At 41.1% G+C, this 72,089-nt stretch overlaps 2 protein-coding genes, 1 long non-coding RNA gene and 1 pseudogene across 9 annotated transcripts; 1 reads left to right on the top strand and 3 right to left on the bottom strand.

Moving 5' to 3' along the window:
* Window positions 1–21,857: 21,857 nt before the first annotated feature.
* Window positions 21,858–38,161, top strand: LOC123428925 (annotated as a pseudogene).
* A 16,389-nt stretch (window positions 38,162–54,550) lies between these two features.
* On the bottom strand, window positions 54,551–56,075 carry LOC123431273. The gene is made up of 2 exons (XR_006623077.1): window positions 55,317–56,075; window positions 54,551–54,823 (listed from the first exon to the last, which is right to left on the bottom strand). It is a non-coding gene; the product is annotated as an uncharacterized LOC123431273 (long non-coding RNA).
* Window positions 56,076–56,874: 799 nt separating this feature from the next.
* LOC123428924 lies at window positions 56,875–58,312 on the bottom strand. The gene has a single exon (XM_045113021.1). It carries the CDS (start codon window positions 58,310–58,312, stop codon window positions 56,978–56,980), a length of 1,335 nt encoding a protein of 444 aa, XP_044968956.1. The 3' UTR covers window positions 56,875–56,977.
* Window positions 58,313–60,540: 2,228 nt separating this feature from the next.
* On the bottom strand, window positions 60,541–67,394 carry LOC123428476 (transcription initiation factor TFIID subunit 2-like). Of its 7 annotated transcripts, XR_006622559.1 has the most exons (13): window positions 67,065–67,392; window positions 66,540–66,596; window positions 66,040–66,137; window positions 65,611–65,946; window positions 65,411–65,498; window positions 64,955–65,080; window positions 64,377–64,456; window positions 64,216–64,258; window positions 63,690–63,869; window positions 63,395–63,556; window positions 63,143–63,249; window positions 61,923–62,314; window positions 60,541–60,863 (listed from the first exon to the last, which is right to left on the bottom strand). XR_006622559.1 is itself a non-coding variant. In XM_045112687.1 (11 exons), exons 1-10 carry the CDS (start codon window positions 67,086–67,088, stop codon window positions 63,413–63,415), a joined length of 1,176 nt encoding a protein of 391 aa, XP_044968622.1. In that variant the 5' UTR covers window positions 67,089–67,391; the 3' UTR covers window positions 61,027–62,314; window positions 63,395–63,412. The 7 variants fall into 7 exon arrangements, 1 of the variants encoding a protein (XP_044968622.1); XR_006622562.1 differs by lacking the exon at window positions 63,143–63,249 and having other exon boundaries at window positions 63,456–63,556; window positions 67,065–67,394; XR_006622558.1 differs by having other exon boundaries at window positions 63,143–63,556.
* Window positions 67,395–72,089: the final 4,695 nt, after the last annotated feature.

Here is a 72,089-nt window from a genome sequence, read left to right as displayed (position 1 = left end):
CCCACGACCTGCACAAAGACAAAACCCACTGCTACCACTGCACTATGCTATCGATACTTAACAGAGAGGGGGGCGTTGCTCTTTTGAGCACCCCCCCCCTCTGGATCTGCTGACGTGGCCGGAACAGGGGAAGGTCACCGCCGGCGATTCTCACCAAATTGCACTACGGCCTCTTGCAGGGAGATCGAGGGGAAGACCACGACTCCATTTCACTACTAAGACCTACGGGAGGAGCTACGCATCTACCTATCCACGTGCACGGAGGTGCCGGCGACAGAGACGAACCACGGCGGCGTTGCTACGCTCTACACGTGAACCTACGGACAGGGAAACGAAGGAGGGGCTGCTTCTCACCCACTTCTCGAGGAGGAGGCACTCGGCGGAGAGGAAGAGGAGGACGTCGAGGAGGAAGGTCTTGCGGAAGAACCGTCGGAGCCGAGGAGGAAGAAGGGGACGACGTCGACGTCGAGGAAGAAGACCGATCTGCACCTCCTAGCTGCGGGAATGGAGCTCCTTGGATCTGCGCAAGCTCCTGGACCGATCGAAGAGGAAGAAGACGGCCAGCATCGACGGAGAGGACCTCAACAGGGGTCGGCCATGGCGGAGCAGGAGCTGTGGGCCGCCCCTGGTTCGATTGGAGAGGGAGGAAAACGATGGGGAAGAAGAACTATAGGAACTAGTTTGAAAACAACCAAGGTTTTGAACCCAAGGTGCAACCACACATCATCACCCAATCACATCAAGCACACATCCATCACATCGCAAACACCAAGGAAAAGGGACAACATGCAAAGAAGATGTCAAGGCAAAACATGCACAAGTACCCACATGAAATAACACATGGTATGGCACTACCATCATCATGACATCATGGACCCAAACATAGGTTCCAAATATGGCAATGTTACATATGGGGCATTACAACTCCTCCCTCCTCCTTGCGCTAGCCGAACCCTAGGGCACCACCCCTCCCCTCCCCTCCTATATATAGTGGAGGATAGAGAGGCTTTTTGCACCACAAGCCACGACGTAACCCTCTCTCCCTCCACCACCTCGTGACACCCTGTAGTTATTTCGGTATGGCACAACGAAGCCCTATCGAAGTAGCCCCTCCATCATCACCATCACGTTGTCGTGCTTCCGGAGAATTCAGCTACCTCTTTGTCTCTCTTGCTGGATCAAGAAGGAGGAGATTGTCATCGGGCTGTACGTGTGCTGAACACGGAGGTGCCGTACGTTCGGCGCTAGATCGTAGTTGGATCGCGGGACGGCTTGCGATTTGGATCATGGAGACGTTCGACTACATCAACACGTTTCTTAACGCTTTCCAGTTAGCAATCTACAAGGGTGTGGATCCGATCTCCCCTCTCGTAGATGGTCATCATCATGGATAGATCTTATGTGTGCGTAGGAAAATGTTTGTTTTCCATGCAATGTTCTCGGAGAGGTTTTGAGGGCAACCACTACCTAAAAAATCCATGTGGTGCCCTATCCTCCATATATCAAGAAGGCGGAGATCGTCATCGAGCTGTACGTGTGCTGAATGCGGAGGTGCCGTCCGTTCGGTGCTAGATCGTGATTGGATCGCGGGACGGCTTGCGATTTGGATCACGAAGACGTTCGACTACATCAACCGTGTTTCTTAACACTTCCCGCTTAGCGATGTACAAGGGTATGTGGATCCGATCTCTCCTCTCGTAGATGGTCATCACCATGGATATATCTTGTATGTGCGTACAATTTTTTTTGTTTTCCATGCAATATTCCCCAACAGTGGTATGAGAGCTAGGCCTATGCGTATATGACATCTCGAGTAGCACACAAAGGAGTTTGTGGACGTTGATATTCAGATTGCTTCCCTCCTTAGTCTTTTCTTGATTTGGCAGGTTTGTGGAATAAAGCGGTCCGGACTAACCTTACTCGTCCACATACCAGAGACTAGTTTCATCAACTCACATGCAACTTGTTGGATAAAGATGGCTGACGCACTACAAGAAAAACTGCATGTAGAGACGTCATACTCCATAGCTACATACGTGTTATTTCATCTCTAGCCAACCATAGAGTCGACTTAGTAAAGCTTCTTTGAAGCGTCTCCCTATGCACTATCTCAAAATGTGTAGATGACATGAGACGCTATATTGGGGCGTCCAAAAGCGTATGTAAATATGAGACGGTATATTGGGACATCCAAAAGCGTCCCTTCATATGAGACGCTATATTGGGACGTCAAAAGAGTATCTAGGTATGAGACGCTGTATTGTGAGGTTTAAAAGCCAATCTAGATATGTAGAGTCGTTCTATTAGATGCCCTTATCACGTCTCTACTCATAGTCGTTTCATTCATCATGGGCCCTAACCCCTTCTTATACACGCTATGTATAGACGATATATCTGTCTCTAAATATACGCAAGCTTATTTGTAACTACATATATTAAACTTTAGAAATTATTTGATTTATTTTGAATTTGTATTTCATCATTTCAAATTGAGTTACTTTATCGCAACACACGTTTGTGCAGAATGAATAACAAATATTGTTATGTAAAAGCATCCACTCATATCACAAACCACATTCTTAGGAAACAAATATTATATAAAGGGATCCTCCAATATCACCAATTGTATTCAGAAGCATCTCATTAGCACAATTTCAATTAGTAGGAACAAACACCTTGAGTTCAGAACTTTATGAAATCAGATATTCATATGAAAGATGCAAATAATTATGAAAATATAATACAACCAGAACCAAATTTTCTTATGAAGCTAGAAATCCTTTATATAATACACAATATTTGTCAATTTAAAACCAAATTCTTCTGTGGTTGCTTGCCGCTCTTGCAATGCACTCCTTTTCTAATCTTGGGCTACCCTGAAAAAGAAACATAACAAAGAAAATATTAGTATGTACTCCTAACTTTTAAGAGTAGTGTGAGAAGAAATGTACTTTGATGAATTTGTAAGAGTTATACCAGTGTTTGGTGGCTTGTTTTCAGGCTGTGTAGGAGTGGTTGGGATTGGTTTTTTCACCTAAAATGCAAATATTCTTCCTAAATAATATTCCTGAAGTATGTACATTGGAGCATAATCAGTCATTGTATGGAAGTGTACTTACGTGTGATAGAGGCCATGCAACAACACGACCAATAGCATCCATTACTATTCAAAACTTTTCATAAGGTCTAACGAGTGTCTCATCTCCGAGTCTTGAAACAACGAAAACAAAAACTGCTACATATTGATCTGCAATCATGCTTCCTCCAATCACATATGTTTTATCTCTACTCACTAAAGTTCCTTCAGCCACACATTTGTTTTTGCTTCTCAGGTTCAACAAAAATAACAAGACTTTCATTTTATCCTATATTTTCAAGAAATAAAACATTCATTATCACAAACCATGGAAGATTTCACTTAATGCAAAAATGGACGATTACACATGGAATTACACCAACTAACTTTTCTAACCATTGTCATTCAGATATATATATATATATATTATTACAGAAATGGATGATTGCACATGTATCCCTTCTTAGGAGTTGTTCGGAGATGCTCCAGCTTCGTCAAATCTGAGGATCTGCAGAGCACCTTTTCCCCCACTCTACAATTTTTTACTGCTGCTCCACCAAGTCCGAGAGTGGGATTGCGGAGCGGACGACCTCCGAATAGGCCCTTAGTGACGCGATTCAGTTGTACACTTGGTTGAGAACCACCTTGCTTGGTCGCATTGATACTTTCAGTATGACCATTCTTTGATTCACGACCACCATGTGCTTTTTGCAATTGACCTTCTGGTCAGTTTGATCTTATACAAAACACATAAATTGTTTGATAACAAAGAAGAAATTTATGCGCGCGAAGACACACACCTTAGCAAAACTGTGTGTTCATGTGGTGAAGATAAACTGGTGCAACCCTCTTTTGTTCTCGCACATTTTCTGGGATGCAATTCTGGTTAGTGAACTGTTGGTCCAGTAAATTTGATTCTTCACAACCTTGAGTGACCATTTGTGCTTTCTACAATTGACATATACAAAAACATAGACATATACAAAAACATTTTTCTAGATGTGTGCTTTCTACAATTGATGTTCAGTTCGGTTGTAAGTACACATATACAAAAACATAGACATTGTGCGATAACATAGGAGAAATTTATGCACAAGGGACACACCTTAGCAACCATGTGTTCATGTGGTAAAGAAAAATTGATGTGACCCTCTTTGGTTGATTCCGCACAACCTTGATTGGCCCTATCAAACTTGTTAATACGTGCCTTCTACAGTTGAGGTTCAATTAAGTACTCCCCCCGTAAACAAATATAAGAGTGTTTAGGTCACTAAAATAGTGATCTAAACGCTCTTATATTTCTTTACGGAGGGATTACTACATTTACCTACATAAAACATAGGCTATGTTTGATAATGAAGTAAAAAAATATGCAAATGTGCACCTTAATTAGCAACCATGTGTGGTAAAGATAAACCATTGCAATCCTCTTTGGTTCCCACACAAAAGCTAGGATGCAATTCCTCGATAGTGATCTGCTTGTCCAGTACAGTTATTTCTACGCTTCCTTGATTTAACCTATCAGACTTCTCAATGTGCTTTCTACAATTAAGGTTCGGTTCACTTGTAAGTAAACCTATATAAAACATAGGCACTATTACCTCACGTGCATGGAAGTAAATGAGAATAAACAAGAATATTTATTAGAGGCTCACTAGGGACAATGTGTTGTCTATGTATCCACACATGTATTTGAGTTTCCAGTCAATACAATTCTAGCATGGATAATAAATGATTATAATGAACAAGGAAATATAATAATAACAAATTTATTATTGCCTCTAGGGCATATTTCCAACGTTCTCCCACTTGCACTAGAGTCAATAATCTAGTTCACATCACTGTGTGATTGTAATGAATCTAACACCCATACAGTTCTGAGCTTCGATCATGTCTTGCTTGTGAGAGAGGTTTTTAGTCAACAGGTCTGAACCTTTCAGATCTGAGTGTGCTTTACAAGTGTCTACGTCATCCGGTAGGTGCTGCTACCAACGTGCCATTTCGAACTATTCTAAATGACTGTTCCACTATACGAATGCGGTTTACTACTCATAGTTATTCGGATTAGTGTCAAAGCTTGCATCGGCGTAACCCTTTACGACGAACTCTTTTAACACCTCCATAATCGAGAAAATTTTCCTTAGTCCACTAGTTACTAAGGATAACTTTTGACCGCTGTCCAGTAATCCATTCGTGGATCACTTTTGTACCCCTTGACAAATTCATGGCAAAGCACCCATCACGTGTGGTACACAACATAGCATACTATAGAGCCCATGGCTAATGCATAGGGGATGACCATAGTCCTTTCTCTTTCTTCTGCCATGTTCGGGCTTTGAGTCTTACTCAAATTCACACCTTAGAACGCAGCCAGGAACTCCTTCTTTGCTGATCTATTTTGAACTCCTTCAAAAACTTGTCAAGGCATGCATTTTGTTGAAACTTCTATTAAGTGTTTCGATCTATCTCCATAGATCTTGATGCTCAATGTTCAAGTAGCTCAATCTAGGTTTTCCTTTGAAAAACTCCTTTCAAACAATCCTTTAGGCTTTAGAGAAATTCTACATTACTTTCGATCAACAATATGTCAACCACATATACTTATCAGAAATTCTATAGTGCTCCCACTCACTTTTTTGGAAATATAAGTTTCTCATAAACCTTGTATAAACCCAAAATCTTTGATCATCTCATCAAAGCGTATATTCCAACTCTGAGATGCTTGCACCAGTCCATAGAAGGATCGCTGGAGCTTGCATATTTGTTAGCATCCTTAGGATCGACAAAACCTTCTGGTTGTATCATTGATGACCCACAAGTATAGGGGATCAATCGTAGTCCTTTCGATAAGTAAGAGTGTCGAACCCAACGAGGAGCAGAAGGCTCTGATAAAAGGATTTCAGCAAGGTAATAACTGCAAGCATGAAAGTAGCGGTAACAAGTGATTGTGTAGTGAGGTGAAACGTAGCAAGCAAATAGTAACAAGTAACAATTAGTAGCAACGGTGCAGCAAGTGGCCCAATCCCTTTTGTAGCAAGGGACAAGCCTGAACAAAGTCTTATAGGAGGAAAAACGCTCCCGAGGACACACGGGAATTTCTGTCATGCTAGTTTCATCATGTTCATATGATTCGCGTTCGTTACTTTGATAGTTTGATATGTGGGTGGACCGGCGCTTGGGTACTTCCCTTACTTGGACAAGCATCCCACTTATGATTAACCTCTCTCGCAAGCATCCGCAACTACAAAAGAAGAATTAAGACAAAGTCTAACCATAGCATTAAACTAGTTGATCCAAATCAGCCCCTCACAAAGCAACGCATAGACTGGGGTTTAAGCTTCTGTCACTCCAGCAACCCATCATCTACTTACTACTCCCCAATGCCTTCCTCTAGGCCCAAATATGGTGAAGTATTATGTAGTCGACGTTCACATAACACCACTAGAGGAAAAGACAACATACAACATATCAAAATACCGAACGAATATCAAATTCACATGACTATTATCAGCATGACTTATCCCATGTCCTCAGGAACAAAAGTAACTACTCACAAAGCATAATCATAATCATGATCAGAGGTGTAATGAATAGCATCAAGGATCTGAACATAAACTCTTCCACCAAGTAATCCAACTAGCATCAACTACAAAGAGTAATCAACACTACTAGCAACCTTACAAGTACCAATCAGAGTGGCGAGACGAAGATTGGTTACAAGAGATGAACTAGGGATTGGAGAGGAGATGGTGCTGATGAAGATGTTGATGAAGATGCCTCCCCTCCGACGAGAAGAGTGTTGGTGATGACGATGGCGACGATTTCCCCCTCCGGGAGGGAAGTTTCCCCGGCAGGATCGTCCTGCCGGAGCTCTAGATTGGATCAGCTCAAGTTCCGCCTCATGGCGGCAGCGAAACCACGAAAAATCTCCCGAATGATTTTTTCCACAACAAAACCCTTCATATAGCAAAGGAGGGGGGCTAGTGGGCCGTCAGGAAGCCCACAAGCTTGCCCTGCGTCACCAGGGGGGTGGTGGTGGTGGGCAAGCTTGTGGAGCCATGGTGGCCCCCTCCGGCAGTTCTTTCGCCCAGTATTTTTTATATAATCCAGAAAAAATCCACGTAACTTTTCAAGGCATTTGGAGATATGCAGAATAGTGGACTAGGATTTGCTCCTTTTTCGGTCCAGAATTCCAGCTGCCTGAATTCTTCCTCTTCAAATAAACCTTGCAAAATAAGAGAGAAAAGGCATAAATATGGTACCACAAGTAATATAACAGCCCAAAAAGCAATAAATATCAACATGAAAGCATGATGCAAAATGGACGTATCAATCACATACAACCTTTCCTCAAGGAAACCGTCGAGGAAACAATGTTTTGGCATCCTATGTGCAATATTTCATAAATAATGCCGAAATTGCTAACGTAATTCCAACAGACTTTTAGCATCGCTATGAGTGAGAAAGTATCATCATAGTGAACTATTTGAACTTGTCAGAAACATGTTTGCAACAAAGTCGAGCTTTTCTTAATGGTGACTTTTCACCATCATCGCTTGTCTTCCTTTACAGATCCATATGTAATCAATAGTCTACGAACATCAAGTAGTTCTTCCAAATCTACACTTTGTTTTATACATGGATCCTCTCTCAGATTAAATGGCCTCCAGCCATTTGCCGGAATCCGGACCCACCAACGCTTCTCCATAGCTCGTAGGTTCATTTGTTGTCCAACAACATGACCTCAAACAGCTTGTATCTTTATGCGTTTATATCAATAGGTATGGTTTGCATGTCTCAAACGTTTCAAAAATGAGTGAGTTCAAAGATCCATCGGCATGGAGCTTCTTCATGCATTTTATACCAATATGACTCAAGCGACAGTGCCACAAGTAAGTGGTACTATCATTACTACTTTATATCTTTTGGCATCAATATTATGAACATGTGTATCACTACAATCGAGATTCAATAAACCATTGAAGGTGTTTATTCAAGCAAATAGAATAACCATTATTCTCTTTGAATGAATAATCGTATTGCAATATACACGATCTAATCATGTTCATGCTGAACGCAAACACCAAATAACAATTATTTAGGTTTAACACTAGTCTCGATGGTAGAGGGAGTGTGCGATGTTTGATCACATCAACCTTGGAAACACTTCCAACACGTATCATCACCTCGCTTTTAGCTAGTCTCTGTTTATTCCGTAGGTTTTATTTTGTGTTACTAACACTTAGCAACCGAACCGGTATCTAATACCCTCGTGCTACTAGGAGTACTAGTAAAGTACACATCAATATCATGTATATCAAATATACTTATGTCTGTTGGAAATATGCCCTAGAGGCAATAATAAAATGGTTATTATCATATTTCCTTGTTCATGATAATCGTCTATCGTTCATGCTATAATTGTATTAACAGGAAACAGTAATACATGTGTGAATGAATAGATCACAATGTGTCCCTAGCAAGCCTCTAGTTGGCTAGCTCGTTAGTCAATAGACGATCATGGTTTCCTGATCATGGGCATTAGATGTCGTTGATAACGGGATCACATCATTGGGAGAATGATGTGATGGACAAGACCCAATCCTAAGCCTAGCACTAAATCGTATTGTTCGTATGCTAATGCTTTTCTAATGTCAAGTATCTTTTCCTTCGACCGTGAGATTGTGCAACTCCCGGATACCGTAGGAGTGCTTTGGGTGTATCAAACGTCACAACGTAACTGGGTGACTATAAAGGTGCACTACGGGTACCTCCGAAAGTGTCTGTTGGGTTGGTACGAATCGAGATCGGGACTTGTCACTCCGTGTGATGGAGAGGTATCTCTGGGCCCACTCGGTAGAACATCATCATGAGCTCAATGTGACTAAGGAGTTAGTCACACGATGACGTGCTACGGAACGAGTAAAGAGACTTACCGGTAACGAGATTGAACAAGGTATAGGTATACCGACGATCGAATCTCGGGCAAGTTCTATACCGACAGACAAAGGGAATCGTATACGGGATTGATTGAATCCTTGACATCGTGGTTCATCCGATGAGATCATCGTGGAGCTAGTAGGAGCCACCATGGGTATCCAAACCCCGCTGATGGTTATTGGCCAGAGAGGTGTCTCGGTCATGTCTGCCTGTCTCCCGAACCCGCAGGGTCTACACACTTAAGGTTCGATGACGCTAGGGTTATAGGGAATTGTTATACGAGATTACCGAAAGTTGTTCGGAGTCCCGGATGAGATCCCGGACGTCACAAGGAGCTCCGGAATGGTCCGGAGGTAAAGATTGATATATAGGACGGGTGGTTTCGGACACCGGAAGTGTTTCGGGCATCACCGGTAACGTACCGGGACCACCGGGACCACCGGAGGTGGTCCCGGGGGACCACCGAAGGGGGGTGACGACCCCGGGAGGCTAGATGGGCTAAGTGGGGAAGGGAACCAGCCCCTAAGTGGGCTGGTGCGCCCCCCACCCAGCCCATGTGCACCAGAAAAAAGGGGAAAGGGGGGACCCTAACTTAGGTGGGCCTTAGGCCCACCAGAGGGGTGCGCCACGCCTCCTCCTTGCCCTGGCCGCCACACCCCCCATCTGGGAGGGCTGCCGCACCCCCTAGGGTGGGAACCCTAGGGGTGGCACCCCCTCTCCCCTTCCCCTATATATAGTGGGCACTTTTGGCCTTTGGAGGACACGGTTTTCCCTCTCCCTCGGCGCAGCCCTGCACTTCTTCCTCCTCCTCTCTGCCGGCGCTTGGCGAAGCCCTGCCGGGAGACCTCGTCTCTCCACCGACACCACGCCATCGTGTTGCTGGACTTCTTCCCCAACCTCTCCCTCCTCCTTGCTGGATCAAGGTGCGGGAGACGTCACCGGGCTGCACGTGTGTTGAACGCGGAGGTGTCGTTGTTCGGCACTAGATCGGAATCGCCGCGAGTACGACTCCATCAACCGCGTTCTAGCAACGCTTCCGCTTAGCGATCTTCAAAGGTACGAAGATGCTCTTACCCCTCTCTCGTTGCTGGTCTCTCCATAGGAAGATCTGAACATGCGTAGGAAATTTTTTGAATTTATGCTACGTTCACCAACAGTGGTATCAGAGCCAGGTTTTCTATGCGTAGATTCTATGCACGAGTAGAACACAAAAGTTGTGGGCGATGGTTTGTCAATTTGCTTGTCGTTACTAGTCTTATTCTTTTCCGACGGTATTGTGGGATGAAGCGGCCCGGACCGACCTTACACGTACGCTTACGTGAGACTGGTTTCACCGACGGACATGCACATCGTGCATAAAGGTGGCTAGCGGGTGTCTGTCTCTCCTACTCTAGTCGGATTGGATTTGATGAAAAGGGTCCTTATGAAGGGTAAATAGCTTTGGCATATCATCGTTGTGGCTGTCACGTAGGTAAGAAGGCGTTCTTGCTAGAAACCCAAATCAGCCACGTAAAACTTGCAACAACAATTAGAGGACGTCTAACTTGTTTTTGCAGGGTTTGACATGTGATGTGATATGGCCAAAGTTGTGATGTTGCATGTATGATGTATGAGATGATCATGTTATTGTAATAGGTTTCACGACTTGCATGTCGATGAGTATGACAACCGGCAGGAGCCATAGGAGTTGTCTTAATTTATTGTATGAGATGAAACGCCATGTGCTTACTATTTTACTTCATTGCTAACGGTTAGCTATAGTAGTAGTGATAGTAGTAGTTGGCGTGACGACTTCACGGAGACACGATGGTGGAGATCATGATGATGGAGATCATGGTGTCACGCCGGTGACGATGATGATCATGTGATGCCTGAAGATGGAGATCGAAAGAGCAAAGATGATAATGGCCATATCATGTCACTATATGATTGCATTGTGATGTTTATCATGTTTTACATCTTATTGCTTAAAACGACGGTAGCATAATAAGATGATCCCTCTTAAAATTTCGAGAACGTATTCCCCTAAGTGTGCACCGTTGCGAAGGTTCGTTGTCTCGAAGCACCACGTGATGATCGGGTGTGATAGATTCTAACGTTCGCATACAACGGGTGTAAGCCAGATTTACACACGCGAAACACCTAGGTTGACTCGACGAGCTTAGCATGTACAGACATGACCTCGAATACAAGAGACCGAAAGGTCGAACATGAGTCGTATGGTTGAATACGATCAGCATGAGTTGCTCACCATGGTGACTAGTCCGTCTCACGTGATGATCGGACACGGGTTAGTCAACATGGATCATGTAACACTTAGATGACTAGAGGGATGTCGATTTAAGTGGGAGTTCATACTTAATTTGATTAAATGAACTTAATTGTCATGAACTTAGTCTAAAAGTTGTCTTTATAAATATTGTAGATGTCCAACGTCAACCTCAACTTCAACGCATTCCTAGAGAAAAACAAGCTGAAAGATGATGGTAGCAACTATGCGGACTGGGTTCGCAACTTGAAGCTCATCCTTGAAGCAGCTAAAAAGGCTTATGTCCTTAATGCGCCGCTAGGTGACCCTCCCGCTCCCGCAGCAGCCCAGGACATTCTAAACGTCTGGCAAGCGCGGAGTGATGACTACTCTCTGGTCAGGTGTGGCATGTTATACAGTTTAGAAACGGGGCTCCAAAGGCGTTTTGAGCAACACGGGGCATATGAGATGTTCCAAGAGCTGAAGCTAGTTTTTCAAGCTCATGCCCGTGTCGAGAGATATGAAGTCTCCGACAAGTTCTTTAGCTGTAAGATGGAGGAGAACAGTTCTGTCAGTGAGCACATACTCAAAATGTCTAGGTTACACGGTCGTCTGACTTCACTTGGAGTCGAACTTCCGGGTGATACTATAATTGACAGAATCCTCCAGTCTCTCCCACCAAGCTACAAAGGCTTTGTGCTTAACTACAACATGCAAGGGATGGAGAAGACCATTCCCGAGTTGTACTCGATGCTCAAATCTGCAGAAGTAGAAATCAAGAAAGAGCATCAAGTGTTGATGGTCAACAAGACCACTAGTTTCAAGAAAGGCAAGGGTAAGAAGAACTTCAAGAAAGACGGCAAAGCTGTTGCCGCGCCCGGTAAGCCAGATGCCGGGAAGAAGAAAAAGAACGGACCCAAGCATGAGACTGAGTGCTTCTATTGCAAGGGAAAGGGCCACTGGAAGCGGAACTGCCCCAAATACTTAGCGGACAAGAAGGCCGGCAACGTTAAAGGTATATTGGATATACATGTTATTGATGTGTACCTTACCAGCGCTCGTAGTAGCTCCTGGGTATTTGATACCGGTGCTGTTGCTCACATTTGCAACTCAAAGCAGGAACTGCGGAATAAGCGGAGACTGGCCAAGGACGAGGTGACGATGCGCGTCGGGAATGGTTCAAAGGTCGATGTGATCGCCGTCGGCACGCTACCTCTACATCTACCGTCGGGATTAGTTTTAAACCTTAATAATTGTTATTTAGTACCAGCTTTAAGCATGAACATTGTATCAGGGTCTTGCTTAATGCGAGACGGCTACTCATTTAAGTCAGAGAATAATGGTTGTTCTATTTATATGAGTGATATGTTTTATGGTCATGCTCCGCTAGTGAATGGTTTATTCTTGATGAATCTCGATCGTGACGTTACACATATTCATAGTGTGAGTACCAAAAGATGCAAAGTTGATAATGATAGTCCCACATACTTGTGGCACTGCCGCCTTGGTCATATCGGCGTTAAACGCATGAAGAAGCTCCATACTGATGGACTATTAGAGTCTCTTGACTTTGAATCATTTGACACATGCGAACCGTGCCTCATGGGCAAGATGACTAAGACTCCATTCTTAGGAATAATGGAGAGAGCAACCGACTTATTGGAAATAATACATACTGATGTGTGTGGTCCAATGAACGTTGAAGCTCGCGGTGGTTATCGTTATGTTCTCACTCTCACCGATGATTTGAGTAGGTATGGGTATATCTACTTGATGAAGCACAAATCTGAGACGTTTGAAAAGTTCAAGGAATTTCAGAGTGAGGTTGAGAATCAACGTGACAGAAAAATTAAATGTCTACGATCTGATCGTGGAGGAGAATATTTGAGTCACGAGTTTGGCACACACCTAAGGAAGTGTGGAATCGTTTCACAACTGACGCCGCCTGGCACACCGCAGCGCAACGGAGTGTCTGAACGTCGTAATCGCACTTTATTAGATATGGTACGATCTATGATGTCTCTCACCGACTTACCGCTATCATTTTGGGGATACGCATTAGAAACTGCAGCATTCACTTTAAATAGGGCACTGTCTAAATCCGTTGAGACGACACCATATGAACTGTGGTTTGGCAAGAAACCTAAGTTGTCGTTTCTTAAAGTTTGGGGCTGCGATGCTTATGTGAAGAAACTTCAACCAGAAAAGCTCGAACCCAAAGCGGGGAAATGCATATTCATAGGATACCCTAAGGAAACTATTGGGTATACCTTCTATCTTAGATCCGAAGGTAAAACCTTTGTTGCCAAGAACGGATCCTTTCTAGAGAAAGAGTTTCTCTCGAAAGAAGTAAGTGGGAGGAAGGTAGAACTTGATGAGGTAATTACACCCCCTCTCGAACAGGAAAGTAGCGCAGCGCAAGAAGTTGTTCCTGTGGTGCCTACACCGACTGAAGAGGAAGTTAATGATGATGATCATGAAGCTTCGGATCAAGTTACTACTGAACCGCGAAGGTCCACAAGGGTACGCTCCGCACCAGAGTGGTACGGCAACCCTGTGATGGAAATCATGTTGTTAGACAACGGTGAACCTTCGAACTATGAAGAAGCGATGGCGGGCCCGGATTCCAACAAATGGCTTGAGGCCATGAAATCCGAGATAGGATCCATGTATGAGAACAAAGTATGGACTTTGGTGGACTTGCCCGATGACCGGCGAGCCATAGAAAATAAATGGATCTTCAAGAAGAAGACTGATGCAAACGGTAATGTAACCGTTTACAAAGCTCGACTTGTCGCAAAGGGTTTTCGACAAATTCAAGGAGTTGACTACGAAGAGACTTTCTCTCCCGTAGCGAAGCTGAAATCAGTCCGAATCATGTTAGCAATTGCCGCCTTTTATGATTATGAAATTTGGCAAATGGACGTCAAAACAGCGTTCCTTAACGGGAACCTTAAGGAAGAGTTGTATATGATGCAACCAGAAGGTTTTGTCAACCCTAAGGGTGCTAACAAAGTATGCAAGCTCCAGCGCTCCATCTATGGGCTGGTGCAAGCATCTCGGAGTTGGAACATTCGCTTTAATGAAGTGATTAAAGCGTTTGGGTTCATACAGGTTTATGGAGAAGCCTGTCTGTACAAGAAAGTGAGTGGGAGCTCTGTAGCTTTCCTCGTACTATATGTGGATGACATATTATTGATGGGGAATGATATAGAGATGTTGGAGAGCATAAAGGCCTATTTGAACAAGAGTTTTTCAATGAAGGACCTTGGAGAAGTTGCATACATATTAGGCATCAAGATCTATAGAGATAGATCGAGACGCCTCATAGGTCTTTCGCAAAGTACATACCTTGACAAGATACTGAAGACGTTCAATATGGAAAACTCAAAGAAAGGGTTCTTGCCAGTTTTGCAAGGTATGAGATTGAGTAAGACTCAGTCGCCGACCACGGCAGCAGATAGAGAGACGATGAGTTCTGTCCCCTACGCTTCAGCCGTGGGCTCTCTAATGTATGCCATGCTGTGTACCAGACCTGATATAAACCTTGCGATAAGCTTGGTAGGGAGGTACCAAAGTAATCCCGGTGCGGAACACTGGACAGCGGTCAAGAATATCCTTAAGTACCTGAAAAGGACTAAGGAAATGTTTCTCGTTTATGGAGGTGACGAAGAGCTCGTCGTAAAGGGTTACGTCGACGCTAGCTTCGACACAGATCCAGATGACTCTAAGTCACAAACCGGATACGTATATGTGTTGAATGGTGGGGCAGTGAGCTGGTGCAGCAGCAAGCAAGAAGTCGTGGCAGCATCTACATGTGAAGCGGAGTACATAGCTGCTTCAGAAGCGGCTCATGAAGGAATTTGGATGAAGGAGCTCATCACCGACCTTGGAGTGGTTCCAAGCGCGTCGGGTCCTATGACACTCTTCTGTGATAACACTGGAGCCATTGCCATAGCCAAGGAGCCCAGGTTTCACCGGAAGACGAAGCACATCAAGCGCCGCTACAACTCCATCCAGGACCATGTCCAAAGTGGAGTGATAGATATTTGTAAAGTACACATGGATCTGAATATTGCAGACCTGTTGACTAAACCTCTTCCACGAGCAAAACATGATCAACACCATAATGCTATGGGTGTTCGATACATCACAATGTAACTAGATTATTGACTCTAGTGCAAGTGGGAGACTGTTGGAAATATGCCCTAGAGGCAATAATAAAATGGTTATTATCATATTTCCTTGTTCATGATAATCGTCTATCGTTCATGCTATAATTGTATTAACAGGAAACAGTAATACATGTGTGAATGAATAGATCACAATGTGTCCCTAGCAAGCCTCTAGTTGGCTAGCTCGTTAGTCAATAGATGATCATGGTTTCCTGATCATGGGCATTAGATGTCGTTGATAACGGGATCACATCATTGGGAGAATGATGTGATGGACAAGACCCAATCCTAAGCCTAGCACTAAATCGTATTGTTCGTATGCTAATGCTTTTCTAATGTCAAGTATCTTTTCCTTCGACCGTGAGATTGTGCAACTCCCGGATACCGTAGGAGTGCTTTGGGTGTATCAAACGTCACAACGTAACTGGGTGACTATAAAGGTGCACTACGGGTACCTCCGAAAGTGTCTGTTGGGTTGGTACGAATCGAGATCGGGATTTGTCACTCCGTGTGATGGAGAGGTATCTCTGGGCCCACTCGGTAGAACATCATCATGAGCTCAATGTGACTAAGGAGTTAGTCACACGATGACGTGCTACGGAACGAGTAAAGAGACTTACCGGTAACGAGATTGAACAAGGTATAGGTATACCGACGATCGAATCTCGGGCAAGTTCTATACCGACAGACAAAGGGAATCGTATACGGGATTGATTGAATCCTTGACATCGTGGTTCATCCGATGAGATCATCGTGGAGCTAGTAGGAGCCACCATGGGTATCCAGACCCCGCTGATGGTTATTGGCCAGAGAGGTGTCTCGGTCATGTCTGCCTGTCTCCCGAACCCGCAGGGTCTACACACTTAAGGTTCGATGACGCTAGGGTTATAGGGAATTGTTATACGAGATTACCGAAAGTTGTTCGGAGTCCCGGATGACATCCCGGACGTCACGAGGAGCTCCGGAATGGTCCGGAGGTAAAGATTGATATATAGGACGGGTGGTTTCGGACACCGGAAGTGTTTCGGGCATCACCGGTAACGTACCGGGACCACCGGGACCACCGGAGGTGGTCCCGGGGGACCATCGAAGGGGGGTGACGACCCCGGGAGGCTAGATGGGCTAAGTGGGGAAGGGAACCAGCCCCTAAGTGGGCTGGTGCGCCCCCCACCCAGCCCATGTGCACCAGAAAAAAGGGGAAACGGGGGAACCCTAACTTAGGTGGGCCTTAGGCCCACCAGAGGGGTGCGCCACCCCTCCTCCTTGCCCTGGCCGCCACACCCCCCATCTGGGAGGGCTGCCGCACCCCCTACGGTGGGAACCCTAGGGGTGGCACCCCCTCTCCCCTTCCCCTATATATAGTGGGCACTTTTGGCCTTTGGAGGACACGGTTTTCCCTCTCCCTCGGCGCAGCCCTGCACTTCTTCCTCCTCCTCTCTGCCGGCGCTTGGCGAAGCCCTGCCGGGAGACCTCGTCTCTCCACCGACACCACGCCGTCGTGTTGCTGGACTTCTTCCCCAACCTCTCCCTCCTCCTTGCTGGATCAAGGTGCGGGAGACGTCACCGGGTTGCACGTGTGTTGAACGCAGAGGTGCCGTTGTTCGGCACTAGATCGGAATCGCCGCGAGTACGACTCCATCAACCGCGTTCTAGCAACGCTTCCGCTTAGCGATCTTCAAAGGTACGAAGATGCTCTTACCCCTCTCTCGTTGCTGGTCTCTCCATAGGAAGATCTAAACATGCGTAGGAAAAAATTTGAATTTATGCTACGTTCACCAACAATGTCGACTTTTGCCAGCCTTCTCATCTACCAAGTATCTAGGGTAGTTCCGCCTCAGTGACCGTTCCCCTCATCATAGAAGCACTTAGTTTCGGGTTTGGGTTCAACCTTGGGTTTCTTCATTAGAGCGGCAACTGGTTTGCCGTTTCATGAAGTATCCCTTCTTGCCCTTGCCCTTCTTGAAACTAGTGGTTTTACTAACCATCAACAATTGATACTCCTACTTGATCTCTACTTTCGCAGTGTCAAACATTGCGAATAGCTCAAGGATCATCATATGTATCCTATATATGTTATAGTTCATCACGAAGCTCTAGTAGCTTGATGGCAGTGACTTTGAAGAACCATCATTATCTCATATGTAAGATTAACTCCCACTCGATTCAAGCGATTGTAGCAGTCAGACAATGTGAGCACATGCTCAACGATTGAGCTTTTCTCCCTTACTTTGCAGATAAAGAATCTTGTCGAAGGTATCATACCTTTCAACAAGGGCACGAGCATAAGATCTCAATTTCATCTCTTGAAACATCTCATATGTTCTGTGACGTTCAAAACATCTTTGGCGCCTCAATTCTAAGCCATTAAGCATTACGCACTGAGCTATTACGTAGTCATCAAAAACGTGTATGTCAAATGTTCGGAACATCCACAGACGACGCTCGAGGTTCAGTACACCGAGCGGTGCATTAAGGATATAAGCCTTCTGCGCAACAATGAGGACAATCCTCAGTATACTGACCCAGTCTGCATAATTGCTACTATCATCTTTTAACTAAATTTTCTCTAGGAACATATCAAAAATAGTAGAGCGACAACGCAAGCTATGACATAATATGCAAAGACCTTTTGACTATGTTCATGATAATTAGTTCAATTAATCATATTACTTAAGAACTCCCACTCAAATAGACATCCCTCTAGTCATTCGAGTGGCGTATGATCCAAATCCATTAACTCAAGTCCGATCATCACCTGAGTTGAGTATAGTTTCAGTGGTGAACATCTCTATGTTGATCCTATCAACTATATGATTCATGCTCGACCTTTCGGTCTCTTGTGCTCCAAGGCCATGTCTGTACATGCTAGGCTCGTCAAGTTTAATCCGAGTGTTCCGCGTGTGCAACTGTTTTGCACCTGTTGTATGTGAACGTTGAGTCTATCACACCCGATCATCACGTGGTGTCTCGAAACGAGGAACTGTCGCAACGGTGCACAGTCAGGGAGAACACAATGTCATCTTGAAATTTAGTGAGGGATCACCTTATAATGCTACCATCGTTCTAAGCAAGATAAGGTGCATAAAAGGATTAACATCACATGCAATTCATAAGTGACATGATATGGCCATGTACTCGTGCTTCTTGATCTCCATCACCAAAGCACCGGCATGATCTTCATCATCACCAGCGCCACACCACGATCTCCATCATTGTGTCGCCATCGAGGTTGTCGTGCTATCTATGCTATTACTACTAAAGCTACATCCTAGCAATATGGTAAATGCATCTGCAAAAACAAATGTTAGTTTAAAGAAAAACCGATGGCTCCTGCCGGTTGCCGTAGTATCGACGTGCAAGTCGATATTAACTATTACAACATGATTCATGTCATACATCCAATATATCACATCATGTCAATGGCCATATCACATCACATACATACCCTGCAAAAACAAGTTAGACGTCCTCTAATTTGTTGTTGCATGTTTTACGTGGTTGCCATGGGTATCTAGTATGATCTCATCTTACTTACGCAAAAACCACAACGTTGATATGCAAATTGCTATTTAACCTTCTACAAGGACCGCCTCGGCCAAATCCGATTCAACTAAAGTTGAAGAAACTGACACCCGCGAGTCATCTCTATGCAACAAGTTGCATCTTTAGTTGATGAAACCGGTCTCTCGTAAGCATACGAGTAAGGTTGGTCTGGGATGCTTCAATCCAACCATACCGCCGAATCGAGAAAAGACTAAGGAGGGCAGCAAATCAAACATCAACACCCACAAAAACTTTTGTGTTCTACTCGAGATATCATCTACACATGAACCTAGCTCTGATACCACTGTTGGGGAACATAGCATGAGAAACAAAAAATTTCCTACGCACACGCAATGCCTATCCATGGTGATGATCATCTACAAAAAGGGAGAGTGGATCTACATACCCCTGTAGATCGCTAAGCGGAAGCGTATATAACGCGGTTGATATAGTGGAACGTCTCCACGATTCAAATCGCCGTAGTCGGACTATTTCATCATGATCTGTCCCGCGATCTCTTCACGATCCATCCCGTGAACTTCATCATGATCCGTCCCGCGATGTTCATCATGATCCTTCCCGATCTAGTGCCGAACGGACGACACCTCCGCATTCAGCACACGTACAGCTCGATGACGATCTCCACCTTCTTGATCCAGCAAGAGGGGGCAGAGAGGTAGATGAGTTCCCCGACAGTGTGATGGTGCCTCGGTGGTGGTGGTGAACTATTCCTGCACGGCTTCGCCTAACCTCCATAGAAATACGATCTAGAGGAAGAACTACGAGGTATAGGGTCGAGCAGCACATGGCAAAGTTGTGTCTCAAAAACCTTAAAACCACCAGCATATATAGGAGGAGAGGAGGGGCTAGCCTTGGGGCTCAAGGGAGCCCTAAGGGCTCCGGCCAAAGTGGAGAGGAGGACTCCTACTCCAATTCGGTTTGGGAAGGAGGAGTCCTCCTCTCCCTTCCCACCTCCCTTTTTTTATTTTCTTTTGGTTTTCTTTTCCTTGGCACCATAGCCCACTTGGGCTGGCCTCACCAGCCCACTAAGGGCTGGTGTACCACCTTAGGGTTATTGGGCTCACTCCCTGGTGGGTGGGCCCCTCCCGATGAAAACCCAGAACCCATTCGTCACTCCCGGTACACTGTCGGTAATGCCCGAAATTCTTCCGGTAACCAAATCAAACCATCCTATATATCAATCTTCATTTCCGGACCATTCGAGAAACACTCGTGACGTCCGTGATCACATTCGGGACTCCGAACAACCTTCGGTCACCAACACCTACAACTCAACTATACTGAAATGTCACCGAACCTTAAGTGTGCAGACCCTGCGGGTTCGAGAACTATGTAGACATGATCTGAGACGCTCCCTGATCAATATCCAATAGCAGGACCTGGATGCCCCTATTGGATCCTACATATTATATGAAGATCTTATCGCTTGAACTTCTGTGTCAAGGATTCACATAATCCCGTATGTTGTTCCCTTTATCCTTTGGTATGTTACTTCCCCGAGATTCGATCGTCGGTATCTTCATACCTAGTTCAATCTTGTTACTAACAAGTCTCTTTACTCATTCTGTAATAGAAGATCCCGTTACTAACACTTGAGTCACATTGCTTGCAAGGCTTATGTGTGGTGTTGTATTACCGAGTGGGCCCCGAGATACCTCTTCGTCATACGGAGTGACAAATCCCAGTCTCGATCCATGCCAAACCAACAGACACCTCCGAAGATACTTGTAGAGAACCTATATAGTCACCCAGACACGTTGCGACGTTTGATACACACAAGGTATTCCTCCGGTGTCTGGGAGTTGCATGATCTCATGGTCATAGGAACAGATACATTGACATGCAGAAAACAGTAGCAATAAACTGACACGATCATATGCTACGTTGATAGTTTGGGTCTTGTCCATCACATCATTCTCCTAATGATGTGATCACGTTATCAAGTGACCACACTTGCCTATGGCCAGGAAATCTTGACAAACTTTGACCAACGAGCTAGTCAACTAGAGGCTCACTAGGGACAGTGTGTTGTTTATGTATCCACACATGTATTTGAGTTTCCAGTCAATACAATTCTAGCATGGATAATAAACGATTATCATGAACAAGGAAATATAATAATAACCAATTTATTATTGCCTCTAGGACATATTTCCAATAGCTGCATGAGCCGGGCTTCCTCCTGCGCTGTCATGCGAGGAGGTGGAGGTGGTGACGGAGACGGGGAAGGCGACGGCGTCGGCGTGAGGCCGCACACCCGTGTATGCCCGCGCACCTCCCGACGTGGCCACCGCGGCCCCGACACCGTGCCGGTGAAGTACGAGGCACGCCGCACGTCGTGCTCGTCCATGACCCACGTGTCCTAGAGCACGGAATCGGGGGCGTACCTGTCGTCGTAGTAGAGGTCATCGGGGAGGAGGCGGTGCTGGCGCTCGATCTTGTCGTGATGCGCACGACCGCTCATCGGCACCGGCAGGATTGGGACGGCTCAGAGATGCCAGTTGTTCGGGAGGTGGACGTCGCTCCACGGGACCGGCGTCCTCGTCTCCTATTAGCGCCGACATACCTCAGCGCTGAGGTACTGCCGGTCGCGCTGGCCGGCGGGACTAGGGCCGATGGTGAAGGGAGCAGGCGCGGAGGCCCGGTGCGGTGGCGATGCAGCCTCCTCCTTCACGGAGCCGCGGCGGCGTCCCGACGAGGAGCCAGCCTCCCGGTCGTGCTTCCCCTTGCGGTCGTAGTTCCAGAGCCCCATGGCTACGAGGCGGCCGGCCGGCGAGTTCGGGGCTAGGGTTTGGGGTGTCAGGTTTCGAGGAGGCCACAGGGTGTAGTGGGAAGTGTGGACGACGACCGGTCCATGGCTTCCCATTTAAGAAGGACCGCGACCGTTCCCTGGGCGAATGACAGGCGGGCCCGGCCGCTTGTGCGCATTGATGTGGGCGGGTGGGAGGTAGGTGGTCGTCTGCCACGTGGCCCCGACGCGGACGAGCGCGCGTCAGTTTGTTGCCCGCCGCGACCCAAAGCCCGCGCAAGTTTGCGCTCAAAATGGGTCGCCCCGGACACAAAACGGGCAAGATGGGTCCGGGCCGTCTCGCGCTGGGCCGACCGATTTGTCCCTTTTACCCCAAACGAACGGGGCCAGAGAGGATGGGGTCACACGGTGGAGTTGGCCTTACGACTAGCGGGCACACACACTTCTCCGGTGACGTCCACCCCTTCCCCCTTTCCCGTGGCTGTCCGTCCTCATCGCCGGTCATCGCCCTCGTCGACAGTCCTCATAGTAGGTCACCGCCCTCGCCGGTCGTCCTCGTCGTCGATCGCCACCGTCGAGTGGCGTATCTCCAGCGTGCACCCGCACTGCATGTTGGGGAGAGAAGAGAGGAGGTGCACAATCGCCATCATAGGAAAGAGAAAAAGGAGGCGTTGCATAAGGTTGAAGAAGAAAAGCGAAGAGGGCAACATGGATGGCCCGCGTCCTACATGCCGCTCAGTACATGGCTGGATAAAAGTGTTTCCCCTTATATTATGGGACGCGGGGGGGGGGAGACTCTAAGTTTTATATGATATCAACCTAGGTCGGCTCCGGCACGGTTCCGCCGCCGCCACACTTGAGTGCATATGTGATGTCTTTCACCATCTATATAGTAAGTAAATGCCTTTTTTCTCCTCAAGTTTTCAGAGTTATTCTTAGTTCCTTCGCTGCCTTCGACCTTTCCAACATGCTTGCTACCCTCCTCGCCAGTGGCGCTACAACATGCATGGTCACCGTGCTACCACCCTTCACTATTAGCATGCTCGCTGCTGCATGCTTTCTTGAATGCTACATTGGTCCTGGATCGGTCGAGGGCCTAAGCACTCAGAGATTGGAGGCATTAAGGACCCACTGCAGCGCGACGTCTGATGTGGCGAATGCGGCTCAGAGATGTGTCTTTACTATAGTAGTAGAATATGATCTACCACAATCATCCACCTTACATTGGAAAACATAAATGGAGATGTGTCTTTACTAGAGTAGTCCAATTTATGTGAAGTACGCAAGACACTGTTTTATTTTTTTAGATCAGTTTTTCATGTTGTTTTTCTTGACTGGTTTTTTCTTCTGGTTGTCCTGTTACAATTTTAGTTTTTACATGTATAAAGATGTGTGTACAAAATTTTTATAATGTGTATGAAAAAGAAATACACATCAAACATATATTTTTTTAAATGAAAATCATGTATTTGAAAATGTTAAAATGCATAGAAATGTTTCATTTGTAAAAAAATGTATGAAGAAAGGTAGAAAAATATGTTTGAAAATGCTTAACATGTAAAAAAATGTTTCTTAGCTATATAAAAAAAATGTTCAATACATATGAAAATAAGTAAAAGTTAAAGCATACATTTAAAACCATTACTCATGTATTTGAAAAATAATTAAACATGTATGAAAAAAGTTCATGTTGTATACAAAAAAGTAGCCGTGTAATAAAAAAAGGAAAACTGATGAAAGAAACAAAATATATCATATAAAATCCAGAAATAAAAAGAAACCTGGAAAAAAGGTATACGAAGAAAAAAAAGAAAAAAAAAAGGAAAAAAAGAAAAAGGAAAAAAAGGGAAACTAAAAAAATCCTGCAAAACAGATAAACAGAAAATACCATGCTACCGTTGAGACCACACCCTTTGAACGGTCTGGGCGTTATATTCATAGGAGGGGGCGAGTGACGGCGGCTTGAGAGCTCTGGCCGGGCCAAACAGAGGCGGGAGGCCGGCGGCTAGTGCCAAGGCGCCGAGGGGCGACGACATTAGCTGCTTTTTATTTTTTATTTTTAGGAACCCACGTGTCATAAATATGTAAAATAATATTATTTCCTTTCAAAATAAGTTTTTCAAGTTTAATACAACTTCATACTAAAACTATTAAAAAAATTAGCTGTGTAATAAAAAAAGGAAAACGGATACGAAAACATAAAATGTGTGTGGATTCAAAAAAGGTGCCGGATTTTTATATTTTTTTTGCAAATTCCAAAACAATGTCCGTGAATTTAATAAATATATAAGTGACTTATAAAAATGTTTGTTTATTCAGAAAAACTTCATGCGTTTCAATTTTTTTTGTGAATTTAAAGTAAAAATTCAAAAGAAAATATTTAAACCCATTTGAAATATAAAAAATATTCACGAGTTTTGGTAAATGTTTGTATATTATAAAAAATGTTCTCGATTTTAAAATTATTCTCATATTTGTAAAATTGTTCACGAAATATCTAATGTATGTAGTTAAACATTAATGCTTCTAAGTCTTTCTAAAAATATACCCATGTGATTTTTGAAGAATATTAACTGCTGGATAGATCGGATTATTATTGTATATGTTTTCTAAAAAATATTCTTGAAATTAAGAATAATTCTTTGAGTTATCAAGATTTTTGACAACCATGATATTTTTTTTAAATGTAAAGATTGCTTCAATTTGTGAATAAATTTAAAAGAAGAAACATTTTCTTGCATTTGTGCATAAAATTTTAAAATCAAGCAATGATGTGTTAACATAATGTGGTCATCATCATTGAAGATTGTGTTTTTTTCTCCCGTTGCAACACACGGGTCATTTTGGTAGTATTAATAAAACACCTATTGCCTCTGTGATACGTCATTAAACTATCCCTAAAATTTGCATAAATTATCCACCATGCACCGGTAAGTAATAGAAAACGTTTCACAAAGCAAAAAATCTCGGACTGGACCGGCCCATGTAAAAACCTCCTATATTACGCTCTGCACCCTGGGAGAATATCCAGCACATCATATGGGCGGGCCCATGTACAGGCGCCAGTTTTTTTAGTTCCGTTTATTTATTTATCTTCAGTTCCTTTTTATTTTTCTATTTTAAATAAGTTAGAACTTCAAATAAACTAAACTTTTAATAAACTTAAAATTTTAAATCAACATATTTAAAAAATAAAATGTTTGTGACTTTAAAAACTGCTCGGAGTTTTTGTACAAAATGCTCGCTTATACAATAAAATATTTGCAATTTTGAAAAAATGTTTGTAAAATAAAAAAGTCCATTATTTCAAATCAAACTTCATGTAATAAAAATTATTAAAAATACGTTAATCCATTCTAAAAATGTCCTAAAATTTTAAAAATAGCTAATGCCTGTTTTGATAGTTTACTTTTATTTAAATTTTTTCGTTCCATTTTTGTTTATTTCTAATTTAAATAATTTAGAATTACAAAAGCATTTGCGTATTAAAAAAATAAAAATGATGAATTAAAATGTTGACAAAAACATAAAATGTTTGAGGATTCAAAAAAGGCGCTGGATTTTTATAATTTTTTTTGCAAATCGCAAACCAATGTCCGTGAATTTAATAAATATATTACTGACTTATAAAAATGTTTGTTTTTTCAGAAAAACTTATGTGGTTCAAAAATGTTTGGGAATTTAAAGTAAAATCCTCCAACATAAAAAATTATATTCGTCTTTTTTCTAGAATTGGTCGCCAATTCAAAAGAAAATATTTAAACCCGTTTGAAATATAAAAAATATTCACGAGTTTTAGTAAATGTTTGTATATTATAAAAAATGTTCTCGATTTTAAAATTGTTCTCATATTTGTAAAATTGTTCATGAAAGATCTAATGTATGTAGTTAAACATTAATGCTTCTAAGTCTTTCTGAAAATATACCCGTATGATTTTTGAAGAATTAACTGTTGGATGGATCGGATTATTATTGTATGTTTTCTAAAAAAATTCTTGAAATTAAGAATAATTCTTTGAGTTACCAAGATTTTTGACAACCATGATTTTTTTTGAAAATGTAAAGATTGCTTCAACTTGTGAATAAATTTAAAAGAAGAAACATTTTCTTGCATTTGTGCACAAAATTTCAAAATCAAGCGATGATGTGTGAACATAATGTGGTCATCATCATAATGTGGTCATCAGACAAATTTGGTAGAAGGTTTTCAACATTATCGTACACTAAAGTTCTCTCAAATGAAGAAAAGTGTGATAGAGAGTGGCTTGTGTACAACAAAGATCTTGATAAAGTATTTTGTTTTTGCTGCAAATTATTAAGGAAGGGGCATGTGAGAGGTCAGTTAGCAAATGATGGCTTTAGTGACTCGCATCATCTTATCAGTAGACTCAAAGAGCATGAATTATCTTGTGTTACTCTTGAAGATGCGCTTAAGAGTGGAGAAAATAAAGACATTGATGGACTTGAATTATCTTGCGAGCTACTTTTTCTCGAGGACTCACTTCAGAAATCTATGGGTCCACTTCCAAACATAAAAAGTTTTGGCAGCATTTAACGCCCAGGTCACACTCTTCCAGAAGGGGGAGCCAACCTGTTGTCTAGACCATAGTATATTTGGGAAGTGCACATTGTATTTAAAATCAATCAGTTTTTTCCACTCATCGTCGATGTTCTCAAAGACGCGTTTCCCCTAGCATGCAGAAAGGGCCATGTTAAAGTCTCTCAAATTGGGTACACTTAGACCTCCAAGGTTTTTCTTCCTCGAGACAAGTCCCCAATGGGCTAGATGGTATTTATGTTGATCTCCTGTATTACCCCGGAAAAAATGGGCCATTTGAGAATTAATGCCATTTATCGCCGATTTAGGAAATTTCAAAACAGTCATTAGGTGTGCAGGTATGCTTACAATGCAAGCGCACATCATAATTAATTTACCTCTATACGTGAGGTATCTGGCCAACCAACCATAGATATCTTTCACAATCCTATTTATGGTAGGTTGTATATCCTCCCTCCTAAGTTTATCATACTGCAAAGGCACACCCAGATATTTAATAGGGAAAGATCCCAACTTACAGCAGAAGATTTGGGGAAAAACCCTCGCCATGTCTTCATCCACATAGATGGTCACTAAGTCACTCTTATGAAAACTGATCATGCTAGATAAGTTTTCAAAATAGGATAAATTCCGTTTAAAATTCCTGGCTTTCTCATAAGAGTCCTCTAGAAAGAGGAGAGTACCATCCACATATTGAAAACTAACCACTCCACCAGCTATTACATGTGTGAGTAATCTCGATATCAATCCATGATTAGAATCTTTGATTAACATCTTAGTAAATACATCTGCAACCAGATTGAAAAGAAGGGGGGATAAGGCATCTCCTTGTTTAAGCCCTTTTCCACCCATGAAGTAGGGGCCAGTAGTGTCATTAATACATACACTAAAGGTACTTCGAAGTAATAAGACCTTGATCTAGGAGATCCACTTAGCACCAAATCCCCTGGATTCCAACATCACAAAAACGAATTCCCAGCTAACTCTCTCATATGCTTTTTCGTAATCAAGTTTGAGCACAAGCCGAGGGGATTCAGGTTTTTTGACCTCGTGGATAGCTTCATGAGCCAGCACCACACTCTCAAGAATGTACCTACCTTTAATAAAAGTTGTTTGGTTTGGGGAAATGATTATATTACTAATAGGAGAAAACCTATTGGTTAATACTTTAGAAAAAAAATCACAGCACGGTTACTAAGGCTAATGGGACTAAAATTCTTCATATATTTAGCATTTAACTCTTTAGGGATCAGAATGATCATCGCAAAATTTAATCTATGAATGTGTAATTTACCATCCTCAAAATCTCGTACCATTGCCATAAAATCTTTCTTGATCACCTCCCAAAAAGTATGATAAAAGAGGAAGGAGAGGCCATCAGGGCCCGGAGCTCCATGGGCATAAATCCAAAAATAGCCTCTCTAATTTCCTCCTCCGAAAAGTTCTTTTGAAGAGCCTCATTTTCTACATCAGTAACCAATTCATCCTCCTCCCAAAAGGAAGGTCCAAGATGAATGTTATGTTTTTCTTAATACCTGAAAAGGTTTTTATAATAAGAGGTAACAACCCCCAACAAGTCATTTGTGGTATAAACACGGCCAGAGTCCCCATTCAACTCTGCCAAATGGTTTCTACGGTGTCTATGGTTCGCCAAAGCGTGGAAATAGGCGTTTTTTTTATCTCCATCCTTGAATCTAGATCTCTCTATCGCTGCCACAAGGCAGTCTCCTCTTTCCTCATATTTATTTCCATCTCACTTTTAATGTCTTTCATCCAAGCTTTGTCAGCAACCGAGATCTGGTTGGACTCCGCAAACACATTTAAAATATCAAACTCTTGGATTATGACTTTTTTGTTGTTAATAGCAGCCTCAATATTAATACTCCAACCTTTGATTTTATTTCTAAGTAATTTGGATTTCAAAAGCCAAACATCAATAGCACCTCTGCTAGTAACTCGAGCATTCCACACACTTGTCACCATCTGTTTAAAATCAGGTTGCTCCAGCCACCACTTTTTAAATCTAAAAAACTTAGGGGAGAGAATCATCCAAGCTGTCGTATCAAGAATGAAAGGGGCATGATCACTCCCAATCCTGGGTAGTGCCCTCAACACAGATAAAGGAAACATATTATCCCAAGAAAGGGAAACGTAAACTCTGTCAATAGTGGAAACGATGGGATCATCTTGGTTACTGCACCAAGTGAATTTCCTATTGGCTACATTGATCTCCATCGGTCCTCACTTATTGATCCAATCATCAAAGAGAGAAGTATTAGAAATGTTAACATTATTATTACTCTTGTTAGATTCATATCTGGCCATATTAAAATATCCCCCCACGATAATAGGGTAGGACACATCAAAAATAATATCATGTAGTTCTGTAATAAATTCCATTTAAAACTCATTATAGGGAGTACCATGGACAGCAACAAACTGCCACCCAGCTTTGTCAGTTTTGTTTCTAATTGCTGCAACCACACAAAATTTCCTATTGACAAAACCAATGATTTCAAACAACTCATTATTCACACCACAAGGATGCCCCCAGTAATATTATGCACAGGAAGTTGATGCCATGTGAAACCATTCCTACCAGTAATGTTTTTAATGATATTATCATCTATGTTCTCCCTCTTGGTTTCAAAGAAACTATAAAATCTACCACATTCTTACTCAGAAAGTCACAGAGGCGCTGTAATTTTCCAGGTTGACCTAGACCACGAATATTTCAAAAGGCTCCTATATTTAATTTTAAAGGGGTGGGAAAGGCCACAAGGCACACTCTTGGTGTTTAAAACTGGGCTAGAACTACCTGGATCAGCAGCGTCCCCTGATCCAAGTGTAATAGTAGCACTAGTCGGGGGAGACCCCCCACCCACGGTAGATGGGTCAGTAGATGGGTCAGTATATAAATCAGTAGGTAAGACAGTTCATGGATTAATATCCGCAAATTGAAGACATCTAACTTTTTCTCTATAGACGGTATCTTGAATAATATCAACTTGTTCCCCATCACCATTGCCCACACATAGGTCAATCATAGCAATTTGATCAGCAAGCACATTTCTATTGGTAGTGGCAAAAGATTTACTTTGGAAGGATGTAGGAATCTTCAGATTTTTATTTTGCATGTATGCAGTAGTTTTCTCCATAATCAGCAGTGACCCCCAATGTCTCACCATGACCCCCAATGTCTCACCATACCACGCGACCCCTCGGATCCCATCACTTGGACCATTTAACAGTGGATGGAAGGAAGCACAACGCACCACAATCGGAATAAAGCATGCATGAGACTCGTGTAAGGGTGCATCCTCGCTCATGTCATTTTGATGCCCACCCATTTGCAGGAAGCACAACCCCTGTCTAGCAGTGGATAATTCTTGCAGCGTCGATCCGTCTATGTCACGTCACGTTAATGGCATTCAGATCCATGCATGGGCTGTTAGAAATGGTAGAAACACATGCCCACCGACCCAAGGGAGCACAATCACCATTGGAAGGAAGCACAAACACAATCAGAAAGACAACTCATCCATTTGGGAAAGAGGATGGCATCGGCCATGTCTAAGTAATTTAGACCTTGGACATTGGTAATGTTTAACCTAAGTGTGTGGGTCGATTTAAAGCATATTGAACTCCGTGGTTAATCATGGGGGTTTTCCACTTCCAAGAAAATAATAACAGAAATAGTAATTTGAAGCGGTACCAAAATTGTATTTTACTAATATAAATTGAAGGAAGCATATACGGAGTATATATTAGGTGGGAGCTAGGAATATTCGGAGAAACTACCCAACATATAGTATCTGTTAAAGCAAATTTCATGTCAAATGATAACGTCCACACTTATCGTGTGGCACGAAAGAACATGACTTAAACGCGTCCAGAGCTATTAGGTGAAAAACCACGGATCTTGAAGCGTATCCCCGGCCACGTCATCGACTGAGCGTGCGGTCGCAAGGACGAACGTGCCACACGACTAGAACGCAGCTGAGTCACCTCCCCCTCCCATCGCCTGCACGTAGCCCACTTCCCCGCCCACGGTCGTACTCCCTTCGTTTCTAAATATAAGTTTTTCTAAAGGTCTCACTAATGGACTACATACGAATGTATATAAACATATCTTAGAGTGTAGATTCACTTATTTTGCTCCGTATGTAGACCATTAGTGAAATCTCTTAAAAGACTTATATTTAGGAAAGGAGTGAGTATCAGTTTCTGAAACCGTATCTTCTTTCCCCACTCCTCACCATCGCATTTGAATGCCTCGTGGTGAGCTCCTGGATGCTGAGAGGTCCCGCTGGCCAGCGACGGACTCGCCCAACTGCTCGTCTCGCGTGGCGGATGACTCTCCCGGCTACTTCTCCATCGACAGAGCATAGGACATGGGGCAGCCGCCTTGGACTCTCCTATGCTGCGGTCGAGCGTCATGAGCGCGTCCACTATTCGGCGACATTTCGGCCCCTATCGTGGTGAATTTGATGTGTTTTGTGCTTTGTTCATTGAGGGCGGTGAAAATCCGTTGAACTCCTTCTTACACGTATGAAATTGTCTAGAAGACAATATAAGTAGTTGCCATGGCAACTTAATATGTTCAATAACACGACAATTTTGTTGTCTTCTAGAATAAGCTGGAATAAACTACTCTTACCCAGCTTATTCTAAAAGGCCAATCAACTTTTTTTTAGAAGCCTACTACTTATGACTTGACTAGTAGGTTTCTAAAAAATATTTTTGATCTGGCTTCTAGAATAAGGTGGGTAGGGGTCAGCTTATTCTAGAAGCTCAAAAAAGCCATAAAAAACCAGTCGTTAGGAAGTTAGTATTGTGTTTCATTCACCATCCATGCGTGCTCACTATCTGGTTTGATGGGATACTACATATTAGTGATCTCGTCTCTAGTGGTTACCACTTAGTTTAGATATAATCCGGTCTTCTGAATCTTGAAGTGATTTTGTTCTTCTAGGAGCTATTGGGGCTCCTCTAAACAAAGGAGCCATGGAGGCCGACATGGTGGCTTCTACCACCCCTAGCAAGCCATGGAACCGAGCCAAAAAAACTAGCCAAATTTCATAATGGAGGTAACACTTGTATAGCTGCTGCTGTGGGCCGGAAGGCCGACCTGACACCCGGCCAAGTCCTGCAGGATGTAATGCAGTTCTTTGCAATATCTTCATATATAAACCTATATATGTTTGGAAGGCAATGCGTCTCAAGAAGTGCATTGACTAGCTAGTGTACCAGGTTATATATGTTTGGAAGGCAATGCGTCTCAAGAAGTGCATTGATCGACTAGCTAGTATACCACGCTACGAGCCAGCTATTGTACACTTGGCGTGTGGTACTGCACGAACAAGCGTGGTAGTAGATTAGTGCAGACAGTGAAACACGATACTGAAGGTACACGAATGGTTGGACACGATCCAAGTGCAAGACTTTTTTTTGTTGAGATTGTCACTTCCCGCGGGCACCTCTACTAATTTTGAAGACAAGGACTGACTGCATCTGGATATGGATTCGGCGCCGGCCAGCCGATCATTTCATAGAGGCCCGCATGCAATTACTAGGTTCATGGTGTACTCCTACTAGTTGAGGCGGGCGGGCAGGCATGGTAGGAGTAGCTAGATCTACATTCAATTCAATTCGACCGAAAATCTCTTTATTACGATTGTGTCTGTCAGCCACTGCATTCCTTGGATACCTTCCTCCCTTGCTAGGAGTAGCTAGATCTGCATTCTCTTCACACGCATGAGAATGAGATCGCCGTCCTTGGATACCTTCCTACCTTGCTTGCTTGTATATCTCGCCATGCAAAACCCGACCCGACCTGACCCAAAATTCTCGGTCTGGACTGGGCCAGGATTGCCCACGGGCCAGTCCTGGGCTTTAGAAATAAGCCCGATGGTCAGGCCGGCCCGGAATTGGGCCTGAAAAATATACTTTTTACATCTATGCTGGGTCGGGCAAGATTTTTCACGTTTGCGCCTAGAAACTAGGCCCAATGATCTGTTGGTGAAACACGATACTGAAGGTACACGAATGGTTGGACGCGATTCAAGTGCAAGACTTTTTTTTTCGTTGAGATTGTCACTTTCGATACTGAAGGTACACGAATGGTTGGACGTGATACTAAGTTGGGCCTGAAAAATATAATTTTTTACGTCTATGTCAGGCCGAGTGTTTTTTTTCAGGTTTGGGCCAAGAAACTAGGCCCGATGAACAGGTCAGGCCAGGATTGGGCTTGAATTTTGTACCATGGGCTATTTTAGTTCTGGTTCGGCTCAAGATTTGGCCAGATATAGTTGTTTGTCACAAAGAAGAAATTCACATGATGCGCTACGTGTCAGTCACTGTAGATCGGCCAAAATCATTGTTCTAGCTTTGCGGGCCAACATGTTCACGATCTGAGCCCGAGACCGAAGTATTTCACGATCTGACCCTTCTCGCAACGCCAAAGATCGTGGCGTTCCGGACTAACACAGATACGCCGAAGTAGTTCGCGTTTCTGCCCAACTTAGAACATCGAGGTAGTTTGCGTTTCTCCCTTGGTCTACTTCCAAGCCGATCACGCATTGCTCGCTGAAATGATAGGACAGAAACGCCAACCCATGTTGCGTTTCTGAAAACGCCAGGGTTGTTGGCGTTTCTACCTTGGCCTACTTCCAGGCCGATCACGTGTTGCTCGCTGACGTGGCAGGACAGAAACGCCAACCATGCTGCGTTTCTGAAAACGCCAGGGTTGTTGGCGTTTCTACCTTGGCCTACTTCCAGACCGATCACGCGTTGCTCGCTGACGTGGCACGATAGAAACGCCAACCCATGCTGCGTTTCTGAAAATGCTAGGGTTCTTGGCGTTTCTGACCTGGATTAAGTCAGCGGACGGGCCGCGGGTGCCCAACCACCCATCTTCTTCCTTAGCCGCCACACACAAACTCCTCTCCGCCCCTCTGTCCTTCTTCACCAAATCCAACCCTAATCCTTCATTTTGCCATAAAAAAGAGTAGATCGGACCATCCCGAAGTTGCTTGAGGTATTCTCCTTTATCACGATACTCGTGATCTCGTCGGATTCCTTAGAGGAAAAACCTCAACTTTGAGGAGACCCAAAGTTTCACCGGAATCCCTATACGCAAGATAAATCGCTAAGGTAAGACAAATCTGGCAAGACCTCCCGTCGTGTCGACGACCCCGATAGAAGCTGCGTATCTCAGTTTCAGGACACGAGGGATGAGTCGCACTATGGTTAAACCAAACCTCGAGTTGCCCCGTGGTGGTCCCCTAGTCTGCTCACTTTGGACCAACACTCATGAGGAGCACTGGCCCGGGGGTTGATTAAAATCCTCAGGATACTATTCCCTATGCATTTAATTATTATGTTATTACCAGATTAACACCAAAATTGCATGAGTGGTACTCCCTCCGTCCCAAAATTCTTGTCTTAGGTTTATTTAAAAATAAATGTATCTACATAATAAAATTTGACTAGATACATTCATATCTAGACAAACCTAAGACAAGAATTTTAGGACGGAGGGAGTACATGAAAACCTGCAGGGAGTCTGGAAAAAACGCTATGTATGTGGCAGTGAAACCAGAGCACGAATTCATTGGACTTCCCATGATTACTATTCAATTTGAGGAGTCATTTCAGTTATACAATCAACTGGCCCTCGACAAACAACTCATGAATTCCTACTGTCTGTAAGTATTACTTCTATAGTTAAGTCTCTAGCTTAGTTCGTTCATTGCATGTATATATAATTATCCTCACTACATATATTATGCAGATTGAAGATCGTCGAATTAAAAAAAAGCAGGAATCGTCGATGTTGGGTTCATTAGCCCAGAAGCCGTAAATGAATTGACGGTACGAAACTCAATCAAAGAGACCGAGGAGAAGTTGCTAAACTCGTTCCTTATACATAAAAAAGGAAATAATCTTTCCTTACAACTTCAAGTGAGTCTTGTCGTCTTCTCTCTAAACTCGGTTTCGCTCACTCGAGGTTAATTAAGTAATGTAACTGATGAGTTATATATGCGTGCGCAGAGACCACTTTATTCTGTTATCCATTGACATTGGCAGGGCACTAGTAAATGTCTTAGACTCGAGACGTAAAGTCGAAGAGGATTATGAGGACATTAATGCAATGCTCAAGAAGTAAGTTCAGTCAATATACCGAGACCATATCGGCATGCAACTTTCGTTAATTTCCTGATATCAAGTAATCATTTTCTTTGCCTCGCAGGGTTTGGACGAAGTTCGCCAATAAGGTTCTCGGTCTAAACAAAGAGTTGTAATTTACGCACCCCAAAGTAAGTAGTACTAGCTAGTTCCACGCATCTCTAATTGGTTCAAATTTTCATCAATATATCATTACCATGCTTGCTTATCAGTTTGATTGAACTCTATTATCGTAAAGTGTATGTACCAGAAAGAAGACACTGTTTTATGTGCATACTACATATGCGAGTTCATTCGCCACTCGACCTCTCACCGGGTCTTCTCCGAGAAACAATTGCAAGTACGTAAATAATATTCACAATTGTGTTGAGTTTTATTCATATATATGCATGTATTGACCCCCTTCTTTAAATTAGATATGCGAGATGCGGGATCAATTCCTACCATATGATCGCATACGAGCAACTCAAGAGGAATTGGCGAGATTCTTTGTTGACCACGTCATACCTAAACACGGAGAATGCCATGTGGATTTGTCATTGGATCTTAATTAGATGATGTTTTGGATTAATTGTAAAAGATGTTATATTATATATATGTAATAGCGTCGGATAGATATACGAAAACTTGTTGTTCGACCAAGCATGGAGAAAGAGAGGACACTTCTCTCTATTAGCTAGCTAACACAATATGAAACCACTAAATTAACGCTCCAACCCCCCCACCCCCCCCCCCCACCCCCACCCCCCCACATTAAAAAAACGCAGCTCCGGCCAAATGCTGATGCGTGGATGCCATGTTATCCCAGTTGGTGTGACCAATCGGGACTAAAGAACCTCCTACCCGGGCTACCCGCAGAGGCCACGTGAAGACCCTTCGGTCCCGGTTAGTAAGGGAACCGGGACTAAAGGTTATGGGCTTTAGTCCCGACCCTTTAGTCCCGGTTCCAGAACCGGGGCTAATGGGCCTCTGGAACCGGGACAAATGGGCCATTTTCTACTAGTAGGCCGGTGTCCGAGGATGGGCAGGGCGACGTCCGGAGCGGCGCACGGCGGACGCGGAAGTTTTTGTGGCAGTTGGGCTTCTGTCAACTATTTTCTCTCGATACATACCACCATATGTAGAAGCGGACTTGAAAACTGTGTTTTTACAAATCAAGAGAAGCTTTTTATGGATTCTATTTGGGACGTTTTTTCGCTTAAAACTATAATCCAACGGTTATTTGACAGTTTCGCGAGTTATACAAGGAGGTCTGCATAACAGTGCGCTAACTGGTAACAAAGAACTACTCCCTCGGTTCCTAAATATAAGTTTTTTTAAATGTTTCACTAGGGGACTACATACGGATGTATATAGACATACTTTAGAGTAGATTCACTCATTTTTTCCGTACGTAGTCTTTCAGTGAAATCTCTAAAAAGACTTATATTTAGGAACGGAGGGAGTAGTATTAGAGTGGTATGAGGAAAGGTGACATGAGGGAAATGAAGGCATGCGTGACCTAGGAGAAAAAAAACCTATAGCCTAATCTGATGCAATACGGTTCACCATACCAATAGCATGCGTTAAAATTGGTCACATGGATCTTATAGACGGATACGGATGGGCCATGTGGATTGGACATGATGCTTGATGCTGAGCGTAACCACCGGTCGAGCTGCACGACGACTCCATCGCCTCCTGCAGGCAGTGACATACTACGTGCCACGCGCTAAGCCTCGATGTGATGTGATGTGCCGGCTGGAGAGTGCCGTCGTCACCATGCCCTGCCGTCTCGAGAATCTGTCTGTACGCTCCAAGCCTGTTCACTCACACGACACGAGGTGTCCGGTGAACGGGTCAGCTGGTCAACAGACGGCTCGAGCACGTCGGCGTCACTCGTCTCGTGAGTGCGCTTAACTAATTAACTAACTAGTCTGCCCTCCGTGATTGACCCGCCCGCTAAATTCCATGATTGATTAATCCACGCTGACGCAGACATGATCGACGACCGTCCATCAGCGAGCACACCACCGCCAGCTCCATCTCCGTCTCCGCGCGTTCCTTCCTTCGGCGAGTCTCCGGCGTTCGATCGTGCACCTGCGCCTGCACGCTTGGCGGCAGACAGCGACGTACTACTTATACTATCTTTCCCTAATAATAATATAATAATAATATAATCTTTTCTTCACTTTTTACCATATATATATATATATATCCCCTAATAATAAAGCGAGTAGCGTTTCTGTCGTCCGTCGCTGGCGGTTTTGCAAAACAATCCCTGTCTTTTCAAGTAATTAACCCGCCGTCCCTCTTTAAATGACTAACCAGAAAAACGTTTCGTTCTTACAAAAAGAACCTCGCATTTTGGAGTATTCCATCCGAGATCATTCTCTTAAGATAAGGTTTCGTTGTAGGGGCCGGTGCGGTGCGGTGCGCAGGGTGCCACCAGCATCCTTCCGCCGCCGCCGCCGCCACCACCACCAAGGCGCGGGAGAAGGCCAAGGGCGCGCGCAAGCTGCGCGCCGCCGACGTCGCGCTCAACCACCGCCTCGTCTCTTGGCGCATCGGCGGCGGCACCGAGGACGGCCCGGCCGCCACGGGGGGTACAACTACAGGGGCACCTCCACGTCCGCCGTGCTCGCCCACCTCGCCGACGGCAACAACTGGCATGCCGAGGACAAGGAGGATGACGACGCCGATCTCGTAGCCGCCGCCCTGAGGGGGATCTCTGACCTGTACGACCTCATTGTCAGCCTCCAGGCGGCGCCGGGCGGCCAAGAAGACGACGCAGACGGCACGGCGGACACCGACGAAATCGAGGAGCAGGATGCTGAAATTACCGACGATGTCGACGAGGACGAGGAGGAGGAGGACGACGGGTTATGTGTGGTGCGGGGCATCACCATCGCGCTCGAGTTCTCCGACGGGGAGGAGGACTGGATCGTGGTCTGATCCGAACTCATCTCATTCATTTGCAAATAAGACGGCGTGCAACAGAGGTCAGCCGCCCGCACCCCTCTGCCTCTGCTGCTGCTGCTCAATTCCATTCAAATCTGCATTTGCATCTGCTCTGCTCCTGTTAATTCATCATGCCCCTGTGTGTATACTGCCCCTGTGTGTATACTGCTCTGTTCCTGTTAATTGATTGTGTCAGCGGTGCGGGATCAGCGGTGCGGGATCGGCCGAATCTCTGGGCATGATGCAGGTGGCGAAGGCTTGGCGGTCGGAATCGGGTCAGAGGCGAGACTGCTGGCCCCGATCCGGAGCACATGGTCAACGACTGGGGCGGACGACCAGATTAAGCTGACGACGTAGGAGCTCCAAGGCGCTAGCCATGGCATCCTCTAGGCTCCTCGTTGATTAGGGGGTGCTGCCTTGGCCAGCCGCCACGGCCCCGTGCACGTGCTGCTGTTTTGGCTGGGTTCAATGCAGAAGAGGAAGAGGACCAGCGGTGGGTGGAGAAATGGCGATCTGGCCATCTCGGTAAGAGAAGGAGAGAAGTGGAGCTGAGATAAGACAAGCAGTGGGTCGTCGATGCGTTTCTTTAATGAATGAAATGAAATTGGTCTTGTATAGACTAGAATCTACTAGATGAAGTGTGCTAGCATAGATTGTTTATTTTCTAAAGTAGCACTGAATTATTACTTGATGTTGTTTATTGTTAGTGCATTATCAGATACTCCCTCTGTCATAAAATAAGTCTCTCAGTATAATTTTATACACAATTTTGTACTTCTTACATTTTAAAATATAAATCCTTTTAGAAATTTTAACACGGACTATATACAGATGTATATAGACATATTTTAGACTGCAGTTTTACTCATTTTGCTATGTAATTTATTTTGAAATCTAAAGACTTATATTTAGGAAGGAAGGGAGTATTATAGTTATTATAAAGTTTAGACAATTATTTTAAGACGAAGTGAATATAATAATTAAAAGTGAGTGAAATATTGAAAAGAAATGTTTCTTAACGGAGAAGATATTTGAAGCATGTCGGTACTTGCTAACCATCAAGATATTCCTCAACTTTGGATGTCATCGGTTAGAAAGGGAGGAGAGAGCGAGAGATGAAGAATAGAGAGAATGCGACAACTGTGCATCTTGCTTGAACCCTATTTCGCCCCCACACGACAGCTGGGAGGGGGAGCACTACCCTCTGTTGTATCGTATGTCCCCAAGTTGTGCGTACCGAATCCAGGTCCTTATCGAGGACTGATGATAATGTCTAGAGAAGTAGTCATGCTGACGTGGAGGGTATGCTCGTATTGTTGGTGCCAACGTGTCAACAAAAGAGTGGTAAACATTTTAAATTATTTACTTTATGTTCATCATATTTTCAAAATGGTAAAGCATAAATATGAATTAATGTTAATAAAGAGATTGTGAGATATAAGAATTGATATATGATCTATTTGAAATTGTTACGTGTATGCGAATGATGCACAATTATTTCCGCATCGAAGGAATAGCCACAGATCGATAAATGGTTAGATTTTCGTTATTATTCTTACACAAGGTTGAACAAAAACAATTTATTGCACATAATTTAATTTGTTCAGAGCGAGTTTAATAAATAGGTATTATTATTAGAGAAAAAAATAAGAGCTTTTTAAATGTAATGAGATCTTCATAAAGTGGATTAATTTATCATATGAACTCTCATATTAATTTATTTTATACCCGATGCAACGCACAGGCATTTTTACTAGTATATATATTTATAGGGTCGCGTTATTCGTCACCCTGGGTGAGGAATAATTATTCCTCACCCCACCCCATCTCCCACGGTCAAAAGGTAAGAAAGAAAACTAAGTGAGGTAAGATTACAACATCATAAAAAGGAAAGGTAAGATTACGGCCTCAAAAAAAAAGGAAATCTTCTCTTCCGTGAACAAAATGACAGCCATAAAATTACCTCATGCACGTGAAAAAATTACGTCCTGACCAGGATGAAGAATAACTTATTCCTCACCCTGGGTGTTTAATAAAATAAATAAATATATCAATATATATATATATATATATCAACTCTATTCATCATCCAGGATGCAGATTAAATTATTCCTCACCCGAGGTAATTTTACGACCACTTCATAAATAAATTAAATTTGAAATGCAAATAGATACGTTTATATTGATTCACTACGAAAAATTTGACATAAAAAAACAAAAATATAGGTCATAAGACCAGAAAAATCACATTTTATGAATAATTTATACTATGTTTTTATGTTTGTAATTTTATGTGATACAAAATATTTTTCAAGGTGACTATGTATTTTTTTACGGTGTCTTTTTACGTATGAGATAAGATTTAAATTTCAGAAACGTAAAACTACAGTGTATTGATGTGAAAATAGAGGGGGGTTAAGAATAACTAATTCTCACCCAGGATGACGAATAGCGTGACCCTATATATATATATTTATATCTTTACCTATTAATAAAGCACCTATTGCTTCTTTGGTATGTCATGGAAATTGCTCCTGAAGTTTGCATAAATTACCCACCATGCCACCGGTAAGTAATAGAAAACGTTTCACTAAGCAAAAAATCTCGAATTGGGCCAGCCCATGTAAAAACATCCTATATTTCGCTTTGCACCCTGGGAGAATATCCAACACACCGTATGGACCGGCCCATGCAGAGGCGCTGGTTTTTTTTAGTTTTGTTTATTTATTTATCTTCAGTTTTATTTTATTTTTCCATTTTAAATAATTTATAACTCAAAATAACCTTAAAACTTATAATAAACTTAAAATTTTAAATCAACGTATTTAAAAATTTAAAATGTTTGTAACTTCAAAAACTACTTGGAGTTTTTGTAAAAAATGCTCGCATATACAATAAAATGTTTGCAAGTTTGAAAAAATGTTTGTAAAATAAGAAAAGTCCATGATTTCAAATCAAACTCCATGTATTAAAAATTATTAAAAGCATTTAACAAAATGCTTTCTAATTCCAAATATGTTAATGCATTTAGAAAATGTCCTAAAATTTTAAAAATAGCAAATACCTCTATTGATAGTTTCTTTTTTATTTAAATTTTTCCGTTCCATTTTTGTTTACTTCTAATTTAAATAATTTAAAATTACAAAAGCATTTGCATATTTAAAAATAGGAATTTTGAATTAAAATGTTGACGAAAACATAAAATGTGTGTGGATTCAAAAAAGGTGCCGGATTTTTATATTTTTTTTGCAAATTCCAAAACAATGTCCGTCAATTTAATAAATATATAAGTGACTTATCAAAATGTTTGTTTATTCAGAAAAACTTCATGCGTTTCAAAAATGTTTGTGAATTTAAAGTAAAATCCTCCAGCATAAAAAATTATGTTCGTCTTTTCTAGAATTGGTCGCCAATTCAAAAGAAAATATTTAAACCCGTTTGAAATATAAAAAATATTCACGAGTTTTAGTAAACGTTTGTATATTATAAAAAAAAATCTCGATTTTAAAATTGTTATCATATTTGTAAAATTGTTCATGAAATATTTAATGTATGTAGTTAAACATTAATGCTTCTAAGTCTTTCTGAAAATATACCCGTGTGATTTTTGAAGAATTAACTGCTAGATGGATCGGATTATTATTATATATGTTTTCTAAAAAATATTCTTGAAATTAAGAATAATTCTTTGAGTTATCAAGATTTTTGACAACCATGATATTTTTTTTAAATGTAAAGATTGCTTCAACTTGTGAATAAATTTAAAAGAAGAAACATTTTCTTGCATTTGTGCATAAAATTTTAAAATCAAGCGATGATGTGTTAACATAATGTGGTCATCATCATTGAAGATTGTGTTTTTTCTCCCGTTGCAACGCACGGGCCATTTTGCTAGTCTTTCCCTAATGATAAAGCAGCTACTGTTTGTGTCGTCCGTCATTAAATTTGCCCCCGAAGTTAGCAAAAATTACCCATAATGCCACCCATAAGTTCAAAAACGATTTGTTTTTCTGTTTTAAAATCCGCGGCCCAAAGAGGTTGGTTCATCTACCGGAAGGCCCCCTTAGATACCACATGTGTATAATAATCAGAGTGGCTTGAGCCTTCTACTTGCACCTAGGACTCTCGCGTTCGACTCCCCACCCACCCACTTTCTACCTCCTTTTTGTACTTGATTTCAGGTTGGCTCTACCTTGCCCAAGTGTCATTTTACTAGATGGGCTGCACTCTTACAACTTCGACCTAACTATTTTTTTTAACGTTTGTATTTTTTGTAGATTCAAATATTTTTTTAAATATTCATATCCTTTGATGTCTAACTCCAAATTTCGAACCTAACTATTTTTTTAACGTTTGTGTTTCTTGCAGATTCAAATATTTTTTTAAATATTCATATCCTTTGATGTCTAACTCCAAATTTTGAAAGTTATATCAAAATTATGTTTACATCCTCAATTAATACCTTTCTTTATATGGGGCGTCTTAAAAATATCTATTTGTTATGCATGTACTTTCAAATTGGTTGTTTCCAATTTTTGACAACCATGATATTAATATTATTTTGAAAATGTAAAGATTGCTTCAACTTGTGAATAAATTTAAAAGAAGAAACATTTTCTTGCATTTGTGCACAAAATTTTAAAATCAAGCGATAATGTGTGAACATAATGTGGTCATCATCATTGAAGATTATGTTTTTTTTCTCCCGTTGCAACTCACGGACCATTTTGCTAGTATTAATAAAACACCTATTGCTTCTGTGGTACGTCATTAAATTATCCCTGAAATTTGCATAAATTATCCACCATGCACCGGTAAGTAATAGAAAACGTTTCACAAAGCGAAGAATCTCGGACTGGACCAGCCCATGTAAAAACCACCTATATTACGCTCTGCACCCTGGGAGAATATCCAGCACATCATATGGGCCGGCACATGTACAGGCGCCAGTTTTTTCAGTTCCGTTTATTTATTTATGTTCAGTTCCATTTTATTTTTCTATTTTAAATAAGTTAGAACTTCAAATAAACTAAACTTTTAATAAACTTAAAATTTTAAATCAACATATTTAAAAAATAAAATGTTCGTGACTTTAAAAACTGCTCGGAGTTTTTGTACAAAATGCTCGCATATACAATAAAATATTTGCAATTTTGAAAAAATGTTTGTAAAATAAGAAAAGTACATTATTTCAAATCAAACTTCATGTAATAAAAATTATTAAAAATACGTTAATGCATTTAAAAAATGTCCTAAAATTTTAAAAATAGCCAATGCCTGTTTTGATAGTTTACTTTTATTTAAATTTTTTCGTTCCATTTTTGTTTATTTCTAATTTAAATAATTTAGAATTACAAAAGCATTTGCGTATTAAAAAAATAGAAATTATGAATTAAAATGTTGACAAAAACATAAAATGTTTGAGGATTCAAAAAAGGCGCTGGATTTTTAAATTTTTGTTTGCAAATCGCAAACCAATGTCCGTGAATTTAATAAATATATTACTGACTTATAAAAATGTTTGTTTTTTCAGAAAAACTTATGTGATTCAAAAATGTTTGGGAATTTAAAGTAAAATCCTCCAACATAAAAAATTGTATTCGTCTTTTCTAGAATTGGTCACCAATTCAAAAGAAAATATTTAAACCCGTTTGAAATATAAAAAATATTCACGAGTTTTAGTAAATGTTTGTATATTATAAAAAATGTTCTCGATTTGAAAATTGTTCTCATATTTGTAAAATTGTTCATTAAAGATCTAATGTATGTAGTTAAACATTAATGCTTCTAAGTCTTTCTGAAAATATACCCGTGTGATTTTTTAAGAATTAACTGTTGGATGGATCGGATTATTATTGTATGTTTTCTAAAAAAATTCTTGAAATTAAGAATAATTCTTTGAGTTACCAAGATTTTTGACAACCATGATTTTTTTTGAAAATGTAAAGATTGCTTCAACTTGTGAATAAATTTAAAAGAAGAAACATTTTCTTGCATTTGTGCACAAAATTTCAAAATCAAGCGATGATGTGTGAACATAATGTGGTCATCATCATAATGTGGTCATCAGACAAATTTGGTAGAAGGTTTTCAGCATTATCGTACACTAGAGTTATCTCAAATGGAGAAAAGTGTGATAGAGAGTGGCTTGTTTACAACAAAGATCTTGATAAAGTATTTTGTTTTTGCTGCAAATTATTAAGGAAGGGGCATGTGAGAGGTCAGTTAGCAAATGATGGCTTTAGTGACTGGCATCATCTTATCAGTAGACTCAAAGAGCATGAATTATCTTGTGTTACTCTTGAAGATGCGCTTAAGAGTGGAGAAAATAAAGACATTGATGGACTTGAATTATCTTGCGAGCTACTTTTTCTCGAGGACTCACTTCAGAAATCTATGGGTCCACTTGATATTTTGAATTTTTTGAGGAAGCGCTCCTTAATCTATCCTAATGCTGTTATTGCATACAGAATTTTGTTAACCATTCCAGTGACAGTTGCATCTACACAAAGGAGCTTCTCTAAACTCAAGTTGTTGAAATCATACTTGCGTTCTACTATGACACAAGAAAGACTCAATGGATTGGCAACAATAGCAGTTGAAAATGATGTCTTGGAGAAGATTGATTATGAAGATTTGATCGAAGATTTCATTTCAAGAAATACTAGAAGAATGTTGCTCTTTGGTAGAAAATGAGGTCAGTTTATAAGTTTATAGTGTTAGTACCATCTTTACTAATTTACGGTTAGTATTTCATGTATTCCCTAAATACTGTACCAAATATGACATATTTGAAGTTAGATAATTAAGTAAGAGCATGCTTTTAGTTCTTCAATTTTATAGTATAAAAAAATTAGGGCCCTAGTTTGATTTTTGTCCCGAGCCCCTAAATTTTTTGAGACGGTCCTGCTAATACGTTTCATGGCATATCGTGTGACCCTGTTGCTGAGACGCGCTACGGATTGATTTACTTTTTTTTTTGAGCGAGTTGACCCTGAAATTGAAAAGCACTACAAATGAACTCTAAAAATGTTGAAAGTTGGCATGCTATAATCATTTCACCCACATAGCATGTGTTAAAAAGTTGAGAGGGCTACGACAAAAACTGGATGCACTTCGTGTACAAAACGGACAATCTCTCTCGAAGTATCAGGGTTTGGATTTCATTTTTTTGAACTTATTTGAACTCCATACATTTTGTGTGTCCAAAATGCACCATTCAAAGGCACATCACAAAAATTCAACAATTTCTGACTTCATTTGGTATTCTTCGTGCATTTACTTTTTTTTTGAGCTAGTTGACCCTCAAATTGAAAAGCACTACAAATGAACTCTGAAAATGTTGAAAGTTGGCATGCTATCATCATTTCACCCACATAGCATGTGTTAAAAAGTTGAGAGGGCTACGACAAAAACTGGATGCACTTCGTGTACAAAACGGACAATCTCTCTCGAAGTATCAGGGTTTCGAACGAGAACTCATCTCTTACAAAGGGATTTCATTTTTTGAACTTATTTGAACTCCATACTTTAGTGTGTTCAAAATGCACCATTCAAAGGCACATCACAAAATTTCAACAATTTTTGACTTCATTTGGTATTCTTCGTGCATTTACTTTTTTTTGAGCTAGTTGACCTTGAAATTGAAAAGCACTACAAATGAACTCTGAAAATGTTGAAAGTTGGCATGCTATAATAATTTCACCCACATAGCATGTGTTCAAAAGTTGAGAGGGCTACGACAAAAACTGGATGCACCTCGTGTACAAAACGGACAATCTCTCTCGAAGTATTAGGGTTTCGAACGAGAACTCATCTCTTACAAAAGGGATTTCATTTTTTTGAACTTATTTGAACTCCATACTTTTTGTGTGTTCAAAATGCCCCATTCAAAGGCACATCACAAAATTTCAACAATTTCTGACTTCATTTGGTATTCTTCGTGCATTTACTTATTTTTTTTTGAGCTAGTTGACCCTGAAATTGAAAAGCACTACAAATGAACTCTGAAAATGTTGAAAGTTGGCATGCTATCAACATTTCACCCACATAGCATGTGTTAAAAAGTTGAGAGGGCTACGACAAAAACTGGATGCACTTCGTGTATAAAACGGACAATCTCTCTCGAAGTATCAGGGTTTCGAACGAGAACTCATCTCTTACAAAGGGATTTCATTTTTTTGAACTTATTTGAACTCCATACTTTTTGTGTGTTCCAAATGCACCATTCAAAGGCACATCACAAAATTTCAACAATTTCTGACTTCATTTGGTATTCTTCGTGCATTTACTTTTTTTTGAGCTAGTTGACCGTGAAATTGAAAAGCACTACAAATGAACTCTGAAAATGTTGAAAGTTGGCATGCTATCATCATTTCACCCACATAGCATGTGTTAAAAAGTTGAGAGGGCTACGACAAAAACTGGATGCACTTCGTGTACAAAACGGACAATCTCTCTCGAAGTATCATGGTTTCGAACGAGAACTCATCTCTTACAAAGGGATTTCATTTTTTTGAACTTATTTGAACTCCATAATTTTTGTGTGTTCAAAATGCACCATTCAAAGGCACATCACAAAATTTCAACAATTTCTGACTTCATTTGGTATTCTTCGTGCATTTACTTTTTTTTGAGCTAGTTGACCCTGAAATTGAAAAGCACTACAAATGAACTCTGAAAATGTTGAAAGTTGGCATGCTATCATCATTTCACCCACATAGCATGTCTTAAAAAGTTGAGAGGGCTACAACAAAAACTGGATGTACTTCGTGTACAAAACGGACAATCTCTCTCGAAGTATGAGGGTTTCGAACGAGAACTCATCTCTTACAAAGGGATTCCTTTTTTTGAACTTATTTGAACTCCATACTTTTTGTGTGTTCAAAATGCACCATTCAAAGGCACATCACAAAATTTCAACAATTTTTGACTTCATTTGGTATTCTTCGTGCATTTACTTTTTTTTGAGCTAGTTGACCTTGAAATTGAAAAGCACTACAAATGAACTCTGAAAATGTTGAAAGTTGGCATGCTATAATAATTTCACCCACATAGCATGTGTTCAAAAGTTGAGAGGGCTACGACAAAAACTGGATGCACCTCGTGTACAAAACGGACAATCTCTCTCGAAGTATTAGGGTTTCGAACGAGAACTCATCTCTTACAAAAGGGATTTCATTTTTTTGAACTTATTTGAACTCCATACTTTTTGTGTGTTCAAAATGCCCCATTCAAAGGCACATCACAAAATTTCAACAATTTCTGACTTCATTTGGTATTCTTCGTGCATTTACTTATTTTTTTTTGAGCTAGTTGACCCTGAAATTGAAAAGCACTACAAATGAACTCTGAAAATGTTGAAAGTTGGCATGCTATCAACATTTCACCCACATAGCATGTGTTAAAAAGTTGAGAGGGCTACGACAAAAACTGGATGCACTTCGTGTATAAAACGGACAATCTCTCTCGAAGTATCAGGGTTTCGAACGAGAACTCATCTCTTACAAAGGGATTTCATTTTTTTGAACTTATTTGAACTCCATACTTTTTGTGTGTTCCAAATGCACCATTCAAAGGCACATCACAAAATTTCAACAATTTCTGACTTCATTTGGTATTCTTCGTGCATTTACTTTTTTTTGAGCTAGTTGACCGTGAAATTGAAAAGCACTACAAATGAACTCTGAAAATGTTGAAAGTTGGCATGCTATCATCATTTCACCCACATAGCATGTGTTAAAAAGTTGAGAGGGCTACGACAAAAACTGGATGCACTTCGTGTACAAAACGGACAATCTCTCTCGAAGTATCATGGTTTCGAACGAGAACTCATCTCTTACAAAGGGATTTCATTTTTTTGAACTTATTTGAACTCCATAATTTTTGTGTGTTCAAAATGCACCATTCAAAGGCGCATCACAAAATTTCAACAATTTCTGACTTCATTTGGTATTCTTCGTGCATTTACTTTTTTTTGAGCTAGTTGACCCTGAAATTGAAAAGCACTACAAATGAACTCTGAAAATGTTGAAAGTTGGCATGCTATCATCATTTCACCCACATAGCATGTCTTAAAAAGTTGAGAGGGCTACAACAAAAACTGGATGTACTTCGTGTACAAAACGGACAATCTCTCTCGAAGTATGAGGGTTTCGAACGAGAACTCATCTCTTACAAAGGGATTCCTTTTTTTGAACTTATTTGAACTCCATACTTTTTGTGTGTTCAAAATGCACCATTCAAAGGCACATCACAAAATTTCAACAATTTTTGACTTCATTTGGTATTCTTCGTGCATTTACTTTTTTTTGAGCTAGTTGACCTTGAAATTGAAAAGCACTACAAATGAACTCTGAAAATGTTGAAAGTTGGCATGCTATAATAATTTCACCCACATAGCATGTGTTCAAAAGTTGAGAGGGCTACGACAAAAACTGGATGCACCTCGTGTACAAAACGGACAATCTCTCTCGAAGTATTAGGGTTTCGAACGAGAACTCATCTCTTACAAAAGGGATTTCATTTTTTTGAACTTATTTGAACTCCATACTTTTTGTGTGTTCAAAATGCCCCATTCAAAGGCACATCACAAAATTTCAACAATTTCTGACTTCATTTGGTATTCTTCGTGCATTTACTTATTTTTTTTTGAGCTAGTTGACCCTGAAATTGAAAAGCACTACAAATGAACTGTGAAAATGTTGAAAGTTGGCATGCTATCAACATTTCACCCACATAGCATGTGTTAAAAAGTTGAGAGGGCTACGACAAAAACTGGATGCACTTCGTGTATAAAACGGACAATCTCTCTCGAAGTATCAGGGTTTCGAACGAGAACTCATCTCTTACAAAGGGATTTCATTTTTTTGAACTTATTTGAACTCCATACTTTTTGTGTGTTCCAAATGCACCATTCAAAGGCACATCACAAAATTTCAACAATTTCTGACTTCATTTGGTATTCTTCGTGCATTTACTTTTTTTTGAGCTAGTTGACCGTGAAATTGAAAAGCACTACAAATGAACTCTGAAAATGTTGAAAGTTGGCATGCTATCATCATTTCACCCACATAGCATGTGTTAAAAAGTTGAGAGGGCTACGACAAAAACTGGATGCACTTCGTGTACAAAACGAACAATCTCTCTCGAAGTATCATGGTTTCGAACGAGAACTCATCTCTTACAAAGGGATTTCATTTTTTTGAACTTATTTGAACTCCATAATTTTTGTGTGTTCAAAATGCACCATTCAAAGGCACATCACAAAATTTCAACAATTTCTGACTTCATTTGGTATTCTTCGTGCATTTACTTTTTTTTGAGCTAGTTGACCCTGAAATTGAAAAGCACTACAAATGAACTCTGAAAATGTTGAAAGTTGGCATGCTATCATCATTTCACCCACATAGCATGTCTTAAAAAGTTGAGAGGGCTACAACAAAAACTGGATGTACTTCGTGTACAAAACGGACAATCTCTCTCGAAGTATGAGGGTTTCGAACGAGAACTCATCTCTTACAAAGGGATTCCTTTTTTTGAACTTATTTGAACTCCATACTTTTTGTGTGTTCAAAATGCACCATTCAAAGGCACATCACAAAATTTCAACAATTTCTGACTTCATTTGGTATTCTTCGTGCTTTTACTTATTTGTTTTTGAGCTAGTTGACCCTGAAATTGAAAAGCACTACAAATGAACTCTGAAAATGTTGAAAGTTGGCATGCTATCATAATTTCACCCACACAACATGTGTTAAAAAGTTGAGAGGTCTACGACAAAAATTGGATGCACTTCGTGTACAAAACGGACAATCTCTCTCGAAGTATGAGGGTTCCGAACGAGAACTCATCTCTTACAAAGGGATTTCATTTTTTTGAACTTATTTGAACTTCATACTTTTTGTGTGTTCGCACCATTCAAAGGCACATCACAAAATTTCAACAATTTCTGACTTCATTTGGTATTCTTCGTGCATTTACTTATTTTTTTTGAGCTAGTTGACCCTGAAATTGAAAAGCACTAGAAATGAACTCTGAAAATGTTGAAAGTTGGCATGCTATCATCATTTCACCCACATAGCATGTGTTAAAAAGTTGAGAGGGCTACGACAAAAACTGGGTGCACTTCGTGTACAAAACGGACAATCTCTTTCGAAGTATGAGGGTTTCGAACGAGAACTCATCTCTTACAAAGGGATTTCATTTTTTGAACTTATTTGAACTCCATAATTTTTTTGTGTTCAAAATGCACCATTCAAAGGCACATCACAAAATTTCAACAATTTCTGACTTCATTTGGTATTCTTCGTGCATTTACTTATTTTATTGAGCGAGTTGAGCCTGAAATTGAAAAGCACTACAAATGAACTCTCAATATGTTGAAAGTTGGCATGCTATAATCACTTCACCCACATAGCATGTGTTAAAAAGTTGAGAGGGCTACAACAAAAACTGGATGCACTTCGTGTACAAAACGGAAAATCTCTCTCGAAGTATCAGGGTTTCGAACGAGAACTCATCTCTCACAAAGGGATTTCATTTTTTTGAACTTATTTGAACTCCATACTTTTTGTGTGTTCAAAATGCACCATTCAAAGGGACATCACAAAATTTTAACAATTTCTGACTTAATTTGGTATTCTTCGTGCATTTACTTAATTTTTTTTGAGCTAGTTGACCCTGAAACTGAAAAGCACTACAAATGAACTCTGAAAATGTTGAAAGTTGACATGCTATCATAATTTCACCCACATAGCATGTGTTAAAAAGTTGAGAGGGCTACGACAAAAACTTGATGCACTTCGTGTACAAAACGGACAATCTCTCTCGAAGTGTGAGGGTTTCGAACGAGAACTCATCTCTTACAAAGGGATTTCATTTTTTGATATTATTTGAACTCCATAATTTTTGTGTGTTCAAAATGCACCATTCAAAGGCACATCACAAAATTTCAACAATTTCTGACTTCATTTGGTATTCTTCGTGCATTTACTTTTTTTTTGAGCTAGTTGACTTTGAAATTGAAAAGCACTACAAATGAACTCTGAAAATGTTGAAAGTTGGCATGCTATCAACATTTCACCCACATAGCATGTGTTAAAAAGTTGAGAGGGCTACGACAAAAACTGGATGCACTTCGTGTACAAAACGGACAATCTCTCTCGAAGTATCACGGTTTCGAACGAGAACTCATCTCTTACAAACGGATTTCATTTTTTGAACTTATTTTAACTCCATAGTTTTTGTGTGTTCAAAATGCACCATTCAAAGGCACATCATGAAATTTCAACAATTTCTGACTTCATTTGGTATTCTTCGTGCATTTACTTATTTTTTGAGCAAGTTGACCCTGAAATTGAAAAGCACTACAAATGAACTCTGAAAATGTTGAAAGTTGGCATGCTATCATCATTTCACCCACATAGCATGTGTTAAAAAGTTGAGAGGGCTACGACAAAAACTGGATGCACTTCGTGTACAAAACGGACAATCTCTCTCGAAGTTTCAGGGTTTCGAACGAGAACTCATCTCTTACAAAGGGATTTCATATTTTTGAACTTATTTGAACTCCATACTTTTTGTGTGTTCAAAATGCACCATTCAAAGGCACATCACAAAATTTCAACAATTTCTGACTTCATTTGGTATTCTTCGTGCATTTACCTTTTTTTTTAGCTAGTTGACCCTGAAATTGAAAAGCACTACAAATGAACTCTCAAAATGTTGAAAGTTGGCATGCTATAATCATTTCACCCACATAGCATGTGTTAAAAAGTTGAGAGGGCTACGACAAAAACTGGATGCACTTCGTGTACAAACCGGACAATCTCTCTCGAAGTATCACGGTTTCGAACGAGAACTCATCTCTTACAAAGGGATTTCATTTTTTTGAACTTATTTGAACTCCATACTTTTTGTGTGTTCAAAATGCACCATTCAAAGGGACATCACAAAATTTTAACAATTTCTGACTTCATTTGGTATTCTTCGTGCATTTACTTTTTTTTTTGAGCTAGTTGACCCTGAAACTGAAAAGCACTACAAATGAACTCTGAAAATGTTGAAAGTTGACATGCTATCATAATTTCACCCACGTAGCATGTGTTAAAAAGTTGAGAGGGCTACGACAAAAACTGGATGCACTTCGTGTACAAAACGGACAATCTCTCTCGAAATATGAGGGTTTCGAACGAGAACTCATCTCTTACAAAGGGATTTCATTTTTCGAACTTATCTGAACTCCATACTTTTTGTGTGTTCAAAATGCACCATTCAAAGGCACATCACAAAATTTCAACAATTTCTGAGTTCATTTGGTATTCTTCGTGCATTTACTTATTTGTTTTGAGCTAGTTGACCCTGAAATTGAAAAGCACTACAAATGAACTCTGAAAATGTTGAAAGTTGGCATGCTATCATCATTTCACCCACATAGCATGTGTTAAAAAGTTGAGAGGGCTACGACAAAAACTAGATGCACTTCGTGTACAAAACGGACAATCTCTCTCGAAGTATCAGGGTTTCGAACCAGAACTCATCTCTTACAAAGGGATTTCATTTTTTTGAACTTATTTGAACTGCATACTTTTTGTGTGTTCAAAATGCACCATTCAAAGGACATCACAAAATTTCAACAATTTCTGACTTCATTTGGTATTCTTCGTGCATTTACCTTTTTTTTAGCTAGTTGACCCTGAAATTGAAAAGCACTACAAATGAACTCTGAAAATGTTGAAAGTAGGCATGCTATCATAATTTCACCCACATAGCATGTGTTAAAAAGTTGAGAGGGCTACGACAAAAGCTGGATGCACTTCGTGTACAAAATGGACAATCTCTCTCGAAGTATTAGGGTTTCGAACGAGAACTCATCTCTTACAAAGGGATTTCATTTTTTTGAACTTAGTTGAACTTCATACTTTTTGTGTGTTCAAAATGCACCATTCAAAGGCACATCACAGAATTTCAACAATTTCTGACTTCATTTGGTATTCTTCGTGCATTTACTTATTTGTTTTTGAGCTAGTTGACCCTGAAATTGAAAAGCACTACAAATGAACTCTGAAAATGTTGAAAGTTGGCATGCTATCATCATTTCACCCACATAGCATGTGTTAAAAAGTTGAGAGGTCTACGACAAAAACTGGATGCACTTCGTGTACAAAACGGACAATCTCTCTCGAAGTATCAGGATTTCGAATGAGAACTCATCTCTTACAAAGGGATTTCATTTTTTTTACTTATTTGAACTCCATACTTTTGTGTGTTCAAAATGCACTATTCAAAGGCACATCACAAAATTTCAACAATTTCTGACTTAATTTGATATTCTTCGTGCATTTATTTATTTTTTTTGAGCTAGTTGACCCTTTAATTGAAGAGCACTACAAATGAACTTTGAAAATGTTGAAAGTTGGCATGCTATCATCATTTCACCCACATAGCATGTGTTAAAAAGTTGAGAGCGCTACGACAAAAACTGGATGCACTTCGTGTACAAAACAGACAATCTCTCTCGAAGTATCAGGGTTTCGAACGAGAACTCATCTCTGACAAAGGGATTTCATTTTTTTGAACTTATTTGAACTCCATACTTTTTGTGTGTTCAAAATGCACCATTCAAAGGCACATCACAAAATTTCAACAATTTCTGACTTCATTTGGTATTCTTCGTGCATTTACTTATTTTTTTGAGCTAGTTGACCCTGAAATTGAAAAGCACTACAAATGAACTCTGAAAATGTTGAAAGTTGGCATGCTATCATCATTTCACCCACATAGCATGTGTTAAAAAGTTGAGAGGTCTACGACAAAAACTGGATGCACTTCGTGTACAAAACGGACAATCTCTCTCGAAGTATCAGGTTTTCGAACGAGAACTCATCTCTTACAAAGGGATTTTATTTTTTTGAACTTATTTGAACTCCATACTTTCTGTGTGTTCAAAATGCACCATTCAAAGGCACATCACAAAATTTCAACAATTTCTGACTTCATTTGGTATTCTTCGTGCATTTACTTATTTTTTTTTGAGCTTGTTCGCATCGGCTGCATCTCGAAAAGAATGCACGCCTTCTTTGTAAGCGGTTGTGCGTCGATCACCGTACATCCATGGATGGCTCATCTGCGTTATACGACAGTATATCAAATACAATCACGATCCTAAAAATTAGTATCGCACGGTCTAAATGAGGAAATATAGTTGCTAACCTTTTAGAATAAGTAGAAATAAAGAGGAAGAGGTTTAAGCGTGGCTCAGGCATCTCATATCGTAGTTGTGTTCGATGAACTGAAGCGGCATCGCTCTAACACACATTTCAACAAACACCTCTAGTATATCAAAAAAATGGAGAGCTAGCACACACCCACACTCTTCCATCCAAGAAAAATGTAAGGAAGAGGGGAGAGGGGGGTTGTGCTATATATAGGCAGAGGACTTTAGTCCCGGTTTGAGACACAAACCGGGACTAAAGGTGGCGCACATGCGGGCTGCACACCGCGTAGCCCTTTAGTCCCGGTTTGGGACACAAACCGGGACTAAAGGCTCCTTACGGGCCGGGACTAAAGCCTCGAGGGAGGCATTGCGATTTAGGGCGACGTGGCCGGGCCTTTAGTCCCAGCCCAGAGGCAGGCCGGGACTAAAGGGTCCCGGCCAAAGGCCCGTTTTCCACTAGTGGGAGGAGTATGTACTCCTACATCGCGTACGTGTAGATTACCTTTAGTTCATACTAACATTTAGCGCAAGAAGAGGAGTAAACTAAATGTGTCGTTCGTGATGGTATTAGGGCATGTACAATGGAGGCAGCACCTTGGTGCTGCCCCAGCCATCCACATAGATAAACTGAAATGAAGCTACTAGTCTATGTCACAATCACCCAATGGAAGCTACTCCCTTTAATGACATGATCACACTTTTTCTTTTACAGCTACATTTCAACACATGCAACCTTCAGTACATTTAAACATTACCATCAACCTTTTGAATCAACAATATCAACAAGCTTACACACTAAAAGTCATAAAAAGAAACTTGATCCCCAAACAAAAAAGCAGCAATTTTGATATCCAAACGATATCAACAATTATGTTTTGACCATGATAGAGAACATCCCACAACAATAGAACATTCTTACCAGCAATTTTTTATATCCAAAATATAACAACAAGTATTTCTTGACCATGACACAAAAAATCTCACAGTAATAGAACAATCTTAAGGTTTCCAAGCACAAGAGAAGATTTGTAAACACGCATATCATATTTATTCAAAGTTCAAACTGAATTTGTTGGTGTATCCGTTGGCCCTTCTCGTTCAAAACAAAACAGTCTCACATCTTCTATGCTTCCTTGCACATGAAGCTCCCCTTTGCTGCACACATATCTACAGAACATCCATAACAAGGAAGACACATGTTAGAGTATATTTAGAACTAGCATGGCACAAACTATGTGGAAAACAAAGGAAATACATATCTACAGTTTGGTTTCAGTCAAGGAAATACATATCTACAGTTTAGTTCAAAATGTAGTAACTCCAAATGAATATCAACAATTTCTAGCATGGCGCATATCTACAGAGCATCCATAATAGTTTGGTTTGAAAGACAAATGAATATCAACGGTTAGTTTATCTCCAAATGGCCGACACGCAAGCAGTTCAATCAGGTTTAGCATCCAACTTTAGCACTCAAGTTCAGGTTTGCACTTACAAAAACAAAGACAAAACAGGTTTAGCATCCAACCTTTGCACTCAAGTTCAGGTTTGGCTTCAATTAACTACCAACGTTAGCAGATAAGTTGAGCAGGTTTCAATCAGCTTACGGAACACACACAACATCTAAACAAAGGAGAGACGAACAAGTTGGACTACATACCTTCTATCCCTCCTTGAAAAGTTGATCCCCCAATCTCGTGACAGCCCTCACATGCATCTCCTTTGCCCATGGCTCCATTGTTGTAGTGTCGGCACTCAACATTTGTGTAAACTTATCAAACAACTTGGTTCTTTCCTCAGCTAACTTTGCCACAGTCCTCTCCTTTGCTGCCTCATATGCAAGTTGGTTAGCTTCTACCTTCTGAGCAGATAAACGACTGCAATTCCATCATCTCATTCGTTTGGACCTTAGTATCAGCTTGTGCTTGTAGGAAGGCCTCAATCTGTTCTTTCATGTCATTCATCTCAGTAGGGGCTTCCTTCTCTTTTCCTGTAGCTTTCTTCGCCCTCTTTGTTCCTGGGGGACGCTGAGCATTCTCAGTTGGTGTTGGCGCTGACCTCTTTGTTCCATCTCCTTCTGTGTATACATGAATCTTCCACTTCTGGCTGTCTTTCACAGCTTCCCACCAATGCACATATGTGAACTGGTGTCCATTGCGGCTGTGGTACAGGTCTAGAGCTTGCTGCATCAATTGTTGATCACACCGGCCACTCGCATAGGTGTCTCTCATCTGGTTATAGCAGCTGTTGAAAGAGGTTACCTTCTTTGTTGTTTTGTACCAATGGTTCTTGAGGTGCTTGACGTCCCGCTTTCGGTCACTCTCAGTTGTGCTGTTGAATGTATCAGCAACCTCCTTCCAGTAGTATTCTCCCTTCTTTGCATTCCCATCGATAGGATTCACAGAGTTGCGCAACCAAGCACTCACCTGCACAAAGGAAGTAAACATGCAAGTAAGCATGCAGTTAAATTTGATAAACAATACATATAAGATATAACTACTATGTCACAATGAATTTCACAACAAGTACAGAAGTGTGTTTCCAACCACATACAAAATGATTTGCAGTTTTCTCAGAACAAGATTGCAACACTTGTAAAGTTACTTTGGAAATACTTTCTCAAACAACTAAGAAACTATTTTTAGGTGGACACTGAGAACCATTTGATCTAAACACTGATACTTGTGCAAGTATAAATGGACTTGCAGCCAAAAAAAAGAGAGTGTAAATGGACCAGCAGTTCAGAATCTGGAACCACATAAAAGACAAGATGCATGTATAGTAGGAGTATAAAAACAGGAGAATCAGCCTAAATAAATTCTGGGGGCTTACCAATCTGATGTCCTCTTCTTTTGTATAATATAACCTTTGTCTATCTTCATCAGCTGCTTCCATATCAATTGTGACTCGTTTTCGCTTACTGGGTGGAGTTGTGGTCCTTGGGTCAGATGTTGATGGAAGAGGGTCGTGCTTGGTTGGTGGCGGCGGCTGCGTGCAGAACATCGGATGTTGGAAACCAAGCTGTTGAGGAGTTGGCAAGGGAAAGTTTGGATGACTTTGGCCTTGAAGGAAGCTCATGAAACCATTAGGAGGACGGTATTCCATTGCAACTGAAAGAGAAAGTAGTACATGAAACTGAAGTTCATGGTTCAGTGAAGTAGTACATCAAACTGAAGAAAATAAAGAACACAAGTGAGTATGTATAATCTAGAGTAAATTCAAAACAGTCTTAAAACACTCTTTATAACACATACAATTCGAAGATAGTCACTCCTCTGTCTCTCTCTCTCTCTCTATCTCACACACACACACACACACACACTAATTGTTTGTATCTTCGCTGAATTTCTTCCAAATATGCTCAACCAAGTCTTGTTTGAGCCGATTGTGCATGGCTCGGTCACGGATCTCAACGTCTCTTCTGACCACGCCAGCAAACAAAGGAGTAGCCCCACTAATCGTTGTAGGTGGCAAAGCAGTAGATGAACCTAGAGCTTCATTCAAATCGAAAGGCAACTCCACGCCCTTCTCATCTTCGAGTATCATGTTGTGCATGATCACACACGCTTTCATTATGTTGCAGATATCTACTTGATCCCAAAGTCGTGATGGTTCTGCCACAATTTTGAAGCGTTGTTGTAGAACTTTGAATACACGTTCAACATCCTTTCTCGCACCTTCTTGTTTCTTTGCAAATAACTTGTCCTTCTCAGTTTGAGGCAACCGAATGGTTTTTACAAAAACAGCCCACTCTGGATATATTCCATCTGCAAGATAATATCCATTCTTGTATTGTTGCTCATTGACATAGTAGTCTACCCTAGGAGCATCCCCTTGCAATGTTTGAGTGAACAATGGTGATTGATTGAGCACATTGATGTCATTGTTGGATCCTGGAACACCAAAGAAGGCATGCCATATCCATAGATCATGGGATGCAACAGCCTCAAGGATGATGGTAGGGACACCATAGTCACCACGTGTAAACTGCCCCTTCCATCCGACCGGACAGTTTTTCCACTCCCAATGCATGCAATCTATGCTTCCTAGCATGCCTGGAAAACCACGTGCTTCGCCAATTTCTAGTAGACGCTGAATGTCTTCAACAGTTGGCCTGCGCAAATATTCTCCATCAAACTTGGCAATGACCCCCTTGGCAAAATTTTCAAGACACTTGAGTGCCGTAGTAGCACCTAGTCGAATGTGGTCATCTGTTTTGTCAGCAGGTACACCATACGCCAACATATGCATGGCTGCTGTGCATTTCTGTAAAGGCGGTAGACTTGGACGGCCGAGGGCATCTACCCTTTGAGTGAAGTAGGGAGACCACTCACCAAGAGCTTGAACAATGCGTAGAAAGAGGGGCTTTCCCATGCGGAACCTTCTACGAAAGTAGTAATCGGGATAGGTAGGATTATTAGAGAAGTAATCTGCTATGAGAAGTTGGTTGTAAAATTCTCTCTTCCTGTCAATATATGTCCTAGGGGCTGACCGACGCCTAGTACTTGGAGCTGCTAGTGCATCATGAATATTGGTAGCTATTTGTGCAGCAAAGTTGTTGAGAATATTCTGTTGTGCCAAGTAATCTTCTAGCGAGAACACTTCTGTCGGGTCAATGATGTCATCTTCGAACTCATCGGAACTCGATTGTGACATATTGCAAGTTGAGCTACAATTTAAATATCAAGTAGTAAGAATTATGCACACAACTACACCTGGAACTATAATCTTGGACATGGCCATTTTCTAAGTTATTAATAAGAATAGTAACAGGCATTCCACAAATAAAGAAAGCAAAATCCTAACATAACAGATACTTCAACATATACTTCTACTAACTAACTTCAACATATACTTCTACTAATAAATTTCCTGTTAGCAAGAGAGTATTTTGCCAACAGGCGTTCATGAAGTGTAGAAATAAAATCCTAACATGAAGTATATATCCTCGCCTATATATTTGCGTGAGATGCTAATCTTGCATAAGAGTGCATGTTACTAGTCTGATTGATCCTGAATAAATAAATAAAAAACTATATGAACAGCTCGGGAGGCAGAGTGATTGGACTGGAGCTTAGTACTTGGAGCTGCTAGTGCAAAAAAAGTATATCAGCAAGTCTTGAAAATTTAAGTGAAAAAAACCAAGCAAGTCTCACGCATATATATGAACAGCTGGGGAGGCAGAGTGATTGGACTGGACCTGCTCCCCCTCCCCATGGGTTGGGTGGGTCAACTGACCAAGTTCTCACTATCCAAACAAAGCTGTAGTTCAAAATCTATGCGTGAACAGATTCAGTAAATTAATTTACCTGCGCCCCAAAATATATGTGACCAAATGCCTAGCCTTGTCAAAATATTCGCCTAAGATGCTAATCTTGCTTGACTAGACAGAACATGAATTAGTTTGGTATTTGAATCACATATAACTATACTGCTTAACAATCACACATAACTATAAAGTGATAGAAATATCTGAATCCTAGTAATATGCAGCAGCACCAGCACCAGCAAAATGAGGCAGCAAATCACATACAAGCAGCAGCACCAGCAAAACGAGGCAACAGATCACAATAGCAGACCAAATTCGGTTTACTGAACCAGATTCAGTTGAGCAACGAACATGAAGAAACAGAGAAAATCACGTACCTGCAGGACGACGCCGACGGCAGGCTGAGGACGAGGGTGAGGACGAGGACGGCAGGCTGAGGACGACGCCGACGGCAGGCTCAGGGCTCCTCTCGTTCGACGGCGGGCTGACGACGGCGGGCTCCTCTCGTTCAGATCAGATCTTCCCCCGATTCGCCCGATTCGCCCTCCCTTCCCTTGATTCGCGCCGCCTTGCCTTCTCCCGATTCACGCCCTCCCTCGATTCCCGCGGTTTTTGCTGCGTGGTCCACACCGCGTCGCCCGAGCGAGGCGCCGGATCCACACCGCGTCGCCCGAGCGGCTGCCTGGTGCTTTTGTCAGGGAAGAACTCGGCTCTTCTGCAGGAGCCCATTTTGCTCGGCAAGCAACATGTTTGGAGGAGGTGACATCGAACATGTAGACGTGGCAGATGAGGCATCGGTCCAGAGTGGAGCGGTGTACATGCTCTTAGGAGTACTACCTCCGTCCAAGTGTATAGGGCATGCGCGTAGTTCTACGTTGTCAATTTAACTAGCTAAATATATATTATATGCGATACAAATTACATATTTAGAAACTATATCCCTACATGAATTTAATGATATATTATTTCTTACATATAATACGTATTTAAGTAGTTAAATTAATGACCTAGAACTACGCGCATGTCCTGTACACTTGGACGGAGGGAGTACTACTCATGGCAGTAGCTGTAGTAATTACATGCATATCATGCGCAGTTCATTTGTGAAAATTGTGTTGTTTCGTAGCATGTGCGCTAACTAAGTGAACCTTTTAATTGTTGTCTTGGAACTAATGATCTTGATCTAGCCAAAGTTCCCGCTGCTACTTTTGCACTCGTCTTTACTCAATATTGCATATGCCAAATTTGCAAGCATAATTCTAATTGCAGACGCAAACGAGGAGCAATTAGAACAACAACATCAGGCATATACCAATGTGGAAGGCGATGGGAATGGAGGAGCCTCAGATAAACTAATTTATTTCAAAGACACCAATTAGGAGAATCTGGTTGCACAATCAGCATTTATTAATCTTCAATTTAATCTGTAGGTGCCAACAGTGAATTGCATGCTTTATGAACAACTAGTAAAAGGCCCGTGCGTTGCAACAGGGAAAAAGTGCCGTTGTACTTGCTTGTCAAAGAAAAGCTTAAAGCACCACTCAAGATCTTTCACTTGTCAGACACGAGAAACTGAAATTCTCTTAATAATATTCCAACTCTATAAGATCAGTAATAACATTTATAACTCGTAAATAGATTTAATTTAATGATGCTTTGCTACAATCAAACACCATTTGCAATGTACTTGGGTTGACCAGGTCGAGTAACATGATGGAAGAGCGCCTCTCGTATCCCACTGGCGAGAGAAGGATAAAGATACTCCGTCATTGGTCTAATATAATAAGGAAAATCGAGGAATTTATGTCGCTGATCTGAGCCGCTAACTGCGTTTCCCATTTGTTTCCGATTCCGCTACATTCTCTCATGTTGTTCATCTTGTTCACACCACATCAAGGTTGTATGTTTAATTGCGTATTTGCATCTTTGCTTCTGGTTCTATTTGCCATAAACAGAACAAAATATTAGGTTGACTCATAATAACTTCAGTATAGAAACATTACGTGTCTCTTATCATCTGAAAGTCATATAATCTTATGCTTTTAGACATCAAAACTGAGACATGGCCAACTATGTTGTCGCTGCTGTGCTGCCAAGGGTAGGCGCAACCAACATTTATTAGGCCACCAGATAATTCTTTTGTGTTATGAATGTACTCCAAATATCATGATAATTTTAATAGATTGTATTCCTCTACAACTGAATTAAATGAATATATAATTGAAAGATCTCACGTGCCATCATCAAACTTCAAAGAAACGAATATCATGTATAATGTTTCGTCCCATTCAATCTTGAACAATTAATCTAGTTTCACAAGAATACTTTGGCTTTCCCTTGGCAATGTTCTGAATCTGGTTCTTCAACATGTGCAAGACAAATCTGAACATACATGAAAATCAAGATCCAACAAATACGCTAGCAAGAGTATAAGCAAAACTCTGGTCTACAAAATATTTAGTTTGTTCTTGTTGCGTGGACATGAAGTAAGAACATGAATCAATTTACCTGATGAGGATGTGTCTAGTTTTAGCTTATATTCTCATCGGAAAGAAATTGTTATGATTATTAACCACGTGATGAAATTAGAATGAAACTTCAGGGTGTTACTTGTTGAGAACTTGCCCGACATTCCAAATTATAAACCTTATCTACACAGAATGGGCGAGAAACCCTACCCCATTAATCTATTATACTAATATTTTGCCAGGTGATTTATTTAGGTCCATCAATTAACATGAGCAGAACAGTCCAGCCAAATTTTCTTTCAATGTGAACCCCGCAACATGCAAATGCAGCCCCTATTCTACAGCCAGTAAACAGAGTGCATGTGCGCTCCCAGACTCACAATACTAATGAAACTCGATTGATCATATGTTATGGGTAAGGTAGCAATGCCAACACGCTACATCAAATCTAGAGCGAACGAAACTTCAACCTCATCCTTGGCTAACGTGAGATAGTAATGGAAATAACATATAATGCAAAGAACAATACCGTGATTGACATACTGGTGTTGCTGTTAGGGGGTCCTTTACTCAATTTACTGTTGCCACTTGAACTGGTGTTGCTGTTAGGGGATCTTTTACTCGATTCACTGCTGCCACTTGAACTGGTGTTGCTGTTAGGTGATCTTTTACTCGATTCACAGCTGCCACTTGAACTGTTCCTGTCAGCTTTTCCTAGACTACTGTTGGTGACATTTTCACTATTCAATGCACATATATCACTGCAAACATGGATTCTTTCATCTTCTGAAACAGAGGGAAGCACGAGAGAGAAGCCCACTCTTTCATCCTGAAAGACAGGAGCCCTCTTTACTGAACTAAGAACGATAGGTCTGTAGCTTGTGATGGATTTAACTGTACTTCCATCGCTATTTCTTCCAACTGCTCAATATTAAATAATCAGATGTAAGAAAATTGAAAGCAAGCATGGGGCGAAAGATGTAGAAAATCTTAAGCCACAAAAGGTGCTTAAGCAAAAGTTTTCACTCAAATTTCCAAATTAAGACCACGTTTAAGTACGTGATGCAGTAGTGATCAATTTGTAAAATCAACAAAATACATAACCTACTCTTCAAGCTGTTGTAATTAACACCAATGTTCTCCCTGAGAGACAGAAAGAACATGTTATTTCCGCTTCTTCGTGAAGCATCAATAAACAATTTCCTTGTCTGGGATATAATGGAAGTTGAATAAAGTGACCCATCTGCTCATGTACAAGCAGGTGTAAGAAACTATAAATTCGGGAAAATGAAATGAAATCCTTGGACTGCTGAATTTGCACAGGAGGTTCTCCTAAATTAGCAAGGAGCTTGCCAACAACTATCATGTATTCTTGGTCATGAATGCAGCCAGGTAGGTAAATCTTTAACCAGATTCTGCCTACATGTCTTTATTTGTGGAATGTACAGAAGCTTCTCAAATACTTCACAAGTTTACAAGCACAATCATGTTTGTATATTAAGAAGGCAACATATCCTATGCATTCTTAAGAAGTACCGCAAGTAGACGACATTGCACCAACACCGGGACATGAACTTGACAATGCACAGTAAGCACAAAACATGAAGTTCTGCTACAATGTAGCGGGAACATGAAGAATTGTCATTCTGATGGTATGTAGATTTCCGAGTTTAAAAATCTATTCATTGTTCATGTGTCACATAACATGACCGGGAAATAAAAAAAGTTCAAAACAAAGAAACATAGTACCTCCTTGCCCCACAATCTCTGGTGTTCGTCTACAAGGCGCATAATCTACAAACTGTTCTTTCCTCACAACAGTCAGATGTAAAATTGGACGTGAACTCCATACTTATCTGAATCATTGTCATTAAATTTGACTTGTTAAAAGCCATGGATTCCATTAATCCGTATGTACTCTGTACTTGCAAACTGTCGAGAACCACTATATAGGAAGGATAAATCATCAACAACCAAAGTATTTTATTTTTTATTGCTAACCTGGCTCCGCTGTTGTGCTTATTGACCGACTACATGAGGGAGTGAGGAGTCGCTGGACAACCTTATGAAGACCCTCCATATGCCGAAGAAGCCGATGACGGCCTCGAAGACGCCGGCGATGATGAGCGCGCCCTGGAGCGACCGCATGGTGTAGACGAACCTCTGAAAGGAAACAACATTGGTCGATCGGTCAGTCCTGCAGCCACCAACCTCCTCAGTGCTGGTGCAGGAGCAGGAGCAGGAGCAAGACGGGTCAGGAGCAAGAGAAGAAGCGCAGAAACAAGGCGGGGCGGACCTCGAAGGGGGCTCCGATGAAGAGGACGTATCGCGGGCTGATGATGATGGCGACGACAGTGTAGATGTAGGTGTAGGAGCCTGCCATGACGGCGGGGAGCCGCGTGCCGAAGTGCACCTGCAGGAGCGTGTTTATCCCGGCGAGGAAGAGGATGGTATGGATCACAATCGCCATCTCCTCCTGCAATGCGCACGCACGCACGAGCTTGATGGTCACCACGAGGAGCACACACAGGGGCAGGGCAGTATATATATATATGAGAAAATGGAAGGAGAGAAAGATGGGAGGTTCACATGGCCGCCGCCCATGAGGGGGAGGAGGCGGTTGCCTGCACAATAAGAAACATACAAAAATTCTTTACTAATGACCCAAGAGGAAGCCCAACTCCTCTAATATTGTCAAAAAATATTGAAACTGCATTTAACAAACTACAGATGAATATGTAAGAAATCTTTGTAATCATGCTATACAATGGATTGTGTTGCTACGGTTAATCACAAATACAGTTCCTACCTCAGTGCATTACCTCAAGAACAAAGTATTCTGGAATATCATGGAAGTCGTTTGGCCTATCAGTAAAATAAAATAATGTTTATTACACATTTAGAACACAAAACAAACATAGCCATGGATACATAATAGTTTGTGATTAAAACGACAGGTTTATTGTGGAATGCAGATCTTAACCTGGGTAATCCAATATCAGTATCAAACCGGTGGCTTTTATAGAATTTAACCAGATGAAGAAGCCCAGCTAAATCCGTGTCCTAAATGAAGAGAAAAAACAATTCAGGTAAGCAACAGAACAAACAGTAAAGGAAGTGTCGTTACTCCAAAGTATTCCTATGTTTTGACTGTGCAGTGTAAACAAATACAAACATCCCAACATCAGCTATTAAAAAGGAATATAAAGATCTAGCCACTCAAAAGCATACTGCGCACATGGCAAGATTTATTTTCATCCACATCCACCGACAACTATATGAATGCTACATTTGACATTTCACAGCATGGATCTTTTGAAGTAAAATTCAGAGGATAAAAACCGCCTTTCCAACCCTTTCACCACAACTGTGTATTAACTAAATAAAATGCATCCTATAAATTATAAATAGTTGCAAGCAGATGGAACGAAAAGAAGTGTACTGATGCAGTTACAGGTAATGCATATGCCGCTTCAACTCTAACTCTCCAAAAGGCCTGTCGTGTTACAAATCAGTACAAAGTGCATTGGAATTAAGGTCTCAATAAGCATGATGAAATACCTTGGTATCATTTAGGAAATTATTGAGGGCATTAATCACAGCAAAAGAGAGCTGAGGTAATTTCTCCAAAACAGTTATTTCCTGTGACTGCGAAATGACATCTTTGTCCTTCTCCAATTGATTGATCTGCCAAAAATGTTTCAAAACTTGAAATAGTGAAGAGCGGAAGAAAAATTTGTATGCATATATCATGATGGCATCATGTTTTTTGAAATAGTGAAAAATAGAAGAAAAAATAGTAAATAAGCTTCAACATATTTTTCATATCTGTCAGACTTATGTATATGTATATTAGAAGTTTTAACACAATGATCAAAATGATAAAAGTAAAAAAAATGGATATGGATAAATAGGGAAGACTCTGGCAGTTAAACAAGAAAAAAAAACTAATTTCCTTTATACAAACTATGCAGCATTAAATTAAAGCCAACATTAAGTTTATCTGGTGATACGCACCCACATCTGAATAGGCTGGTGAAAATGGATTTCAGCAAGGTATTCCATTTCTGGGTCCACTCTGATCCATAGTAAAGGGGAATCCATGCTGTAGTACACAAATTTGAAATTAGTTTCAAGTAAACTACAGGGTGTAAGAAAGAAGTGGATTAGTCTAAATAGACCTTGTACAAGAAAGAAGTGGATTAGTCTAAATAGACCTTGTACGATTCTCTTGAGTTGAAGCATCTACGTTGTCATCAGAACCATCAGGCTTGGAGCCCTTTTTGGTTTTCTGAAAACGCTTTGCTGCTACTTTGGAATGGCACTGTAATTCCACCACGTGCAACGCTTCACCAGCCATTGGCAGAATCAGATGATCATACGCCCCACCAGTTTCATGAACACGTACACTCATCATTCCTGGCCATCCAGTTGCACCTTCTTGAATATCACCATTCACATGATTATCAGAACCTGGATCAGCTTTTGCTGTGCAACCCCGTGAAACAGCTAATTCGACCAAATTTCTCCTTTTGCTATACGAGATTCCCAATCTTGCAAACAGAAGGAACACGTAAACATGTGGAGATAACAAAAAGATTAATTTATTGTAAACGGGTAAATCTGAACAATGAATGCTCTTTTACCTCATAATTGGGCATCCACAAGATTCAATCCACCGTGGAAAGAATTCTTTGAGGAAAGGACGTTCAAGATTGCCAACCTTATTCACGAGGTGCCTAAACTGAATAAATGAACATAATCTAATAAATTCAACTGTGTGCAAACTACGATGTTAAGGTTATGCCGCTAAATGCGTATGTATGTGTCTTTTCATTGATGTTGCCATGATGGACGAGAATCGGATAGCTACTGCAACAGAGTGCAAAAATGAACAGTGGCAACATATCATGGAACTGCAGTAATCAGCATGCTACAGTGCTTAGTTTTACGTATGAGAAGTGGCCCACAATGGAGTATAGCTAGAACATCAGCAAAAACATTTGTGGAATATCATGCACCACTCCTAATATGTTGAATGTATATATCAGAAACTGAAGAAAGGAAAATTCAGAAATGCCAAGAGAAGTTCCAAACTCAAGATCACGAGCATAAAATCAATAAACAGCTCGTTAGAGAGGTATACCTCTTTCGTGCTTAGTGTCCTCGAGGCACGAGTTGAAGCTACTATCATCTGCAGAATCTGGAATAGGAAATGACAACCACATCATCGTAAGTGACAATGCTCATAGCAGTCAATCAAGAGGATCTATAAGTATCAACAAACATTTTCTTTTCTTTTGCAGAAAGTATAAATACTCCCTCCGTTCCTAAATATAAGACCTTTTAGATGTTCCATTATAGACTGCATACGAAGCCAAATGAGTGAATCTATACTCTAAAATATGTCTGTATGCATCCGTATATAGTCTATAGTAAAATCTCTAAAAGGTCTTATATTTAGGAACGGAGGGAGTATTCAACAATTCAGCAAGTGTCTGTTCATTAATAGTCATGTAATCAAATGACTATCAATCTGTATCCTAGAGATACTGGGGTATGCAACTACTTTCAGAGGTTACATCAATTGCTTAACCAAACTGCTTCACTGATGTGGACAGCAAATTGCCAAAAATACAAACACCAGAATACCAAAGATGCACATAGTGACCTTTCGAAAAGAGTCTGGCCACATCTGTTTCTCCAATGTTTGAAGAACGGCCACCTGTTTAAAATACGAATGTGAGAGACCTGTATGTACTCCTCAGCCTTGGTCGTCACTCTCGCGGCGAAGCCCCTCCTTTGGTGGATCCCGGCGCCGTCCAGCGCCGCCTCCTTGGCGGCGAAGCCCCTCCTCTGGTGGATCCCGGCGCTGTCCAGCGCCGCCTCCTTGGCAGCGAAGCCCCTCCTCTGGTGGATCCCGGCGCCGTCCAGCGCCGCCTCCTTGGCAGCGAAGCCCCTCCTCTGGTGGATCCCGGCGCCGTCCAGCGCCGCCCCTCACGTCGCCGCGGCTGGAGAGGGAGCGGGAGCGTCTGGATAAGATGAGATAAAGGATCGCGATTGAAATTCTTACTAATGTAGGGTTTTCTTTGAAGAAATGAAGTGTTTGCTCGATCCACTTACGTAGGGACCGCGGGTTGAATACCCAGAAATGGAGGGACTTTTATGCAAAAACGCCGCGACGGACGAGGGGAGATTAATTTGCTGTTGTTCAAATCGACCGTTAGTTTTGAGATGTTTTTACTAATTCTTGTACCGAGCGGGCGACCGTGGTCCAAGAGCAAGCAAGCTAAATTAGCTTGTTTGATTGATTTATTTGTGAACATGGGATGTGTGGATCCATATAGAGTATATGTGGCCCGGACAGTATGGCATGCATTCATATATAGAGACAACGTTCACCAATCAAACCCATTAAGCGGCGCATCAAGGGCGCCTCCTCGTATATGACACGTTGATTTTACTATGTCAAGGGGAAAAATTAAAAACACGCTGGCCGATTCCGGCGAATTCCGTGCGGCGGGTGGCACACCAACGACCTCCCCTCGCCCCGCCCCTTCTTCACATCTGTCCAAATCCGTCGCTAGAGGCCTCCCGCGCTCGCTCCCGACCATCAGTCTTAGCTAGGGTTTTGAGTGCGGCATCCCCTCACCGGCGAGGCTCTTCCGGCCTTCGGCGGGTCGCCCTTCCCTCCATCACGCGGCTCCACCTCATAGATGCCCGCCCCCCACGCCCGATGGCGATGAGGTGCACGCGGTGCATTGGGTCGTGCCTTCTCTCCATCGGTGAGGTCATCCCCCTCCTCCTCTTTCTCTACTCTGCTCGAGCTCTGACCCTCACCTCTATTTTCGTCTCTCTCGGATTTGGTGCAGCAGCCGCGTGCATGTCTCCATCGACTAGGGTGACCGAGACCCATGCGCAAGCGAATGAGCTTACAAGGTCGTGCCTCTGCCCCTCTCCCAACTGTCGTTGCTACTGCTTAGACTGGTTTTTATTTATCTTGATTGTTGTGAAATTAGCTAATCTATTTTTCGTGATAAACGCTGCTGTTGTGGGAGATTTCAGAGTTTTATTATGTTGTGCGCACACACACATGCAACATTGCTTCCTAAATATAGAGCAGTCCTTTGATTCACTTTTGTTCCAGCAAGAAGTATCTATATCCTGTTTCTAGGGAATAGGGATTCATGTTGGGGATATCAAAATTGGTCATTGCTCAATGGAGCCATACAGATAACTGTCCAGCAAAACTTTCATGCCCTGAAGTATGATTAATACTTTACCAAAGATTAATGCCATACAGATAGCATTGTTTCCTACTTTACCAAAGATTGTCATGTTGCACGTGTTGAAACCCAAAATTTGTGAATATAGAAGTGAGAGTTATTTTCTTGTTGCCTATATTCAGAGGTTGTTTTTGATGATTCGTTGTTTTCTTGCAGAGATCTGCTTGCAGTTAATACTTCATTGGTACTGTTGTTTAATGTACCATCATGGATGTATATGATGACTCCTTCCTTGAAGGCATTCGAGTTCTTAAGGCGAAATGTCAACGATGATGTATGAAATGATATGTCGATAGGTGTGCTTGTTTGGGCGTTATTATGTCTAACTGAAGTTCTGTTGTGTTGTCATATTCAAGAATAATTCTTTGCTTCAGTTTCTTGAAGGTAGCCATATTCTGATACTTACCCCCTGATGATTTTAAAGGTTATGTGTACTATCAAACTGAATTTGACAACACTGGCTTATTTGTAGTTCTCTTTTCTTTGCCTAGAACTTATAATTTGTGTCTGATGTCAATTTCATCTTTTTTAGGTGCTTGTCAAATATAGGGGGAAAGTTTGACATGGAGGAGCCACAGAGTTTGCTGAATATGTTTCTGGGTTGGCCCTTGAGAGGGAGACCGAAGCAAACTCCAACATGTTTCAGGTACATGTCCTCTGTCCCTTGCGCCTGTCTCCCTAGCAAACCTGGAGCATTGTACACTTTGGTATATGTAATTAGTTACTGATTTTACTGGCACTTATGATAGTCAGAGCACATACATGCTTGGTTTTACTTCAATTAAATTGGTGGCATCCTGTAGTTACTAAGAACTAATTTGTGTAAATTGGGCCTGAAGAAAGTGTGCCTCCCTGTTTTGTGCAGATAACGACTTCTGGTTACATATTGTGACCAGATTAATTAAGCTTATAGAATAAGCTTTTTCATTGTTCCACTTACGGCAACTGAACTGCTGCAGTGTTAATATATTTAGGCATCCTTGAAGAGCTTGTTGCCGCGTCCCTCGCCGGTGATCCTGAGGGACAAATCAGGTAACCGTGTACTTCTATAGGTTCATTAATATAATGGTTATGTATCTGCTAGAGATCGTTAGTCCTTTGCAATAATTTGATAAGATACTGAAATCAAAGGTGTGGCCTCTATTTGGTGAGCAGGGTCAGCTATAAAATCAAGAAGAAGATAGGGAGGAGTGAGGTGATTTGCTTTTGTTTTCATGATATACATTTGTAGGCTGTCTTGCTACAAATTTTTGTTGATGTTGTGTTATAAATTTTCGTTCTTGTATTTATCTTATCTAATCATCTCGAATCTAGGTGAAAGTTTGGTACTGCAATTTGGTTCATACAGTCAGCATCATTTTCTTATATGGAATTAATGTGTCGTGGTTTGTCAATATCATCTGAATCAGACCATTTGACATTTCGGAAGCTTTACTTCAACAGAAGGTGAACGGTGTTGTGAAGAAGCTGGAGAAGGATGAGTTGCTGGACTGGAACAAGTACATCAAGGAGAACAGAAACATTCTCGGGGTATCGATTTCTGTTCATTTTGATTTCAACACATAGTATATTTTTTGCACATCTCTTTCATGTTCTGACATTGTTTTATTAGTGCTGGTTATAACTTCACTGATTTTGCGCACTAGCAAATTTGGACTATAATGAGAAATAAAGTGTATTGTGGTTTAGAAAGAAGACTAACATCATTGTTTTAGTTGGAATATATAAAAAATATATTAGAAAACCTGAACATAATCATATCATAACCTGCATTTCTAAGTAAGAATACAAGGATGCATTGACTCTTTATAAGCTCATCAAACATGTTGTGCAAGACGATAGAAATGGATGGAATGGTAACTCAAAAAGTCGAACCAAATAATGAAAACCAGTGAGGTACTCTGGTCATTTTCTTTATGGAAACCTTTAAAAGATATCATTACCAGCACACAAATGGGTGGAAATAGTAAGTCAGAAAGTCAAACCAAATAATTAAAACTAGTGAGGTACAATGTTCATGTTCTATTATGGAAACCTTTAGAAGATATCAATACCAGCGTGTGGATTACCATTTCTTTTTAATTGTCGAGCCCCTAACAATTGTTGCTTTGTAGTGGTCGTAGTCTCGTAGATGAAAACCACTTTTAGTCAGATTTCCTATTGCACACTGAATTAGTTCAATGCATGTGTTTACATCTCTTTTCAACTATGTGATACTGCAGAAGTTGAGCGTCGTGACAATTCACCATTCAGATACTTCATATCTCACATGCAAATGTGTTCCCTTCTTTGTATCCTATATATTAGATTTTTGTTTTGTAATTTTAGGGTCATCCTAATTATTTCAAATTCCAGACCATTCTAAATTATTTGGAATAGTTTGCCGGCATTGCTGGAGACAAATCCAATACGCATCAGTTACTGTAATATTTCACATATTTTAACTGAAATGAATATGCTTAAATTTGTATCCTTGTTAAGATATGGATAGATGCAAGTAGTACGATTTTGGCAGTACTTAATAAATTAACAAAAATAATGTATTAGACAATTCCTTTGAACTTCCTTCAAAGGGATCAATTCGATTACAACATTCAAAAGATAGATAAATGATTTCGTTGAGTAACTCTAGATGTAGCATGTTTTGCAATAACGGGGAGATGTTTATTGTGATCAATGTTGTAGCTAATTGTCCCATGATTCTTTGTCTGGTTGGATTGCTTTGTCTTTGCTCATCATTTTGCCTGCAAGAATTGTGATGACTGTGGCAAGTGCTGAAATGTAGATGGGTTCATGATGATGTCATAAACTTGATGATTTACACATAGACTATGTGCATTGCTATGGAGTATTAATTTTTTATGTACAGATTAGTCAGGGTGTGTATTGCTATGGGAGAGGAGCTCCCGACTCACGCCCTAGAGTGCGAGGACGAAGCAGGGGGCAGTAGCCTTGGAGAGAGGGTCGGGAGTTTGCGGCGGCAGAGGAGGAGCCACGCTTGCCGGCTGCAGCGACTGCTCGGAGTGGAGGTGGAGCGAAACAGCAGGTACATGCAAGGCCTGCCCGAGTGCAGGAGTTTAGGGGCAGCCGTACCCCGCATACTTGATCGGGGTAAATTATGCTAGCTTTCAGATTATTCATCTTCGTTTCACCCTGTCAGAACTCAGAACTGCACCCTGTGAAAGTTTTGCTATTAGTTATGAAAGAACACAACTCAGCTGTTGTAATCTTTCTTTTTACACGATGTAATCTTGTTTTTGAATAGTTGCCACAGGTCTGACCAGATCTGAATCCATAGATAAAAACACGATTATAATTTATATAGCTATTTTGTAAGATCTATTTGTGAAAAACCATTGCATGAACATCTGTCTAAGCTGGAAAGTGAAAGGGTATCCTAGCACCTCCGA

This window comes from Hordeum vulgare, chromosome 2H, assembly GCF_904849725.1.
Source record: "Hordeum vulgare subsp. vulgare chromosome 2H, MorexV3_pseudomolecules_assembly, whole genome shotgun sequence".
Lineage (NCBI taxonomy): Eukaryota > Viridiplantae > Streptophyta > Magnoliopsida > Poales > Poaceae > Hordeum > Hordeum vulgare.
The sequence above is the reverse complement of the archived record's forward strand: the minus strand, read 5'-3'. Positions and strand labels throughout refer to the sequence as shown.

Excerpts from the sequence above, each read along its gene's own strand:
- LOC123428924 (XM_045113021.1), bottom strand. The coding sequence starts at position 58,312 with ATGTCACAATCGAGTTCCGATGAGTTCGAAGATGACATCATTGACCCG.
- LOC123428476 (XM_045112687.1), bottom strand. The coding sequence starts at position 67,088 with ATGTGGCCAGACTCTTTTCGAAAG. Across the intron at positions 65,499-65,610 it reads ACTCAAGAGAATCGTACAAG|CATGGATTCCCCTTTACTAT; the intron begins GTCTATTTAGAC and ends TGTGTACTACAG. Across the intron at positions 63,557-63,689 it reads TCATCGGAGCCCCCTTCGAG|AGGTTCGTCTACACCATGCG; the intron begins GTCCGCCCCGCC and ends GTTTCCTTTCAG.